Source organism: Haliotis cracherodii, unplaced genomic scaffold (genome assembly GCF_022045235.1).
Source record: "Haliotis cracherodii isolate W230 unplaced genomic scaffold, xgHalCrac1.p SCAF_3, whole genome shotgun sequence".
NCBI lineage: Eukaryota > Metazoa > Mollusca > Gastropoda > Lepetellida > Haliotidae > Haliotis > Haliotis cracherodii.
Window position 1 is genome coordinate 2,806,144 of NW_027266286.1, and position 60,948 is coordinate 2,867,091.

The 60,948-nt window shown below is 41.9% G+C and overlaps 3 protein-coding genes and 1 pseudogene across 4 annotated transcripts; all 4 read right to left on the bottom strand.

Moving 5' to 3' along the window:
• LOC139476028 (uncharacterized) overlaps positions 1-806 on the bottom strand; it is a 6,442-nt pseudogene extending 5,636 nt beyond the window's left edge.
• Positions 807-3,310: 2,504 nt separating this feature from the next.
• On the bottom strand, positions 3,311-9,933 carry LOC139476057 (uncharacterized). The gene is made up of 7 exons (XM_071259294.1): positions 9,915-9,933; positions 6,631-7,056; positions 5,351-5,692; positions 5,220-5,255; positions 4,322-4,366; positions 3,672-3,762; positions 3,311-3,527 (listed from the first exon to the last, which is right to left on the bottom strand). Exons 1-7 carry the CDS (start codon positions 9,931-9,933, stop codon positions 3,311-3,313), a joined length of 1,176 nt encoding a protein of 391 aa, XP_071115395.1.
• Positions 9,934-36,472: 26,539 nt separating this feature from the next.
• LOC139474054 (uncharacterized) lies at positions 36,473-52,856 on the bottom strand. 2 transcript variants are annotated; one of them, XR_011653976.1, is made up of 9 exons: positions 52,768-52,856; positions 43,753-44,157; positions 41,877-42,197; positions 41,128-41,163; positions 40,768-40,866; positions 40,027-40,117; positions 39,468-39,708; positions 38,206-39,226; positions 36,473-38,150 (listed from the first exon to the last, which is right to left on the bottom strand). XR_011653976.1 is itself a non-coding variant. In XM_071256915.1 (8 exons), exons 1-8 carry the CDS (start codon positions 52,823-52,825, stop codon positions 39,125-39,127), a joined length of 1,353 nt encoding a protein of 450 aa, XP_071113016.1. In that variant the 5' UTR covers positions 52,826-52,856; the 3' UTR covers positions 36,473-39,124. The 2 variants fall into 2 exon arrangements, 1 of the variants encoding a protein (XP_071113016.1); XM_071256915.1 differs by having other exon boundaries at positions 36,473-39,226.
• A 2,408-nt stretch (positions 52,857-55,264) lies between these two features.
• LOC139475141 (uncharacterized) lies at positions 55,265-60,070 on the bottom strand. The gene is made up of 4 exons (XM_071258399.1): positions 60,009-60,070; positions 58,251-58,334; positions 57,544-57,640; positions 55,265-56,549 (listed from the first exon to the last, which is right to left on the bottom strand). Exons 2-4 carry the CDS (start codon positions 58,267-58,269, stop codon positions 56,081-56,083), a joined length of 585 nt encoding a protein of 194 aa, XP_071114500.1. The 5' UTR covers positions 58,270-58,334; positions 60,009-60,070; the 3' UTR covers positions 55,265-56,080.
• Positions 60,071-60,948: the final 878 nt, after the last annotated feature.

The following is a 60,948-nucleotide window of genomic DNA, read 5'->3' on the forward strand; positions in this document are numbered from 1 at the left end:
TTAACATTAGAATTAAAACTGCTTTAAAAATTATTTCAGTTATGTCTCAGTGATTACTAACATGAAGTCAACAATGTATCAATTAAACTGTAAATTACAATAAAGATAAGTGACATGTTTCAAATGATTCATGGTATGGAAGGACCAGAGTAAAGCAGTCATTTCTATAGTATCACTACATCCTTTGCATTTGAGTTTAGGAGGTTTATACAGCACGGTTGATAATTTGATTCATCATACCACCCTCTTCTACAGTTTATTCCTTGTTGGTTGTCCAAACAAACTGATATATTACCATCAAGAACAATTTTAAAGACAGCATGCGTGTAGTTTATGTATATCATCAGTCAGTCAACATCGGAATTGACAAAGTAGGATATAAATAATCAAAGAAACCAGAAATTATATTCAACAGCTCTTCTCATACAAATAATGTTTAGTTTGTTTGTTTGTTTGTGTGTTGTTCATCGCCACACACATAAATATTCCAGCTATATGGCGGCGGTCTGTAAACAATCGAGTCTGAACCAGACAATCCAGGGACTGACATCATTAGAATCGATCTACGCAATTGGCAACTAAATATGCGAGCCTCACCACTCGACCTTGTGAGTCGCCTCTTACAAAGCATAGGTTGCTGAAGACCTATCCTCACCTGGATCTTCACTTGTCCCAGCGAATAATGATAGTACGATCTGAAGGATTCTAGGAGTTAGTTCTATAGGAGGCAACAGTGTAGACATCTACTTACAAAGACAGGAATTCGCCAGTAACACCAAAAATCCAAACACGCTGACCGTCTCCATGGCTGTACGCGAATCATTTGAGTTAATATTTTCCTCTCAATTGTGATCGTGAGTATGGTGGCCAAGAGGGGACATCGCTTTCTCGCTCGTGAGTCATATGCAGCCGGTTTCAGATTCAATGATGGCTCATTAGCTAAGCAGCCATGTATCTCACTACAAACAAATACGACTCAGTAGTGTCAAAGCGGCCAATGAGGCACTTGTTGAATAAAATGTTGAATCTGTCAAAATCCGGCCTTGATGTTTCATGCTCTATAATCGAAACGGATCTGATATTCAGTCCCGTCATTTGTGTTTTCCTTGTCGGCCGGACACTGGCTCGTCAAACTACTAAACTGTTCATCATAAGGTTTTATGCGTCTCTCATAATGTCAGTCACTGGTTTGTCTGATAATTTACAGGAAGCCATGATCTAGCTTGTTCTGTTTGTTGTCGAGGTCTACGACTGCTGAACTGTGTCCAATGTTTAGAACTCAGATGAAACCCACCACCACAGGTAAATAAGACTCAAACAGAGGACTACAATCAGGGCGTATGTGGGATTCGAACATTCCATCATCGGATCCTGGCACGACTCAGGGACGCAAAACTCGAATGCATGTTTTGCGTCTGTCGAGGAATTTACTGACCACAGGTTCACAGACTGAGCAAAGTAAAGTTTTCAAAACAAGGATTGTTTCCTCTGCATCGACAACAACCAAACTGTCTGGTAGTAAATGGAGAAAGGGACAGGTGTAATTAAGCTGTACCCATAGATTCTTCCATTTTGATTATAGGTAGAAATTGTATAGCTGAGTAAGGTACAGACGAACTTGAGATTCTACACAAGTCTTTTGTGCCTAGTATAGATAAGGTCTACCTCGAAAATCCCATTTATCTATAATACTTTTCATCATATTGTGCTTAACGTATGCTCTATAAGTGAAATGGGTGCAAATGATCATTACAAATTACAAACATAAGGCTCTTTTCTTGTTGATACACATATGGACAAACACATGGTAGGAGGCAGATTTTATTGCAGGCAAAGCATGGTGACAGGTCTTTTTTACATGTTGTTATAATCAAAAATCAATTTATCAATGAATAATCATGTCCTGTCAATTGTCCTTGAATTAACTGTGATAACATCAAGGGTTCCTGTAATAAAATATGGTAGACCAGCTCCAATCTTGTATTTTGTGACCCTACATCCTTTGTTTAAAATTCAGACCTCGATGTTTATGCACTGTTCAATGCCATTACAAGGTGTTTACAATAACTAAAAACGACAAAACCCTATCCATAATCCTTTCCCAAACATAACATAGTCTACAAGCACCATTCACAATAAACAATGGTCCGTAGAGTGGAAAGTCGGTGGTTCGATCCCCTGGCCCCGTCACACCAAAAGCTGTTATAAGATGGTACTTGCTGTTACCCTGCCTGGCGCTCAGCATCATACATCCATGACTGGTCGGATTGGTGTCTGTTTAATTCGCCTAAGGCCGGGTTGTCCATTTTAACTACATCATGGTATCTCAGTGGGTTAAGCCCGGACTGGTAGCCACAAACATGCATGAACGTGAAGATCCGGGGTACAATAGGTCTTCACCAACCAATGCTTGGACTTTGCTTGTCGTAAGAGGCGACTTTGCTTGTCGTAAGAGGCGACTCACGGGGTCGGGTGGTCAGGCTCGCTGACTTGGTTGATGCATGTCATCGGTCCAAATTGCGTGGATCGATGCTCATGATGTTAATCACTTGATTATCCGGTCCACACTCGATTATTTACAGACCGACGTCATACAGCTGGACTATTGCTGAGTTCGGCGTTTAACAACAGACAAACAAACAAAGCATGCACGTCTATAACTGAAGTAAACATAATCTTGAACGCGACGTTAAACCCAATTTGACATCACCATACAATATAAATATCACTAAATGGTCACCACGTCAAAAAGTAAACGTTACAAATGACATGGATGAGGAGTTCCACATTCCATCAGATGACGCTATCAATGTTAATGTCAGGTGTGCATTCGTGACCAACTCGTGTTATTCCGGGACAAGCCGAATAGCGACTTGTGGCCATTTTTGCGACCGGGTTCCGTCTTAGCGCAAACGGGCATACCTAAAACAATTGTCAACTCGTTGCGTAATGTTTAACATATATGTCCCCATATACTATATATATTTCAGATGCAATTAGATTTTTATGTAAAATCATAAATTGTTTCTGAGGGATTCTTTGACGAAGAACTTGAAATCATACGCGCTTTCTGATTGGTTTGTCGTATTTTCGCACATAACATTCATCGATAGGGGAACGAGTCTTCTTGCAGGTTACGGAAAGGGGCGAGTGGTGACGAATGGTCAGGTGTGGTCACCAACGATATCGACAGTACAAGAAGCAAAATGGTCTGTAAAAACACTGTCTCCTTAAAAAATAGTGCAATAAACAAAGCAAGACGAAGCATTGACACTATTTCAGCAAGGCTGGCAAGGCTGGCAAGTCTGGTTTATCGTGTCTGTCGGTGAACAGGCACCAGGTAATAATCATTGCATCCTGCTGCTCGCTGGTCACGTGGGTCATCCGGCATGTGGTAGTGAGGTTCAGCAGCATCTCCTTCTGGTGATCCGATTGGCTGCTGGACACGTGACTCATCCGGTTGAGAATAGTAGACCACGCCCTTATCGCCTCCTTCGTTGGACGTGGAGCCCGAGTGTCCTGACCTCCTGAAACACGATAATGCTCAGTCACGCGCAGGTTCTTTCAGAACGAATGGATAATATTGTTGTATTTCTGCGTTTGTTGATATGTCTCACAGGATGAAAACATTATGACAAATACTAGTTCAAGTCCGTGTTCTTATTATTTACCTTTTAACACAAATAGCCATGATGAAACCAACAGAGGCAAACCCTGTGACAAAGCCAACACACACAAACACAATCTGGGTGTGCCGTTCACCTGCAATGAAAAGGAAACAATGGACATATGTTATCCAGGACAAAACAGAATATCCTGACGTCGGAGTGCCTGGGGACAGATTAGACCCGTAAAGATCCGGGGTAGAATTGATCTTCAGCAACCCCTGTTTGCCGTAAAAGGCGACTATACTTGTCATATAGCTAGAATATTGCTGAGTGCGTCGTTAAACAACAAACAAAACAACTGAAGACAAAACTTAGCGCGTAAGACCCCAACATGATGCAGTTCACAGACAATAACCCTTTTACTGGAATCATCGAGTATGGTTGCAGTGCTGACCTGGAGTCATAATTAGGAGGATTTATTTTTTTAAAACGACCATCAGTGGATTACTGAACTGCCACAAGACACAAGGCGACATGACAAGATACGATGCCTCAGAGTAATAATCAATCTATGCCCATCCCAACCTCCTCCCCACCCCCCTCCGAGATGCGTTCATGATGTACTTGTAAAACATGTAGATATTAACCACCTGCCACAGATGTAGTGATAAATACAATAACACTATTTTCTTAATAATTCAAACACTCTTCACCTGACGAAGATCGTGGCGCCACATGTGTGTCACGAGTCTCTGATTCTGAAACAATTTTTAAAAAATGATATGGGGGCATATAGATCAATGCAATAACAATGTAGGACAAAGACGTCCAGTTTGACCAACTCAAGTTTTAAACTATGTTTTTTCTTTTCAATTGACGTTTTTTCATTCAAAAGAAAATAAATAAGATGTCAAAAGAACGTACCATGCCCGATAAACATTGTAATACATACACAATATATTTTGACTCACATTTTGTTTCCTATCCAAATACAACGTGCCCTGAATGGTCTAGGAACCTAAACTCCGCTGCTTGCAACTTACAACAGCTAATATCATTATTGGAATCTCCCTATCTATTATGGTTGAGAAAGAGGTGCCTCCTCCAAGTATCACTTTCGCTTAATGCGGTTCCCCTGTTGTGATCAGATGTGGAAGAAGAATAACTTGGTGAATTTGGAATAAATAAAATTTAGTCTCTCAAACAGACCATAGAGAATATATTTTATTAAACAACTGCACTATCACCCCATCAGCTCGTGGTAAGTAAATTTCCATGCTTTATACATACATGATAGATTATTTTTCATTTCCTTAGCACTGTACGTTGATACTCATAACGTTTCGTTTTTTCGTTGGTGTCAATCTAACTTTTAAATTATGTCAGCTTAATTTTTTTAATAATTATCCTGAATGAGTGAGCGAGCATATATTGACAAGAAGAAATAGTGAGTGGGTGAGTGAGTATGGCATTCCGCCAAAATTAAGCAATATCACGGCGGGGGACACCAGAAAAGGGCTTCGCACATTGTACACATGTCGGGAATCGAACCCGGGTTTAACCAATAGTCTACCCCACCGCCCCTCCAAGTAGAAATAGCAAAGGACATACCCTTACACGTGACTGTAACGTCAGAGCCGTTGTGTCCTGTAGAAAAGGAAGATAATTAATTAATGAAGACGTTTAATTTTAATGATAACATTACACGTTTTGTCATCAAAGGTGCATTATTAAAAAATTACCTTCCAGTCTCATCCATATCTTGTCAGGGAGATAGTCTCGGATAACATCCACCTGTAAACTCCACTCTGTTTGGCTGACGGTAATCTCCCTCATGAAGTGGACTGCTAGGTCGCCACCATGGATTGTATACACTGTATGTGTCTTGTCCTTGATGGACAGTGTGGTCATGTTGCTGTTGCCCAGTCTGACGTCCAGCAGGGTAACGCGGCTCGCAGCTCCACTGACTGAACAGGTGCAGGTGCTTGTTTCCAGAGATGACATCTTCAGTTGGTTGCTGCTGATGTCGACCTCCTTGCCTGTTTCGGTCTTGCTGTCACACAACAAGACACTCGCAACTTGATCTGAAAAGTCATATCACGATCGATAAGTTCTTCATGGGGAGGGGTGGTCGGGTAGCCTAGTGGTTAAAGCGTTCGCTCGTCACGCTGAAGACCTGGGTTCGATTCCCTATATGGGTACAATCTGTACCCCGCTGTGATATTGCTGGAATATTGCTAAAGCGGTATAAAACCACACTCACTCACTCACTGAATGAGGAGTCATAAATTTGATTTGTTAACAAGGGATGATGCTTTGCTTTAAACATGATATATAGGAAAGTATATAATCAATTATTATGGTTGTATTTGCATATGTGAATATAAGTATGCACATCTGAAACTATGTCTATGTAAATATATATATTCATGCATACACTCCTTCGGAAATATACAACGCTTAAATATTAATTTACACATTGTGATAAATGGTAAGACAACTACAGTAGGGTTTCCAGCTGCCGGTGACAAATCCCCGAGTACAGCATGTTCCTTGAACATTTGCCACGTGGAGATTCCGGCTTAGAATAGCTCCCTAGCAACCTTTGTCGAGCGAGGCGACTTAATATTGGGCCGACTGTCGTACAGCTGGAATATTGTTAATTGCTGCATTAAACGACAAACAAACCACTTTACTTTGGAGTGTCAGATATTTGGGTCAACTTGTTATAAAGAGTACAACGCGATTACAGAAAGGAATCAAACAGAGACAACATATAGACTTAAATGGTTAGAATAGTCTGGTCAGCTGGCAGTTTCAGTACGTTTGCTTCGTGACATTCAGATTCCACTATTGTAGTATGTGAGCCAATCTATGTAATGAGCATCATCTTGAAAACTAGTACACAAAGACATTGTTTCAGTGGTAACATGGCACAAACTAAAACAAACGTGGAACATAGTCTCGATTAAAGTAAGAAATCTTCACTATATGTCCCTGTAAATGGCAGGCTGTAATTTACCTTTAACACACTGATGCATTACCACCAGATGTGACGGGCGTTTCTTTCTCTCTCCTACTGGGAGGTCCTTCAGACCATGGATAGAGGAACTCGTGTCACTCTCCAGGATACAGTACCTCTTCTGACTACACTCCTCTAGGACCTCCGTGATCGCTGCCTGATAAGCCCTCTTCTGATGCACATCCGACGCGATTAACAAACATTCCCCAACGTCATATAATGCATCATTGAATGTTTGTACACAGGATCTGTAGTCTGCATTCCTGTCGTCACCGTCCTTACTTGCATGAGCCCTTTGCAAAAGGTGTTTGACCAACACTGATTCATTTCTGGGACACTTGATCTCTTTACTCCGCTCATTGTAACAAACGCTAATAAAGTCCCCTTTTATTTCTGCCACATCCACTTTGTCACAAATGATGGAACCTGAAGTATAACAGAAAAAGTGCATGAGATTATTTCACAAAGATTATTGATTTGTATTTTGAATTCAGGAACAGGGAAGTTCAGGACAACGTCAGTGTTAAGAGTGAGTACATATTCAACGTCGCATTGGCAATAGGAGAGTCACGCAGGTTTCCCGGATGGCATCCGGTGGGAAAAGAAACAGAAGGAAAAAAAGAGGTTCCAGATTACCTTTTCAAGGTGGTCAAAACGTACAATGTAAAACCAAAGGGCTAACATACAGTCTCAAGGCTTTAACGATGTACACCAAATATTTGACAACATTTAAACATAGTCTGGTCGACTATTGAGAGCAAACTGAAAACTCGAAAAACTGAAATATTGGAAAAGGGTCCTAGAGGAAAAGCACTTGCAGATAAGAAAGCAACCGTCACATAAAGCACGGGAGTCCGTATCTAAAAATAGTCGCCCTCATGCATATTCATGACCATCTCCACACGCGAGCCCGAAGGAGGTCATGAATATGCATGAGGGCGTCTATTTTTAGATACGGAATCCTGTGCATAAAGTCATATAGTAATTAAAAGACACTTTTACTAATGACCTATTTCAAATTATAAATGCTGCATAAAACACGGTATAAGCAGATTTAATATTTGAAACGCATTTATACAATAAAGTCCGACATTATTTGCCATTGTCGCAGATTTTCATGCCATGTACTTTCTCAAACATCAACACAGCTCCCCGCTTTATATGAGACCTATAGTGGAATCTAATCCTATATGCAACACAGAGATATAAGTAGCATATAGTTGCTTCCAGTTCACTTGAAGAACGCATTTATGTACACGACCGTGTTTCTAAACACATTTGAATGTCAAACTTGATACTTTTTTTCAAGAAGCGCGAAATACAGATGGACGGCGGAAATTTTAGAAATAAGTTAATTCTTTCGGCTGAGGGAAAGATTTGACTCACCATACCAGAGCAATACAGCGATATAGAGAGAGTATATTCAAAACACTACAGGTTCATAACAGATACAGTTGACCTCAAACCCGTATCACCATGTAATTACCAGTGGCATGGATTGTTTTATTGAAATATGGTGTCCCCCGCTGTGATATTGCTGGAATATTGCTGAAAGCGGCCTGAATATTATTCACAAGAACATTAAACTTAAGTAAATCATTGTTAAATTTATCAACAAGAGCAAATAAAGCTTTCTTTCAATTGCAGTCTGTTGTGTTTAACAATAGCGTTGTTAGACCTCACATTTTCTTTAACCTGTTTGATTGACAAATACAGCCGATCTTATTATATGGCGAAGAATTATGGGACTGTCGAGAGTTTTATTCTATCGAAAAGATTCACAAAAGATTTCTTAATGTGGGCATGTCAACTCCCATTAATATGGTTTATGGTGAATGTGGGAGGTTCCCACTATATATAACATTTTGTACTCGATACCTACTCTATTGGCTGAAGTTATTATGTGTACCTGAACATCGTTTGCCAAAGAAAGCCTATAATATGCTGGTATATCTTGATAATATTGGGAAGAACACATGGGCTTCCCGTATACGTCTAACTCTTATTAATTATGGCTTTGGGTTCATATGGATCTCGCAATTTATTGGTGACATGAATATGTTTTTACAAAAATTTCGTACTCGTGCTGCAGACATGTTCCGACAGGATTGGCATTCTACACTTTTAGGCAGTTCGAGATAAGACACATATCGTAATATTAGGTCCCTCCTTGAACTAGAGTCATATCTTTCAAATTTAAGATGCAAACACCACGGCAATACATTTATACGCTTTAGGCTTGGTCTGAGTGATTAAAAAGAGAATAGAGGAAGATATTTAGATATTGAAAAGTCACTAAGAATTTGCCCCGTCTGTAGCCTTGGTGCTAAAGACGAATTTCATGTTATGTTTATTTGCCCTGTATATAACAAAATAAGAATGAAATATCTTCCCGCCTGGTCATTTTCAATTATATCTACTAATAACTTTGAATGGATGTCTACTGTCAAGTAAAAAGTATAGCGATCAACTACAAGTATCTTTATACAGCGTTCAACTACAAGTATCTTTATACATTTACCATGCTTTTGTGTTACGTCAGTTGTTGTTGTCTTGACAGTCCGTATACTACACTATTTGGTAAAGTAACTGTATGTCTATTATGTAACTCACTTGTATATGGGCCAATGGCCTTTCATAAAAAATACCATTGAATTGAAGTGAATAAAATTGAATAACGCTAACAGGAAATCGGCCTAGATGATGTTTTTGCGTCTCAATGAAGTGGTTCAAGTATTATGGGGAAGGTTTAGGTTTGGGTACATGAAGCGAATGTAGATTTTGATTATAACCGATTTTCAGTAATCCCAAATTCGCCATTGCAACCTGCAGAAAATATCAACCGATACCTGAACATTCCTTATTGTGTCATATTAGAATGGAAACCACCTGTGTTATCATTACAGGTTTTGAACTTTGATTCGATTTTCTTTTGTTTAATTCGAAACCACACGCTGAACATATCTAATCTACGTGTGAAACCTTTACATTGAAAACACGAGGTTTATCTCACATCCCTGGAGTCCAGGACAGGTCAGATTGCAAGATTCAAAAATATCATGGAAAAATAGTTTTCAAATTCATGATTAGGGTTATCCATGTTTGACAAATGTTCGCCTGCTTAACAACGACTAAAATACGTTTGTCAGTAAATTGCATTTGAGTCAAGCATTACGTGGGAAGGAGGAACTTTAGCGACGGACACACTATCCATTATCATTATCAAACAATACGTAATGTGATGAACAGGACAAATTGTTATTTGTTCGCATAAATCTACTTACCAGAGCAATAGGATACCATTAATACCAGTATTGTTCCAGACACCCTCACCTCGCCCATGGCTGCACACGCGTGCTGTGACTTCAAAACATTTCCTCATATCGACTCTCGGGTGAACGAGTCACGTGACTTATTTCTTGTGACCTGTGATAGTTTGCCTGTTTGAAAATGGGTTTGTCTACAGAAATGTGTTTTTTCACAATTATTTTATTTCTCCTCATGTTTTTGCATCAATAACTTTTAGACCTTGTATTTCTATAACACTACAGTACAACTAATATCTCTTTCACTTTAAATAACTATCTTTTGAACAGCAATATCTCTTCCACTTTTATTAACTATCTTTTGAACAGCCTCTGTTGATAACGTTGTAAGATTGTATCCATTAACAGTCGTGTGTGACCACTGGTAGTTGATGGGGCGCCGGCGAGATCTAGGATTGATTACCCAAATGGGGAAGATGTGAAGCCCTCTTTTTAGTGTCCCGTCGGGTATTGGTTGAACATTGGGTAAAACCTAACTAAGGCACTCTTTCTTACAGGATAGGGATAAGGATAAGTTATATTTCATACTGAAAGGCCTCAGGCCCATAGTACAATTCTGTTTTCGAGAGTGGGTGCTGATATGTTTAACAGATTGTAATCAAATCAACATAGCATGATAAATGAACATTGATAGTTTTTTAGAGTATCTTTATCAGTTGTTGACATGATCGATATAAAGTTTTGTTGAGTTGGATGTACATAAAAATGTAGTTCAATATATTTACTCTTAGATGGTTGTATTTTGGACAGACCAACAGATGTGAAACTCATCTTCAATCACATTTAACCACATTGCTCACATATTCTCAATTCTCTGGCTCTGTTTCTATGTCTACCTCGATCCTATGTCTATTAGAGCTGCATCTAAATTGTGCTAAAATTGATATCAAACAAATAGTATTCTGGGGGAATAGTTGTCTTAAAAAGCTTGTAATAATTGCATTTTTCTGAACTTTTATGTAAGTAAATATCCTTGAGTCTTGGGAGTATAGATACTGAAAACGAATCTGCATTGTTAGGTACACATTGATTATACAAAATATACCCATTCTTACATATGATGCAGAAAATAGAGGGACATATTCAAACCTGCCTGGAGTGTTAATTTTCCCCAGCCTCGTGTTCCTTGAACTGTCAACTCGTCCTTACCAGAACCTCGTGTCACACATTGTCCATGCTGGGTGTCGAACAAAGGCTGATGCAGACACTGTACTGGATATATCTAACTTAGCAGCAAAAAGATACAGTGATGTACACTTCAAATGCTTTGTCACTGATTTTAAGAGTGAGTTCCTGTAAGTGAGTGTTAAACTCAGTCTAGACGCAAACAAAACAGTACTATTCTTTGTTAGTGTTGATTGCCAAATTGAAACAATGTGTTAACCCCGAAATCTGTACGTAAAGAACTGTTTGTGAAACCAATCAACAACCAACAAGAAGTACACAATCAACAAATGTATTACAATATATAGTAATTAAGTTTACAAATCAATACAAATTACTGCACAGCAATTACAATGGCTGTAAACAATAGAGTTGTAGTACAATATTCAATGGCAATAAATACTCGCTGTGGTCAGTACCAAATACAAAAATACAATGGTGATAGCAAAAGTCAGTGATAATAATATATATCCACACAGTGGCGACAGTGGTCAAGCTTCCGAGATGGGCTAAGCAGGGAATCAGGGACGATGAGTGATCCTCACATGAAAGCTGGTTCCGATGTAATGAAGAGACACGTTAACACGTTATTGTCCCCTTAGATACAGCCCAACTAGCTGCTGGAAAGGTCTAAACAGTGCCTTCACCAGTATAACGGCACGAGAACAATACAGAGGTTTCTATAACAAACTATCACCGTCCGAGGTATACCGGACCGGAAGTTTACACACCACACTAGCATCTTAATATAGTAACTTCCTGGCGACTGATCACTGTCCAAACACAATACAATGAGCGTCTACCGAATCCCAACAGAAACAATGCAACACAGTCAAAATCAGTGTTAAACAATGAAATACGCTGCCATATAACAGCTTGTAAACATCAGTCATATTGCCAAGTCGTTTGTAACATTACCTAGAAATACAGGCGGGAGTGACGTGTGGTACCTTGTACTGCGCACAAGCCACAACTCAGGCAACATAAAGTAACATTGGTCGCGGAGAGTGGTTGGATGGATGGCACTGTTTGGCAAGTTTGACTCCTACCACACCATGAAGCACATGTGTCACATGCGGTAAGAGACTTTGTTCGCAATATGAATCTGTTCAACAGGCAGTGAATGGGTATCCGGTTGGATGAGATAATACTTTGATTATTTACCTTCTAGGGAGTCATAAGGCAGCTTGGGTTGTATACTCCCCAGGGAGCTGAGAATGAAATTCGCGTGCACACTGACCCTCTGATGAAGCGCTTCGAGCATGCTTTAGGGAGTTGATACAGTATGCACATGTTTGTTTGTTGTTGGTTGTTGTTCTTCTATGTCATCATCATCATTATCATCATCATCATCATCATCATCATCATAATTATTCATAGCAGTGAGAATAAGAAAACAGCGTATCCCGCCGTGTTGCGTGTCAAATGCTACGTCCAGCACAAGATGACCGGTTGCCTTTGGAGTGAGTGAGTGAGTGAGTGAGTATGTAGTCGTGGTAACAAGTGTGACCATCCTGGTTTGTGTCATCGTACCCCGACGGCATTGATCCTTACTCATGCTGTCAACCACTGGTTGCCATGCCAAGACGAACATGACGATAAATCTGGCATACTGCAGAATGTGACGTAAAACAACATTCATTCAGTCACTCGTTGTAAGGGAGGAGACATTGATGAAATCACCAGAAACAAGGTGGTTTCTAGTGTATCTGGGGTGTCACAGAATATGAAACAACGGAAGTGGGTACAGTGATAGAGGTTCACTTTTCTGGTGTTCCCAGCTGTGATCTTGCTGGAATATTGCTGAAAGCGGTGTAAAACCACACTCACTCACTCACTTTTACAAAACAGCCTTTCATCTGTGTCTCTCACACTGTGCCGTTTATTTTAAGTTTCATACTTGATTGAAATGCACATAATTATAAAGACATGGTAAGGATTCAGTTTTTATTGCCGTGTCATGTAACGAGATATTTTTAATATTCATGACCTGATAGCCAAGTTCGAGTCGCCTGATATGCGCACATCAATGTTATGTTGTAAACGGACAAGTTTAAAGTGGTTTCATATATTTTAGTCAAGTTATTTAGATACGTGCTATTTCTAATATGGTGCATGATTAATCATAATGTAATGAGAATAAAAAGCTCTTTAAATCCGAAAACCGAAGATAATACACAGAACAATCAGCCACGCAGAAAAATTATGAAGCAGTTTCAGTTTGAACATTGAGAGACGAGGAAATACTTTGATACAAGTAAATACTAAGAGAGTTAAATTTCTGTTATGTATATATACATGTGTAACCGCGGCTGTTCATAATTAACACGGGTTGTTGTATGTGAAGAGGATTTATTGACGGTCTGAACAAACGCCCTGAAACATATAATTAAAAAAATAAAAATACACTTAAATATATATTTATTTAATATATTATATCATATTCAGTCACATCGTCAAACCGATGACATCATAGAAATAGATAGAACTCATGTTTTTAACAAAATACATTGAAGTCGGTGAGTGATTATTGTGTAACGCCACTTGAGCAATATTCCAGCAATATCACGGCGGGGGACACCAGAAATGGGCATCATACATTATACCTATGTTGGGAATCGAACCCGGGTCTTCGGCGTGACAAGCGAACGCTTGAACCACTAGGCGACCCGACAGCCCCAAATACATTGAAGAATGTTCTATAGGTCACAATAACTGCATATGCATTTCTATTCCTTTACATGTGATGATATGCTAAATACAACTAATGATTACATTAATACACAAGAAAATACAAGCATACCCTGATGGTGAAACCGGGGCGCAAACTGAGTTCACCAAACACAAACTGACAAGACAATGATGCCTGCATCTTAATACAAAAACAAAGACAAACATACTCACTTCGGTAAAACTGGTAATCTTAGCAAACACGCATTATGTGTTACACAAAACATACACATGAACGGACCGCCTCCGTGTTCTAGTGGTAGAGCGTCCGCCCGGAGAGCGGAAGGTCCGGGGTTCGATCCCCGACCGCGTCATACCTAAAGACTTTAAAAGATGGTACTTGTTGTTACCATGTCTGGCGCTCGGCATTAAAGCTAAAACAAGGACTGGTCGGCTCGGAGTCAGTATACTGTGTCCGAGTGGGGTATTCATGTTAGACTGTGGCATGGTATCTCAGTGAGCTAGCACTATAAATCGGCATCAGTCCGGACTAGTACAAGCCTTCACAATAACGCTTTTGTCAGTGTGTCAGTGAGTTGGGTTTAACGCCGCTTTTAACAGTATTCCAGTTATATCATGGCGTGTCAGCTTAATGTGGGAGGAAAGCCCGAAGTGATGCAGGTCTCAGACGTTTACCACTTCGGTGAAACCCACGAGCACGGGTATGGTGCTGACAAACCTAGAAACATAATCGGGCCGAACCGGGATTCGAATCCACAATCATAGGTTTCTGGTGTGCCCAAGGGACGCAACTCTGCACAGTGAATCGCGGCGCCTTAGACGACTGGGCCACCCGTGCCCCCTATGAACGCTTTACATTATACATAAATAACATAGCTATAAGTAAACACATACATGATAAATACATACGCTCTCTCACTCATTCTCAAATGAAACATTTAGGAAAGGTGAAGATATACAATACTCGAATTCTCTCGGAACTCCCTGACCTAGTTAAAACAAATAAATGGCTGCAATTATATTACTATATGTAATGACTTATCTAAATAAGTATTAAGACTTTGTAACACTACAACTGACTACACGAATAGATACAATACATATAAAAACATTACTAACTGATCTCAAGAGGTGAAAATGTTTCACAATGCAAATGTTGGTTGTTGTCAAGGTGTAGTGGCTGGTGTGCTGGTTTAAATGTTTAAATTTTAAACAAGGCCAATGAGGCGTCAGCGTTATTAAACAAAGGACCGACCCAAGCTACGTACCCTATCCTACAGCCAGTTGAAGTTAAAGACAAGAAAACTCCACGCAGAGATTAAGTCATTATTCTGCTGCAGCGCTGAGAGAATACAGCTGCCATACAAGTTTGTTTAATGCAACACAATAAAAGGTTAATACATCATCTCATTACAAAACAATATATGCATACAAAGATATGAAATACAGAAAATAGACATATACATGTATACAACGCTGCCACACATGCCTTAAAAACTACACTGACTTTTACCGTGAATGTGAAGGATCTCATTGATGAGCGACACCTGGGACTATTACCTGTATAGATGGGGGTGGTCGGGTAGCCTAGTGACGCTCGTCACGTCGAAGACGTTCGATTCCCCACATGGGTACAATGTGTGAAGCCCATATCTGGTGTTCCCGGCCGTGGTATTGCTGGAATATGCTAAAAGCGGCGGAAAACCATACTCACTCACTCACTCACTCACTCACTCCCATGTGTAGGTGGGTGGTACACGTGTCATGACTGTGCTGAAGACTAAAAAACTATAATTGTTATAGAGTTGCAGTTCAATAAGATGGCATGGTGTGTTGTCTATATTAGTCCTCATATATCGTAACATAGCTCCAGATGTCGGCATCTCCACCTTGCCTACAGTTTGTCACCGACAGGGAGATATAGCAACAGAGATTCAGAAACTGTTAAAGTTCATATACCGCTATATTGCCTTACATGTAAAATACTTCAGGTTTAGTACTGGCCAACCGAAGGAAGCAGGGAGATATAGCAACAGAGATTCAGAAAATGTTAAAGTTCATGTACGGCTATATTGCCTTACATGTAATACTTCAGTTTTAGTACTGGCCAGTGACGTGCTGATGCACCGCTACCGACAGTTTGGATAGTGTTATGTTCTCAGTGTAAGTCACAGTCCACTAACATGGAGTTGTTAGGTGAATCATTCATCTGATGAAGGAGTAAGTAAGACTGGTTTTGCATGACAACGGCCTACTGATATAATATGTCACACCAGGCTACTCCCTTGTGCCCAACACGACGTTAGATCGAGGGCTGTCTGTGTCATCCCTATCAGAACCGCAGGACCGCGATAGAGCGCTGTGCTCAGTTTGGAATCTTCGGAGCACTTTGATCAGTTTCAGGGAAGGATTCAAGTTGAATCTTTGGAGCATTGTTGTCGGTTTCAGCGGAGGATTCAAGTTGAATCGTCATAGCGTTGTGGTCGGTTTCAGCGGAGGATTCAAGTTGAATCTTTGCAACATTGTTGTCGGTTTCAGCGGGGGGTTCAAGTTGAATCGTCATAGCGTTGTGGTCGGTTTCAGCGGAGGATTCAAGTTGAATCGTCATAGCGTTGTGGTCTGTTTTAGGGGAGGATTCAAGTTGACTCTTCATAGCGTTGTGGTCGGTTGCAGAGGGGGACTCAATTTGAATCGTCATGGCGTTGTGGTTGGTTTTAGGGGATGATTCAAGTTGATTCTTCATAGCGTTGTGGTCGGTTTTAGCGGAGGATTCAAGTTGAATCGTCATGGCGTTGTGGTTGGTTTTAGGGCATGATTCAACACTTGAATCAGTGGGTTTCAGGGGACGTTGGCCCCCGGCTGTGGGTTGATGAGAGGGGGACACACCCAGAACCTGGTGGGGTACGGCGTAGATAGGATCCTCGTAGTCGTTGTCTTCCGGTGCATCGTGGGCCGGTTGTGGAGCAGCAGTCGGTTTGAGTTGGCGCTGCTTCCTGTACACATAAATATACAACAATAATAACTAATGTGCTAGTGCACTGTAATAAGTGTTTTATGTCATAGTGGCTACCTGTAAAGGAAGGAATAACTGACGGTAGCGAAACCCGGGCGCAATACGGTAATGTTCATAGATTGGCATATACAACAGATTTTTTAGGAAAGGGCTCTTAATGAAACGCCAATATATGATATCAGTTAAAAAAGGGTTGGGATTTGTCCTGTTACGCATTATCCGTGCCTCAGAATACGTTCATTGCGCGACACAATTCCTATCATGATCACTAGATCAGCGTGCACTCGTATGATATTCCCCGCTCCATGGGGAGCATACAACTCGATTTGCCTTTACCATCACATCCATTTGGGTATCCAAGCTTATTTCGAAAGTCATTTAGGAGACATCACATGTAACATGTGTTTCAGTGTCGGGCAGGACAAGAGGCCTAGAACATCTCAGGAGTCACCCATCCACAACTCTCCGACGCCGGCGTTGCTTGACTCTTAACGGGGAAGTTAACAGCAAGAAACTTTAATCATCTTTAGGAATGTAACCAAAACATATTGGAGAGAGTTAAAAGGTGAAGTCTTTTGTTTGGTTTCCTTAGTTTGTTGTTTAACGCCGCACTCAGCAATATTCCAGCTATATGACGGCGGTCTGTAAATAATCGCGTCTGGACCAGACAATCCAGTGATTGACTCCATGAGCATCGATCCACGTATTTGGGATCAATGATATGCATCAACCAAGTCAGCGAGCCTGACCATTCGATCCTGTATGTCGCATCTTACGACAAGCATAGTCGACTTTTACGGCAAGCATGGGTTGCTGAAGACCTATTCTACCCCGGATCTTGACGGGTTAAAAGGTGAAGAAGCAGTACAAACCTTCTCACGTATATGACGTAGACGACGCATACACTGACCCCACCGAGTACAAAGCCCATGACGAGGTGAACCAGATTGAGTGACGTCACTGGAAACAGAAGGGAAACAGACCCTCAGTCAGTCAAAACACACACCCTGGACCTATTCGCAAACCATAGCGCCATGCAGTCTGATTCAAATGACACGACCCTAAAAATAGCCACCCAATCAAATTACAAACATGAGCGAGAGGAGTTCTGTGCAAAATTAGTGAATGGAGACATCGTCAGTACTTGACGGGTTTGTATACACTACGTTCCTCCATCACGCGTGAATTCATACGGCCGCTTTGACTGAGTGAGGTTGGGGACTTTACGTGCGCTTTCCTACTGCAAGCGTATGTCGCACACGGACGGCTGCTTTGACGTGTAGTCGCTATTTATAGCCAGCGAATCAAGACACGGCAACTACCACACACCCCTTTACTCATAATGATATGACCCATACACTGTCCATCACCTGGAAGTTTTAAACGGCTTACTTAAACTGTAAATATTTTTGTTTCACTGAAGTTTGTGATATGGTGTTTAAAATACAATACGAGCCGTCGAAATTAAATCTATCACTGAAATGTCAACTGCGGTTTTTTGACAGTATGCTAATACCAGTTCTTCTCTACGGATAAGAAGTGGATAAGAAGTCTGGGGATCTGAAAACATCTCAACCCTATCTTTTATTTTTAGGAAAATGTACTCCAAATTCCATGGGACATGGGGAACTTTGAAGACTCCATCTATCAAACATCGCTAAAATGAGAATAATAAGTTTTGGGGCGAAATTACTCTCCGGGATATCATCTAAATTATCATTTCTTGTATACAAGTTATAGTTTAATTACGATCTTTTTGGAAACATGCATCAAACGAACATTTGACAAGGTTTCAAATCCCTACTTATCTAAAACAGTTAGTCCGTAAAAAAATAAATGACATTAATCCAGTGTTGGTCAAGTGTAAGAGATACGTCGTCAAGAATCAAGAGCCAACTCTGATTTGTATATCTTTTTTCGTTTGTACCAGTTGGCAGACAGTTGTCAGACAGTTGTCAGACAGTTGGCAGACAGTTGTCAGACAGTTGTCAGACAGTTGTCAGACAGTGGTCAGACAGTTGGCAGACAGTTGGCAGACAGTTGGCAGACAGGACTAGTCTGCTCGGATTTAAGGGAATACCACACACCTGATGTGCCCTCAACATAAAAGGTGTTGTTTTAAGTTGTCTGACGATGGGAGTTGACCTACAGGACACCTACCCGCCAAGTTTGTTTGATGACACTAATTTGGCAACAATTGACAGCGTTATCGGTCAATAAGGCATGTGTATAGTTAAAGGTGACTAAACACCGAAATTGAATATCAGAGCACTTCATAAACACAAACATCAATTGGACACCAGCATCTAACAATACCTGAGAGTGGACGTTCCATATTGACAACCCACCCACCAGGGACATCCATTGTAGCATTGGGGCTACATTTCAACACGTAGTAGTTTTCATTACTTTGTACTACCGAAAGCTTTAATTCAAGCCGCTGTACGGGGAGCATGCTACTCAAACCCCCTGTCATTTTTGCGAGGCGGCTAATATTTCTTCTGCAAATCTGTGAAAGCGTCACTCAGGAAAGGACCCGTGAAGAATAGGTCTTCATCAACCCATGCTCATGATGTTATTCACAGGATTGTCTGGTCCACAGCTCGATTATTTACTCACTCCTTAACGCATTTGGAAGATAATAAAATGAAGTAGAAACATAACACTGTATGGTTACTTCCCTCGAGGTGAGGTGGCCTTTACGTTTGTTTGACCAGTATTTCAGTTGCATCACAGCGTGTCTGTTTATTAGGGGAGAAAAACCCGAATTGGGTCAGGTCGTCGATGTTCATCCCGTCGGTGACAGTGAGTGGGGCTAAAATCGAAGATCCAAATCAGGACTACTGTGGAATCAGAAACCACGTTCTGATGATCCTGGCACGGCTAAGACAGGCAATTATGCGATAGGCAATTATGCTCAGAGAGCAAGGGCACATATCCTAAAAAATGGAACTATTTACTGGAAACAACAACATATATATTTGATGGATGTGAGAATGGGTAAGTTGCATTGTAGACGTTATGTACAGAGAGCCCGTGCAGCTGTCATTCCCATGGTGACAGTATACACAAGTAAATGAAATACTCACTGAACCCAAGTGATCCTGGTGATTGTTCGGGGGGTCCTGAAGGAATGGCGTCTCTGTGTTTTACGGGTTCTGGAACAGTGTTGTATTAGTTTTAGTCAGTGTGGTCAGTTGTCTCGTCCAAAGAAATGTCTTAATTGCTCAAAATGTTATATGTAATTGTTCAGGTCAACAAGCCAACTTCATAATACTTATGTGACATGATGTTTAGATTACATACGTAATTCAATATATACAAGACTCAACATACAGTTAACCATTACATAGACAAAATATATAAAACGTCATTTAAATTGCCAAACGGTTTTTTTCAATATAGTTTAAAAGGGAGTGCAACAATGAAATAATATTTGAGACAGAATAATCAAGAGAAACTTTTTGCTAATTCTGGGCATGAAATAGCTTTGCTTTGTTTCAAAATGGCAATTAAATTACACGTGTCACACAGCGTTACCTTCACATGCGACTGTCACCACAGGGTCCCCTGAAAAGAGACCCGAATGTAATGCTTACGATACAACACTTGACATTGCATGTTACAGAGGATGATAGACTGACAATAACCAAGTAATGTAGATGGTGGACGTTACTTGATAATTAGTAGGGATGAACACTGACCAAGCTTTTTAAAACTGCCATTTAATTCAATGTTATCATTATGCTTTTACTATGCTTGTCGTCAGGGACGAATAATGGGATCGGGTGGTCGAGCTCGGTGAATCGGTTGATGCATGTCTTCGTATCACAATTCAGCAGATCGATGCTCATGATCTCAATCACTGAATTGTCTGGTCTAGACTCGATTATTCACAGACCGCCCTCATATAGCTGGAATATTGCTGAGTGCTGCTTTAACAACAAACTAACAAACAAACAAACAATTTAACCAAGAACTTTTCTGATCGTGGTGATGATGAGAGGGACAAACTGTCACCGACCAGTGAAGATCCGGGGTAGATCAGGTCTTCAGCAACCCATTCTTGTCATAAAAGGCGGCTATGCTTGTTGTAAAAGGCGGGTGGTCAGGCTTGCTGACTTGGTTGATGCATGTCATCGAATCTCAATTGTGTGCATCGATGCTCATGATGTAAATCACTGGATTGCCTTGTCCAGACTCGATTATTTACTGACCGCCGTCATATAGCTGGAATAACAAACAAACAAACAAATGGTCACCTTCTACCTTCATCCATATATCAGGCAAATAGTCTCGGGAAACGTCAGCTTCTATGGTCCACTCTGACTGACTGACCAACACAGACTTCATGAAGTGGACTGCCAGGTCGCCACCCTGGATTGTGTACACTGTACGTGTCTTGTCCCTGATGGACAGTGTGGTCACGTGGCTGTTGCCCAGTCTGACGTCCAGCAGGGTGACGCGGCTCGCAGCTCCACTGACTGTACAGGTGCAGGTGCTTGTTTCCCGAGATGTCTTCTTCAGTCGGTTGCTGCTGATGTAGACCTCCTTGCCAGATGTTGTCATCTTTTCACACAATGTCATGCTTGCCTCTTCATCTGAAAAGTGATCATATTCATTCTTTTGATACGTGTGTCTACCGGGTGTCTACCGTGTGTCTACCGTGTGTCTACTGCGTGTCTACCGTGTGTCTACTGTGTGTCTACTGTGTGTCTACTGCGTGTCTACCGTGTCTCTACCGTGTGTCTACTGTGTGATTCCGGGTTAGAATAGCAACCCATGCTTACCGTAAAAGGTGACTATGCTTGTCGCAAAAGGCGACTAACGGGATCGGGTGGTCAGGCTCGCTGACTTGGTTGATGCATGTCATCGATCCCAATTGCGTGGATCGATGCTCATGATATTAATCACTGGATTGTCTGGTCCAGACTCGATTATTTACAGACCGCCGTCATATGGTAGGAATATTGCTGAGTGCGGCGTTAAACAAAAAAACAAACCAAACCAAACTACAGTGTGTCTACCGTGTCTTCCGTGTGTCCTCCTTGTGTCTACCGTGTCTACCGCGTGCCTTCCGTGTGTCTAGCGCGTGTCTTCCGTGTTTACCGTGTGTCTACGTTGTGTCTACCGTGTGTCTTCCGTGTGTCTACCGTGTGTCTACAGTGTCTCTACAGTGTCTCTACCGTGTGTCTATCGTGTGTATACGGTGTGTCTACCCTGTGTCTACCGTGTGTCTTCCGTGTGTCTACCGTGTGTCTACAGTGTCTCTATCGTGTGTATACGGTGTGTCTACCGTGTGTCTACCATGTGTCTACTGTGTGTCTACCGTGTGTCTACAGTGTCTCTACAGTGTCTCTACAGTGTGTCTTCCGTATGTTTACCGTGTGTCTACCGTGTGTCTTCCGTGTGTCTACCGTGTGTCTACAGTGTCTCTATCGTGTGTATACGGTGTGTCTACCGTGTGTCTACAGTGTCTCTATCGTGTGTATACGGTGTGTCTTCCGTGTGTCTACCGTGTCTACCGCGTGTCTTCCGTGTGTCTTCCGTGTGTCTACTGTGTGTCTTCCGTGTGTCTACTGTGTGTCTACCGTGTCTACCGCGTGTCTTCCGTGTGTCTTCCGTGTGTCTACTGTGTGTCTTCCGTGTGTCTACCGTGTGTCTACCGTGTGTCTTCCATGTGTCTACAGTGTGTCTATGTGTGTCTACAGCGTGTCTTCCGTGTGTCTACCGTGTGTCTACCCTCTGTCTACCGTGTGTCTGCCGTGTGTCTACCGTGACTACCGCGTGTCTTCCGTGTGTCTAACATGCGTCTACCGTGTGTCTACCGTGTCTACCGCGTGTCTGCCGTGTGTCCACCGTGTGTCTTCCGTGTGTCTACCGTGTGTCTACCGTGTCTACAGCGTGTCTTCCGTGTGTCTACCGTGTGTCTACTGTGTGTCTACCCTATGTCTACCCTATGTCTACCGTGTGTCTGCCGTGTGTCTACCGTGTGTCTACAGTGTGTCTACCCTATGTCTACCCTATGTCTTCCGTGTGTCTGCCGTGTGTCTACCGTGTGTCTACAGTGTGTCTACCCTATGTCTACCGTGTGTCTACCGTGTGTCTACCGTGTGTCTAACGTGTGTCTACCCTATGTCTACCCTGTGTCTTCCGTGTGTCTTCCGTGTGTCTACCGTGTGTCTACTGTGTGTCTACCCTATGTCTACCCTATGTCTACCGTGTGTCTACCGTGTGTCTACCCTATGTCTACCCTATGTCTACCGTGTGTCTTCCGTGTGTCTACCGTGTGTCTTCCGTGTGTCTACCGTGTGTCTACCCTATGTCTACCGTGTGTCTACCATGTGTCTATCGTGTGTCTACCGTGTGTCTACCCTATGTCTACCGTGTGTATACCGTGTGTCTACCATGTGTCTATCGTGTGTCTACCCTATGTCTACCCTATGTCTGCCGTGTGTCTACCGTGTGTCTACAGTGTGTCTACCCTATGTCTACCGTGTGTCTACCCTATGTCTACCGTGTGTCTACAGTGTGTCTACCGTGTGTCTTCCGTGTGTCTTCCGTGTGTCTTCCGTGTGTCTACCGTGTGTCTACCTTATGTCTACCCTATGTCTACCGTGTGTCTTCCGTGTGTCTACCGTTTGTCTTCCGTGTGTCTACCGTGTGTCTACCCTATGTCTACCTTGTTTCTACCATGTGTCTATCGTGTGTCTTCCGTGTGTCTACCGTGTGTCTACAGTGTGTCTACCTTGTGTCTGCCGTGTGTCTTCCGTGTGTCTGCCGTGTGTCTACAGTGTGTCTACCCTATGTCTACCCTATGTCTACCGTGTGTCTACCGTGTGTCCACAGTGTGTCTATCCTATGTCTACCGTGTGTCTACCCTATATCTACCGTCTGTCTTCCGTGTCTACCGTGTGTCTTCCGTGTCTACTGTGTGTCTTCCGTGTGTCTACCCTATGTCTACAGTGTGTCTACCGTGTCTACCGTGTGTCTTCCGTGTGTCTACCGTGTGTCTACCGTGTGTCTTCCGTGTGTCTACTGTGTATCTTCCGTGTGTCTACCGTGTGTCTACCCTATGTCTACCGTGTGTCTACCGTGTGTCTACTGTGTGTCTTCGGTGTGTCTACCGTGTGTCTTCCCTATGTCTACCCTATGTCTACCGTGTGTCTACCGTGTGTCTTCGGTGTGTCTACCGTGTCTACCGTGTGTCTACGTGTCTTCCGTGTCTGCTGTGTGTCTTCCGTGTGTCTACCGTGTGTCTACCGTGTCTACCGTGTGTCTACGTGTGTCTACCGTGTGTTTTCCGTGTGTCTACTGTGTGTCTACCGTGTCTACCGTGTGTCTACCGTGTGTCTACCGTGTGTAATCCGTGTGTTTTCGGTGTGTCTACCGTGTGTCTACGTGTGTCTTCCGTGTCTACCGTGTGTCTTCCGTGTGTCTACCGTGTGTCTACCGTGTGTCTTCCGTGTGTCTACCGTGTGTCTTCCGTGTCTACCGTGTGTCCACCGTGTGTATACCGTGTGTATACCGTTTGTCTTCCGTGTCTACTGTGTGTCTTCCGTGTGTCTTCCGTGTGTTTACCGCGTGTCTACCGTGTGTCTACTGTGTGTATTCCGTGTGTCTTCGGTGTGTCTACCGTGTGTCTACCCTATGTCTACCCTATGTCTACCGTGTGTCTACCGTGTGTCTGCTGTGTGTCTACCGTGTGTATTCCGTGTGTCTTCGGTGTGTCTACCGTGTCTACCGTGTGTCTACGTGTCTTCCGTGTCTACCGTGTGTCTTCCGTGTGTCTACCGTGTGTCTACCGTGTCTACCGTGTGTCTATGTGTGTCTACCGTGTGTCTTCCGTGTGTCTACCGTGTGTCTACCGTGTCTACCGTGTGTCTACCGTGTCTACCGTATGTCTACCGTGTGTAATCCGTGTGTCTTCGGTGTGTCTACCGTGTCTACCGTGTGTCTACGTGTGTCTTCCGTGTCTACCGTGTGTCTTCCGTGTGTCTACCGTGTCTACCCCGTGTCTACCGTGTGTATTCCGTGTGTCTTCCGTGTCTACCGTGTGTCCACCGTGTGTCTTCCGTGTGTCTACCGTGTGTCCACCGTGTGTCTTCCGTGTGTCTACCGCGTGTCTACCGTGTCTACCGTGTGTCTCCCGTGTGTATTCCGTGTGTCTTCCGTGTGTCTACCGTGTGTCTTCCGTGTCTACCGTGTCTACCGTGTCTACCGTGTGTCTAGTATGTTGATGGTTGATGGTTACCTTATGAACATGATTTGTGTTCCGGAAATCGCCTTTTCAAAAGTATATTTATCAAATAAATTGTATCTATGGCAATAGTGTTGCTAAAGGCAACAACCTTCCCTTAGGCATGCCAGAAACCTATGATCGTGGGTTCGAATAAAAAAGTCGCACTGATTATATTCCCATCTTTGTTTGCAACATGCCCGTCTTGTTGCGTGTCGCCAGCCTCAAAGAAATGGTAACTCACACACTCAACCACTCAACTCACTTTACCTTTGATGCACTTATAAATGACCATCAGATGTGATGGTCGTGCCCCTGCGTCGCCCACTGTAAGATCCTTTAGGGCGTGGATTGACGATCCCAGGTCACTCTCCAGGATACAGTACCTCTTCTGACTACACTCCTCAAGAACCTCCGTGATGGCTGCCTGGTAGGTCCTTTTGGCAGCAGCATCTGTCTGGTTGAGAGAACATCCTCCAATGTCATACAGTTTGTCACCGAGCTTAGCGCGACAACAACTGTACTCCGTACTGGAGTCTTTACAATCCGCATCTACTGTTGCCCGTTGCAGTATCTTCAGCAGCAGGAGTTTCTCGTTCCTGGAGCACTGGATGCTTTTGTGTTGGTTATTGTAACAAACGTTTATGCTTTCTTCTTTTAGATCACCTAATTGCACCTCGTCACAAACAGCTGAACCTGCGAGCAGAAGCATTTAAAATGCCATTTAATTAAATATTATCATACTTTTACTGTGAGGCGAAAAACGGGATCGGGTGACTTGGTTGATGCATGTCATCGTATCCCAATTGTGCAGATCGAGGCTCATGATGTCAGTCGATGGATTGTCTGGTCCAGACTCGATTATTTACAGACCGCCGTCATATATGTACTTATGCGTCAGTATACCTTTGGTTGGTTGGTTTGTTGTTTAACGCCGCACTCAGCAATGTTCCAGCTATATGACCAGACAATCCAGTGATTGATATCATGAGCATCGATCCACGCAATTGGGATCGATGACATGCATCAACCAAGTCAGCGAGCCTGACCACCCGATCCCGTTAGTCACCTTGCACGACAAGAATGGGTTGCTGAAGACCTATTCTACCCCGGAATCTTCACGGGTCCAGTATACCTATCACCATGATGCAATGATTCACAAGAATTGTCACATGTGTCATGGTGGGTCAACAGCATCAGTCGTTTGACAGGGACAGGTAAATACAACACGTTACTTATCACGACTTGTGATTCGAGAGCCTTCAACCTGCGTTTTGTGTATAATACGTGATGCACTGGCATTAGAAAACACATCAGACTCAACAATGTATAAATTACATCCAAACAGGCTTACTTAGTGTGTGTCCAGAGAGGGCAAATTATCCAAATTAAATTGTTCCCTCCGGTGATTCCGGATTAGCATACATGCAGGTTCCCAGATGATTGATTTGGGTGGGTGTGCTTGGTGACTTAGTTGATAGCTATCATCGTAGCCTGATGGTGTCGGTCGTTGCTCACATCAGAAACTGGTTCACTGGTTCACTGGTCCAGACTCCAGTGAGTGCTGAGTGCAACGATAAACAACCAACAAAGAAATTACGAGCGTGATTTGGAATGCTTATCGCATAGTTGTGTTGTATGGTATAGAACATAATGAGTGAGTGAGTATTATTTTATGACGCTTTTAGCAATATTCCAGCAATATCACGGCGGGAGACACCAGAAATGGGCTTCACACAAGTCAGGAATCGAAACCGGGTCTTCGGTGTGACGAGCGAACGCTTTAACGACTAGGCTACCCGACTGCCCCTAGAACATAATGAGGAATGCTAAGTACACACTATCACCGCATGCTACATCACATAATGAGGAATGCTTAGTACACGCTATCACCGCATGCTACATCACATAATGAGGAATGCTTAGTACACGCTATCACCGCATGCTACATCACATAATGAGGAATGCTTAGTACACGCTATCACCGCATGCATCAAAATAGGAAAATGTACAGACAGCATTTTGTCACTAATGTGTCCAATTTGGGAATGTCCGCCACATGTCTTCCATAAAACAATTCACAAGTTTTACTGAGGCCTTGAATGTAGTAACCCTGATCAAACATTACACTTTTAACAAGAGCCGTTGAACCCTTAAATGTTGTGAAATGTAGGTGCCAAGGGCTGGAGCTCCTGGAATATTGCTCGACGCGAAGGGAAAGTTGACTAATGGAAAGTTCAAGTCATCCTTCTTGTCACCCAGTCTTGTGGACAATGCACGCCAAAATACGTCTCCTCGTGGGTGTCTTCAGTCGCCGGATGACGTCAGCAGGTATTCTGCGCCACTCATCCAATAAAACCCGTTCAAGCTGCTGTCTCTTTGCTGTGCTCTTTGAAGGTACGCGTTGTCTCAGATGTCGATCAAGATGATCCCAGAGATGCTCTATAGGCAATACGTTGACGTTAACGTTGTGGGGATACTGCTGAACAATTCTGGCAGTATGAGGTCGTGCATCATCCTGCTGCAAAAGGGTACCCCTTGGCTGTCCACCTAAGAATGGCACTACAACAGGTCGTAACACTTCATCTCTTTGGCCAGTCAAATATAAATGGATGTTGACAAGCCTTGTTGTCCGCTGACCGCAAATACCACCCCATACCATGACGCCGCCTCCCCCACAAGGGTGCACATCTTGGATGCATTCGCTCTCCCTTACGTCGATAAACACGGTCTCGGTCATCATTTCGGAACAAGTTAAAGCGACTTTCATATGTGAACAGGACCCTTTCCCAATCACGCCGCTGCCACTGGCGTACAGGTCGTGCCCATTGTTATCTGCGTTGATGCTGTAGAGGGATCAAGGCAATTACACGGACGTAGCGGTCGGCTCTGATACCAGCAATGCGGAGTCGTCATAAGACTGCTGATGGGGTGTCCCGGTGCCGCCGCGGTCACGTATCGGTTGTGCGGGTGGTTTGTCCGGATGTAGAGATCCTCAACTGGGGTTGTGACCCTTGGTCTTCCCGATCTTGGTGGATCGATGCTTATGTCAATCACTGGATTGTCTGGTCCAGACTCGATTATTTACAGACCGCCGCCATATAGCTGGAATATTGCGGAGTGCAGCGTTAAACAACAAACAATCACAATATCGATCATCGGATTGTCTGGACCAGACTGGACTGTGTACAGCCGTCATATTGCTGGAACATTGTTGAGTGCGGCGTTAAACAACAAGCGAACAAAACATATAGCGTCACAAGTGCCCCAGATCTTTAAAGCCCTTGATTCGTTGTGCATCATTGCGGGCCTTAGCCAGGATATATTATTATTTCCCTCTTATTAAACTGACACGCTTTACATACTAAAATATTGATTAAGAAATAATATGTTGATCTGTGACTAATTGGCTGATAAATAGATAATTTCATCACGTTTATGTAAAATGCATTACCAAAGGTCGCTTGCTATGCACGTGCTCCCCTTTTCTCGGACAACACGTAACCATGACAACCGACCAGTAAATCAGTTCCAAGTGGAAGGGGAAGAAAAGCAACAAAAGTCCATTTGTGATTCCAATCCCCAAGTGGATGCTGTCGGTGCCATATTTCCTCCCTGACCGATAATTCTCTGCCGTTGACGTTTCGAATTCTGATGTATTGTTTTCAATTTATGCACACCTCTCACCTTCCCATCACAGACATAAGTACTTACCAAGACACGAATTCATCAGCAAGACCAAGAACGCTCCCAAAACCTGTATAAACGCCATGTCCGAAAGCTGTGTCTTGTGACGCGGTTCCTTGTTAACTGATGCGTTATATACCATGTCGGGCTTACTTTCAGTTGTATCACGTGCCACCTTTTGTCACTTGACACTAATTGCGTCTTAATAATATCATGTATATATCTGTCCAAAAATGTTCTTTCAAGCCAAATTTGTTGTCACTTCACCTCATAATTAGACGGGATATTGGTGGTGTGGACGTCTTAGGCGCCGCTATTCGCTGTGCAGAGTTGCATCCCTTGGGCACGCCTGAATCCTGAGTTCGAATTCTGGTTCGGCCCGATTATGCTTCTAGGTTTGTCAGCACCATACCTGTGGGTTTCATCAAAGTGGTTAACGTATAAGACCTGCATCACCTCGGGCTTTCTATCCACACGAAGCTGTGTTACAACTGGAATACTGTTACTCAAGCCACTCACTCACTCACTCATTATCAGACACCTTACTCCTTACCTAACCTCCCGTACAAGCGCCGACAACTAACTGTCAGTACCTTCAGTGCCGAACTCACCACGGCCGTGTCTTGTAAGTGTTTCAAGCCTTAATTTGCATGATAGATCGAGGGTCGTTTATGCATATCTGTATGTACAGTGAAATACATGCTGTTTCTCTTCGACTAATTATACAGTTAGCCTACCTGTGAAAATTGGAAAGATTTCACACATTTTGAAAACTGTTCGGACGACACATTACAACCGGTCGGTGGACGGCGATCCGGTACATAATACGAGACATGCCTCGTTTCGTTTGAACTTTGCCAGACAGAAGTGAGTATGTTTTTACTCCGCTTTTGGCAATATTCCAGTATTTTGTAAATAACATTATAAGCATTATTAAAGAGTTAATTAGCTTCAAACAGTTCTACATCGCAAACAAGCATATTAATCACGGCAAAAGCTGGCACAATTTGATACTCACTCGGCGATTAATCTACGTTTCATTATGTTTTTAATTCGACATAAACTTAACATATATCTAAACTGCCAAGGAATGACTTGTCATCGTTGGATAAATGGCCCACGTTAATGTACAAAAGTATTTCTACTTTCATAGCAACACAACATTCGAATGGAAACCATGTAAAAGAACGTCCGCTTCTTAGCACATACAGAACGATGTGCGAGTGGATGGACGGTGCTTCATCTGTGCTCTTTATCTGATGCAGATGCTTGTCACCATGTCTCCAGTACCCAATGGTTGTTGTAAGAGCCTTATAACGAGGCTCTGTGGGTACCATATGGTGCCTGGTTGTTTGTCGGTGTCCACCAGTTGGATAAGGTGAATGCCGTCGTTATCAAACTGATGTGTGTCTTGTTGGCTATGTACCTGTGCCATGCTATGTTTGGAATGATATTTGGATAAGTAGATATCCTAGTGCGTAGATATGTGGATAAGCAGATAGATATGTGGATAAGCAGATATCTGGATAAGACGAGACCCAGATTAATAAGAAAGTAGGAATAAGCAGAGTTCTAGGTAAGTAGACCGACTCCGTGGTCCAGTGGTGTATGGCGTATGTCAGGAGAACGGAGAGTCGGGGTTCGGTCCCTGGTGGCGTCTTACCAAAAGGCGTTTGAAGATACCAGTTGTTGTTACCCTGCCTGGCGCTCGGCATTAAGGGGCTAAAACAAAGGGTCATCATTTGCTTGATAACGGTGTTAGAATCTACACCGAAACGTCGCCCAATTGTAATAAAGAAGGTGCTCATCCATGACAATTTTGTCTTAGTGGCTAAAACAAGGACTGCGGTATGGTATCTCAGTAGGGCGAGAGCACTATAAAATCAGCATTAGTCCTGACTATCACGCATGCACGCACACAAGCACGCACACACCTGCATGCACGTCACTATATAAGTGCAATAAACTTGAACGCGATGTTAAACCCCATTTCACCTCACCTTCAGGAAAGTAGAGGTCTGGATAAGTCGCAATCTAGATAAGCAGAGCTCCAGGTAATTAGAGATCCAGATAAGTAGTGATCTGGGTATGTAGATACATATCTGCCTATTCAGGAATTTGACACATATTTTTTCAATATAAACCGCAGGTGAAGATAAATTAAGATGATATAATTCATTTTCGCCAGAGGGCGGTTTTATTAATAGTATTGTTATGTACAATTGATCAATGAAGGATACTATTGTAAATCTGTTGTCCTTTATAAAACGGTCTAGCATGCGTTGATGATTAACATATTGAATTCGTCAGGAAGATATTGAAGGAGAAGGAAAATGTGACAAACACATTTATCATCCAAAACTGGCTCCCACAGGAGATATCGCTTGGATGAGATCAAGCGATATCTACACTGTAGATATCGCTGCAATGAAATTACATCACAATGCTTTGCAGACCATTGTGACATCACTGGTTACCATGACGTCACAATCAAATGACATCACTAATGGCTCTGCTACTGAAGCTGTTTGCAGTACTTTTTACACTGAAGACACTGCTAATTACTGTCTACAAATTGAAAAAGTTGAAAGAATGATGTTGGATGATAAATAAAATCTCACCCTCGTGTCTTTTGATATCAAATATATCAACACTCGTTGATAAAAGTGGCAAAAATCCTCGGCAAGCCTCGGATTTTCCACTTTTATCAACTCGTGTTGATATATTTGATATCAAAAGACACTCGGGTGAGATTCTCTATATATGTGTTAATAAGTAGCGATGACCGCATGATTGCAACGTGTCGAAACGTCGATTTTGCTGTCAGGTTGTGATGCTCAAACCATAATTTGCGGGACGTCGCTTCTTCTCTAGTATGTCGTAACACTGCAATCATAGGGCCGCACATTGTTTCCATTCGATTTAAGAACAAACACACCTGTAACTTGCAATGTGGCCGCATTATTTGTATACAAGGCTTCGTCGATAGTGGCGCATTGCTTATCCTTAGCAAAGGACAATGTTCAACACAAGCACACTCTACATGTTGCACGATGAGATCGTTCAACTGATATAGCTTGCTTGGTTGGTTGATTTGTTGTTTAACGCCGCACTCGGCAATATTCCAGCTATATGACGACGGTCTGTAAATAAATGAATCTGGAGCAGACAATCCAGTGATAAATATCATTAGCTCCGATCCACGCAATTGGGATCTATGACATGCATCAACCAAGTCAGCGAGCCTGACCACCCGATCCCGTTAGTCGCCTTTTACGAAAAGCATGGGTTGCTGAGGACCTAATCTACCCCGGATATTATTTCTATCCGATGATGGGGAAAACCTCAAGGGAAAGTAGTAAGCAGTTGGACACTATGCCAGTTAATTAAATATTCATAGTGAACATCAAAAATTTCGAAACAAAATAATTAGAATGACGAAACAAATCTTGAAGAACGTTCCCGCGGTAAATATCACTGATGTCTATTTCATTTGAAACTCACACCAGTGAAATACACTTAGGACTTTGTAAACATCCTGCATGAATGTTTCACTATTCTATTTTCAGCACTTCCTTGTGACATCTTGTTAGCTATCACGTGTGACCTACCACAATGCAGGGTCTCACATCTAGCATACCGGAAACATATGTACTAGGACAATAGATACGTACATGACATTGGCATTGCCACTTGTGAAAAACACATACTTTGAGTAAACATCCTTGAAGATATAAAGATAGTAATAGTACAGCATGCTCATGATTGCCACCCTGCAGCACAATATGAGCATCGCTAGACGGTAACGGCGGAAAATACTCCAGCAAGTGTAGTAGACGTCAATTCTAAACATGTTACTACAAATACAAACTGGACAGATAAATAAGGTCGGTTTGCAATCTACAAAAAATACCGTGGTTTCATTCTGCAATGCGGTTAAGTATTTTTTTGCGGAACACTTTTATCATTCACTCATGGACTAAATGTGTGTTTCTTTTCGAACAGCAGCATCAAGATTACATATTCGACAAGGACTTACTCCATTAAACATCATAGTTCAGACGCTGTAATTGTTGTCAAAGGGAAACTACTCCGACTTAACTGCCCTTGACAAAAAAGGTCATGGTCATTCCGATAGCATGTTGCTACCAGGGCTGGTCAAAAGGTTCTAAGCCAAAAAAACAAAAACAAATTGGGAAAGTGTTTTTAATTTATTTTGCAACATAATATCCCTGCTTTTACACTTATCATATTTATAGTGAAGCTTTTCAATTTCAGTCAGGATGAAGTTTTCTGAAGCCACCGTGAAAACCCCATTCACGGCAGCTTTGAGGTCATCCTTGTCGTCATAGGCCATTCCACGAAGGTGTCCTTTCAGTTTAGGAAACAGTTGGAAATCACTTGGTGCCACGTCTGGCGAGTATGAAGGGTGGGGAAGCTCTTCGAACCCACACTGTCGCACAACAGCCTTTGCAAGTCGAGAGGTGTCAAAAGAGGCATTGTCATGAAATAGTAGAACTCAAGCAGTCAGCTTTCCTCGCTTATTCATCTGTAAATGTCCTTGACTGAATCTTCATTGATGGAAGTTGAGGGACGACCATTCCTAGGGTCACCAGCAAGGCTTGTTCTCCCAGCCTGAAACAGCTGCCCAACGTTTAACAGTGGAATTGCTAGGGCACTTATCCCCATAAACTTGTGACATGCGGTCATGAATTTCTTGGGGAGTACTTTTCTCTAAAGTAAAATACTTGATGACTCCTCGGTACTCGTTCAGCTGGCTGTCACTGATGTACAACCGATCTCAACTACAATACACTAGCAATGAGCTTCTCAAACAATGTACTACATTAACTAGTTCATTTTGTTATGGTCCATATCTGAAACTTAGTCTGGAATAAAACGTTTTGACCAGCCCTCGTATTTCAACTCGAATCGAATCGAATGATGTTTATATACTGAAATGCACGAACAAGGTAGACTGATTCGCATGACATTTTGACGTGCTAGTTGTTGATTTCATTAATTGACATTTAGGTACATGTCATAATCGGCATGTTGTTGTGGCGTGTTGTCTAGCATCTGTTGTTCGTGAAAGTGGAAAACTGCCGAATAGTTTTCTTCAACACCCCGTCTGTTGTCCGTCGCCTGACCTGCCGTACGCTCATAAGACAAACTCGATCTTAGTTGGCTCTGAGATGGCTTCGATAATAGACTTAACTAAGCTCCCTTTCGCTACATCTTTATGACAATCTTAGCGCTAAGGCAGCTTCGTGAATAGGCCGAGGTATGGATACCTAGAGATCTGATTAATTAGAGTTCTCTTTAAGAAGAGATTTGGATAAGTAGATAAGTGAATAAGTAGAGAATTGGGTAAGTACAGATCTGGATAAGAAGAGATTTGGCAAAGTACAGTTCTGGAAAGGTTGAGAATTGGGTAAGTACAGACTTGGATAAGCAGATAATTTGGTAAGTACAGATCTGGATAAGTATATAATTGGGAAAGTACAGATCTGGATAAGAAGAGATTTGGCAAAGTACAGTTCTGGAAAGGTTGAGAATTGGGTAAGTACAGACTTGGATAAGCAGAGAATTTGGTAAGTACAGATCTGGATAAGAATATAATTGGGAAAGTACAGATCTGGATAAGTAGAGGATTGGGGTAGTTCAGATCTGGATAAGTAGAGGATTGGGGTAGTTCAGATGTGAATAAGTATTGAATTGGGTAGGTACAGATCTGGATAAGTAGAGGATTGGGGTAGTTCAGATCTGGATAAGTATAGAATTGGGTAGGTACAGATCTGGATAAGTATAGAATTGGGAAAGTACAGATCTGGAAACGTAAAGAGCTGAAACGTAAAAATAATTCATTGTACAAAAAAAAAAGACTTTTAGCGCGTATGTTTTCCAGGTGATGCGATCAAAGCCTGGTACCACCGTCTCATGCTCCCAGTAAGTGTCTGGATGATTGCCCAGGGATAAGTGAGAGCATTGTAGAGTTGCCGGAAGGAAAGAGCGATCTACAGCTCGTTCCACATATGTTCGATATGCTGGAGGTCAGGTGACAGGACTGACCACTCCATGCGGACAATGGTCTCCTGTTCTAAGCAGGCATCAACGACCCTGCCCCTAACCGCTCATCATGAAATTAATGTGTATCGGGATATTTCTATCTTTAGTTGTTGGATGATTTTTTTTATATCATAAAAACTTGATCCTTAGCAAACGTTGAGTAGTAGTTGGATAAGTTGAGTTCTAAGAAGTGCATGTCTGGATAAGCAGAGGTATGGGTGAGGAGATATCCTGTTAAGTTTATAAATATAAATGTAGAGGTCTGGATACGCAGTGCTCTGGAGTTCGAGATGAGAAGAGATTTGCAAAACTATAAATCCTTATAAATAGAATCTGGATAAAAAGAATCCAGAAAAGATGATTCAGTTTGCTCTGATTTATTGACTCTGATTTAACATAGTCGAACATGCTCAATTTATGTTTCAGTTTCCAAATGAGAGCTTATTATAATCAAACAGCTTGTTTTCTCACAAGTTTTTTAACAGTTGGAATATTTAGCCATTTTGTAATAATCACATATGTGTATAGGAGTGTTTTGGGTCGGTCGAGCAGAGGTCAACAATCTGGACATCCTTGTTTACGTACAAACAATACACTCTAGTGTAGCAGGAGGCTCCAGTGAAACAAATTATGCATGCTTCATAAACAACCCAATCCGAGTCTGGCCTTACACAGAGAATCTCACCCTCGTGTCTTTTGATGTCAAATATATCAACACTCAATACTGAAACTACGGATGTGGATGCGGAACACGCCAATGAGTACCCAATTGTACTTCGCCGTGAACACCTCATTCTGATCAGGTCGACCGTCCTTGAACGTTTCCTAACCTACATCGGTAACCTATGACCTCTTGACCCCATGACCTCAATACGAGGCGCCGCAGTACATGGTTTGTTTCACATTGACTGTCACTTCGGAAATGTTCGTGGTCGCAGGAGGCCGGCGAATGGACAGGAACTACGTGTCATGGGGAATCCCAGAGCGGAACAATTCCCTATTCCCTGCTTACCACGATCTTGAGGATCGGCAATGTCGGACAATAAATGTACGTTTCTTTTTCACTCAAGATTTCTTTAAATATATATTTACATATTCGCATTACTCCCTGGCCGCAGCGACCGACGTTTACACGATTTTAACTTGCACGGTTCAAAGCGTTCATACTCCAGTATACCGTCACAATGTGAAATTACATTTCTTAAATAATAATGCGTGTTACTCCTTACACATCACTTAAGCACAAAGCGCTAACATTATTACCCCGGCTAAGGCACCAGTGGGCCCTCGATTCTTTTATTCTCAACTCCCTGGGGAGTATACAACCCAAGCTGCCTTAAGACACCAGAAGGTTAGCAGTTAACATCTCATCCTTCCGGGTACCCACTGCTGGATGAACAGAGGCACATGTCGAACACTGTCACCTGCCTAGGGAGACGCCACATCTACACGGGATTCAGCGTGGGGCAGGACCGAAGCCCCATCAACTTCATCTGATCTGTGACACTGAGTTTCCATCTGGCACAGACCAGGGTGTTGACAGCTTGACCGGACATTCACGCCCAAATCTTAAGAAACTCAAACTCGTTTTAACGAAAAATAAAGATATTTATTCTACTTACAAACACGGAATTGTGCACATGAACAAAAAAGAAAACAACTTTCCATGTATCAACAACATGTTACAATAGAGCTCCAATGGTCTATAGCACACTGGTATAATAAGTGTAAATCTATATATTTGTTCTATGTCTGTGGCACTAATTTTTCACAGTGTGGACGAAGCAATAGAATACATTAAACACATTAAAGAGAGAGGGTGAGTGAGTGTGTGTGTCTGTCTGTGTGTGGGGGGAGGTGGGTGGGTGAGTGTGTGCAGGTGTCTGTCTGTGTGCCTCTGTCTTCCTGACTGTCTGTCTCTGTCTGTTTGTCTATGTATACCTGTCGGTGTGTCGGTGTCTTCGTCTGTCTGTTTGTGTCTCTGTCTGTGTCTGTCTGCTTGTCTGTGTATCTGTTGTGTATCTGTGTGAACCGAACCGGTGCCCCACGTGCCATTGCCCTCCGAACTCAATGTCCTGGTGTTTGTTTATATATCCTGGACAATGGGAACTCGGTCCCTGGACAAATCAGTTCTCTGTGACAATGCCCCAGGACTAGACGTCGTATGTAAACCACTATTGCCCCAGAACATATGTTCCTGACCCTAAGAACAAAAGTACACACACACACACACACACACACACACACACACACACACACACACAATAAAATCCACCTCGATTCCTGTAAATAGTGGGGATCGAATGAGGCGAGGTGAGGTGAAATGGGGTTTAACGTCGCGTCCAAGATTATTGCACTTATACAGCGACGTGCATGTACGTGTGTGTGTTTGTGTGGCTGCTTGTACTAGTCCGGACAGATGCCGATTTATAGTGCTAGCTCACTGAGATATCATGCCGCAGTTAAACATGAATACCCCACTCAGACACAGTATACTCCGAGACGACCAGTTCGGGATCGAACCCCCGACCTTCCGCTCTCCGGGCGGACGCTCTACCACTAGACCACGGAGGCGGTGGGGATCGAATGAATCAGCCCGGGGGTAGAATAGCCCCCACAATAGTGAATGTGGCAGAGTGTGGGTTCCAGATGACCGGTATGACCCCTTTAGGTATGTAAATTGGAATAACACATAGTTGGCAGTGAGGCATCACGGAGACATTTTACACGTACATGTACGTGGAGAAATACGGTAACAGGCTAATACAATGATAAATAAAATGCGCTTCCCTAGTAACTTAGGAAAGCGCACATGAAATGCACCTTATGCTTGTTATGTGAACTATATATGTACGAGGTGGTGATCATCAATATATCCTGAGAATGTAATGGTCTAAGAATAATGGATGCGGACGGTGATACTGGCAGTACGTAGCAACTGGACTAACTGTAACGAATGGATATTTTACACCATAGAGTATGAAGTAAGAAAACATACAACTTCCACCTTAATCAAGTTTGTAAAAATCTACATGGAATAAGCCAGAAGATGTTATCCACAACGTTGCACGTTTTCTTACTCGCTCAACAACTCCTAGAACGCCAATCAAACAGTTAATAGATAATATAAAACATGGAAAACAAATACAAACATCAGAACACCTTGACATGTCGAGGCTCGGAGAGCCAGCTGATACAATAACATCAATATATATTCTCAAAGGCTCTGAAACTAAAATGTTGACATGCCCTCGCGACTGTTTGATGCGTCGCCATTCTTCCGACTATGTCTGCACAACAACCCTTACACGGCAGTGAAATACAGGGAAACCTCGTTAATCCGGACGCTACTGTTCCCAGTGAAATGCATGGAAACCTTGTTAAACCGGACGCTACTGTTCCCAGTGAAATACAGGGAAACCTCGTTAATCCGGACGCCTCAGTTCCCGGTGAAATATACAGGAAAACCTCATTAATCCGGACGCTACTGTTCCCAGTGACATGCAGGGAACCCTCGTTAATCCGGACACTATTGTTTCCCGTGAAAAACAGGGAAACCTTGTTAATCCGGACGCCACTGTTCCCAGTGAAAAACAGGGAAACCTTGTTAATCCGGACGCCACTGTTCCCAGTAAAATACAGGCAAACCTCGGTAATCCGGACGCAGCTGTTCCCAGTGAAATCATGAGGACTCAAATATTTCCGGGTAATGGAGACGTCACTTTGTAGATATGTCTATGTCCCCCAGTGATTACCGGACTAACAGGGTTTTTCTGTACTGGTTTAACAACGTGTATAAAATGACTTCTAATTATTCTACTTCTACAAACGTCAAAACAATGAAAATATTATATAGTAAATACACTAATATTGTGTTGCAGGTAAGAAGTTGAATGCACAGCATTCAGTAACATAAAACAATGGCAACTCGGACGTTTCTGTTAAATTCATATCACTGGCAGTGTAAAATATAGCACGAGACAATGGTCATCAAGAACAACAGTCAACTCACGTGTTGATGCAACTGGCGTACAACAGTCAACTCACGTGTTGAGACAATTGGTGTACAACAGTCAACCCACGTGTAGATACAACTGGCTTACAACAGTCAACTCACGTGTTGATACAACTGGCGTACAGCAATCAGCTCACGTGTAGATACAACTGGCGTACAACGTACAAGAGTTGATACCTCCAGGCATTAGTTCTAAGTTTTGTCCAAACGTGATATTCAATCACATGAATTTGCTACTGTTTCACCGGTGTGTTGAGATGATTAGACCCAGCAGTCCAGGCAGTGAGCTGTCAGCCGTAAGATTCCAGGGTCCTGTCCTCGCGGGGGGAAGCGTCGGACCAAGGGTATGTTGGGGTTCTCAGCTTTTCCTCGGTTGAAGCGATAGCGTCCCCCTAAATATAGATTATCATAACGTTTTACGATACAAGCCTATAGAGAACACACATAATAGAATAATAAACTGTTTGTAAACTATAATATGTGCTTATATTTTCCCGAATAATTTTATTCAACATAATAAAAGTTCACCTTTTACATAATTTTATCTAATGGCTTTGTTTTAAAGGGAATTATTACTTTATGATTCAACATCGAACGGGAATATTTATTTGTTTGTTGATATTCACACATTACCTTGGAGTACACAAACCCCTTGTCAATGGTTGGATTAGATGAATAACTATGCTTTGGCTGGGTGTTCGTGTCACCCTGAGAGAAGGGTCCGCGCGGTCTCTTCAGGGACCTGACTACAATCAGTCTCCCCTGGTGGTTGTAGGGGAGGGAGTAGACTGGCTCCTCGGGACGTCTCCCTTTCCCCGGGACAACAGAGGGGGGTGGGGGAGGCTTCTTCTTGAAAGTCGATCGTTTCAGAATTCTGACAGAGGTAAATATGAGTGAGTGAGTGAGTGAATATGGTTTTACGACGCTTTTAGCAATGTTCCAGCAATACAACGGCGGGGACACCGGAAAATGGGCTTCACACATTGTACCCATCTGGGGAATCGAACCCGGATCTTCGGCGTGACGAGAAAATGCATTAACCACTAGGTTACCCCACCGTCCCGACATAGATATAGTTATGTTCCATGTGACTATTCTGACATTTGGTTTAATACCAAATAGATCACAATCAGTAAGTTGCAACCGTCAATACATGAACACAGCCCACCTTCCTGCCGTGGAATGCACCCACCTTTTAACGTAGACTGCCAGGACAACTCCCGTCAGGAAGCCAGACGCCAGGCCAAGGATAAGAAACACGTACGGCAGATAGTGGGTCAGACCTGAAACACGACAGCGAGTGGTTTAGACTGGACACATGTAGTGGTTCAGATAGTGGTTCAGACCTGAAACACACAGCACATTATGGCTTAGACCTGAAACATGTGAGACAGGTGGTGATTCAGATCTGAAACACACGACAAAGAGTGGTCTTGACACGACAGGTAGAGGTTCAGATGGTGGTTCAGATCTGAAGCACACAACACGTAATGACCTAGACCTGAAACATGTGAGACAGGTGGTGATTCAGACATGAGAAACATAGGGTACAGTGTGGGTTAGACATAAATAAGAGTCGTTCAGACCTGAAACGCACGACAGATGGTGTTCAGACCTGGAACACGTGAGGCAAATAGTAGTTCAGACATGAAACACAAGACATACATTGTAGAAGTTCAGACATGAACACACACAACAGATGGTGCTCAGACCTGAAACACGTGAGGCAAATAGTAGTTCAGACATGAAACACAAGACATAGTGGTTCAGACCTGGAACACACGTAAGAGAGTGGTACAGACATTAAATGAAACGTGAGCGGGAGTGGTTCAGATATGAAACGCTTGGAGCAGATATTGGTTCACATGAAATACAGAATAGAGTGGTTCAAACATTGAAAAGACGTTGGTCAGAAAGTGGTTCAAACTCTTACAATTTGACGTCGGGCTCGACTGTACCGGAAGTGCAAGTGTTGGGGATGCTGCTGTGGGTGCTTCTGATGAGGAGGATGGGGAGGTGCTTGCTTGTGTATCTGAATAATGAAACATAAATTTGTTGAAACTACAATCTTGCATGAAAGAAGAGGATTCGGTTCTCTTATGTAATACGTGGCAAGTTACAATCTAACATTCATCACATGGATAGTGAGTGAGTGAGTATGGTTTTACGCCTCTTTTAGCAATGTTCCAGCAATATAACGGCGGGGGACACCAGAAATTGGCTCACATGTATAGCTACAGAAGAACAACAGTATTTAAATGATGATATAAATGTATAGTTGTTAAGAACCTACCACTGCATGTGACGTCAACCGTAGAATTGCCGGATCCTGACGAAACAAAAAACAATTATAGTGAGTTGGGGAACTAGCAGAATACGGGGTTACGTTGAGTGAGTTGATATTAACGCTGATTTGAACTCTATTTCAGATAGATAATGTGTCGTATCAGCTTGATGTTGGAGACAATCCTGCGATGTCCCAGACGTGTTCGGCTTTGGTGAAACCCACGAGCCTGAGTATGGCGCCGACAAACCAAGAACCATAGTCACAGAGCAATGGGATTCGAACCCACGATCAGTAATAAGTACAAATACATGGTCTGATTACTCCGGGAGCTTCCAGTAACGGAAGAAATACTGTGTCCCGTTGTCGTGTGTGTCACGTAAACACTCGCTAAACTTAACTGAGGAACAAAAGGAAGTATACATTTGAAAACATCACCATCGAATAACCATTTCGTGTTTGTTTCATTTTAGCCACCGTCAAACATGGATGTATACTTTCCTTTGCCCGGGATTTTATGCTGCCTGGCTTTATCCGGTAAAAAGTCCGGTTTTCAAATAAGTTTTGTGAATATCGGATTATACAGAAAACATCTTTAAGCAGACATTAGAGAAAGATTGATCCTTCATTGACTAAAATATAATAATAATTCCATAATTGGAGGAAACGATTATGAGCAATATGTTTTACGACCTTGGAGATATTTAAATGATATATGAAATGCATTTTAATAGGTCCGTTATGACAGAGGACAGCACCTTCCACCTTCATCCAGACACTGTGTGGGCGGCTCTCCTGGTCCACCTCGAGATGCAAACTCCATTCTGACAGGCCGATCGTCTTTGTCTGCATGAAATGGATGTCCTCGCCACCGAGCACGAGGACTGTGTTGTCTTTCTCTCTGAGGTACAGTCTGCTCTGACCTTCACCAAGCCGGACATCGAGCATCTGGACGCGGTTAGCTCCCATTACTGTACACGTGCAGGTCGCAGCTGATGACGTCATCGTCTGGCCCAGACCGATGTAGACATGTGGACCTTTTCTTGCCTGGTTCTGGCATAATTTCACTGATTCATCCGCTGTGTAAGAATTATACCAAGTTACGAAGTCATGTTGTCCTAAACGCGATTTGTTATCCGTACAGTGAGTGTGAGTGAGTGAGTTGAGTTTAACGCCGCTTTTAAAAGTATTCCAGTAATATATCACGGCGTGTCAGCTTAATGTGGAAGGAAAGCCCGAAGTGATGCAGGTCTCAGATTTTTACCACTTCTGTGAAACCCACGAGCACGGGCAAGGTGCTGACAAACCTAGAAAAATGATTGGGGCTAACCGAGATTCGAACCATAGCTTTCTGTCGTCCCCAAGGGACGCAACTCTGCACAGCATATCGCGGCGCCTTAGACGACTGGGCCACCCATGCCCCCTGTATCTGTATATCATACTACTTCGAGTCGATACTGTTTAGGCCCCACGGGAGTGCGGGTTAGAATTAGTCCCAAGCTATCATGTCCTATGAGGTGACCAAATGGATCGGGTGGTCAAGCTCGGTGAAATGGTTGATCATCGTACCAAGAAGTGGATCGTTGCTTATAATATCAATCACTGGATTGTCTAGTCCCGACTCGATTATTTACAAACCTCCGTCATATAGTTGGAATATTGAGTGTGGCGTTAAACAAAAAAAAACAATATTGTTTTGTGAAATCATCTCACAAAGGAGACATGTCTCGACATGTTGGCTACCTTCGGTATTGTTTCCAAGCTAGTTGCCAGACGGATGAGTGAACGAATAAATTTTGCTTAACGACAATATGTCAGCTATATCACGGAGCCTGTTAATATTCAAATCAGGACAAGGAGTACCAATGACTGAAAGCATGAGTACGAAGTCATGTTGTCCGAAACGCGATTTGTTATCCGTACAGTGAGTGTGAGTGAGTGAGTTGAGTTTTACGCCGCTTTTAACAGTATTCCACGGCTTGTCAGCTTAGTGTGGGAGGAAAGCCCGAAGTGATGCAGGTCTTAGACGTTTACCACTTCGATGAAACCCACAAGCACGGGTATGGTGCTGACAAACCTAGAAACATAATCGGGGCGAACCGGGATTCGAACCCACAATCATAGGTTTCTGGCGTGCCGAAGGGACGCATCTCTGCACAGTGAATCGAGGCGCCTCAGACGACTGGACCAACCGTGCCCCCATGAGTAAAAATTCACCCAACTGGATCACAAGGCCATGCAATCAGCCATGTCACTGAGCCTGACCACCCGATCCTCTTTAGTCTTACAAGCATTGGTAACTGAAGACCAACTCTGAATATGTACAACCCTTTGAAAGGAATAAAAAAAATTCCAAAAAAAAAGAATAAAAGAGGGTACATGTGGGTAGAAATGTCTTTATGTAGCAGGCATTGGAAATTGGTTTCAGAAACTAAATTGTATAAAAAAAAAAAAAATCAAAACAAAATCTGAATATGGCTGATATCTTTAAATCAAGTTAACTGTCAGTGACTATGAAATTATGGTCCTTATCATACCTTATCCTTTGCAACTTTAAAACTGCATCGAGCGTATTCGTTATTCTATTTCTATTTCAAAATAAGCCCCCATGTTCTAATCTCATCCGACAATTACCTGTAACACATTCGTGGTTGACCAGCACGGCTGATGGACGTCTCCCCTCCAGTGTGATGTCCATGAGGCTGCGGAGGGGGGTGCCCTGACTCTCCAGGAGACAGTACCTCCTCTGACTGCACTCCTCCAGGACCTCGCGCAGCGCTGACTGGTAGACCGTCTTCCTGCTAGCCTCGCTCTCGTTCAACAAACACCCCCCGATGTCATACAGTTTGTCATCTCTCTTGTTTTCACAACAACCGTCGCCATTTGGATTACAGTCTGTCTCAGTTCTTTGTAAAAGATTCAAAACTAACATTTCTTCATTCCGGGAACATTTTAAAATTGATGGTTCGGTTTTGTAGTGACAAACATTGGTTTCATATCCCCTTTCTACGGCATCTTTGCAATTTGCAATTGATGAACCTGAAAGAAATGAAAACGCAATGATCATTATAGATTCGTGCTTTTTGATAAGGGTGAGTGCGGGCATAATTAAGAGTAAACGTGTTTTTAAACTTGGGGTTCTCACCGTGGATTCAACACCTCTTATCATAATCTTGAACCGAGAGCTTTAAAACTGATGTGTTTGTGCAAAAAGGCTTAGTTTAGAGGTAACAAATGGAATTTGATACCGCCTATTAATGGTGCTGTTACCAATCACAATCAAGCATTCTGCAATGCCTTAGTGGAATGTTGCTTCAAGGGTCATAGGGTCATAGGAATGTATGAAAGCTACATGCACCTGGCAGAAGGTTAATGTCTACCTATAACCTTGACCCTTTAACACATGTCCAGGATACCACCGATATCTGCTGACTGTTGGCACAAAGACAGTGAGTGTATGTCTCATGGTGTTGGTATTAAGTGTAATTACATCAGTCAGATGGAACATGGACAATGTCTGTATGTCTAATTGTAGCAGAATGTAAATACTGTGTATTTTAACTTACGTATATTAAACGCTCGTGATTGCCTGTTCTTGTGTTTCTGTAGCATGTGACCAGGTTTTTAGCCTTAAACACTTCAATATTTCTCTTCTCTGGTCATTGCTGCATTACAACTCTGCATGATTCACAGCACTGCACTGATTGGGGTAAGTTAACTTAGACTTCTTTAGTATTTATATTTATCATAAGGAGGTTAAGATCTGATATTTTAGTCTTGTTAAATATACTTTTATCATTTTAATTGAATATCTGTTATATAGTATAATTTGCAATATCATCCACACGATATGCAATGTTGTAAATATATTACTTATTCTTCAAAGTCATGATACATTAGTGTGTAGTGTGATAGGTCATTGCTAAAGTAACCAATTAGAATATAACGTAATTAGTGTGTAAAGCTACCATGTTATAAGGTGCTTTTAGTAATTCATATAATTTATATCGTGTATCTGTAACTGTTAGAATACATTTATCTCTAGCTATAATTTATAGCTTACAGCTATAAATGTCAGTAATGTATTGTACAGTATTTGAGTACACTAAGTATTGCATGAGTTAGCTGATTATTAAGTAGATAGTTCTATGAATAGTATTGTAAATATGTACTGGTGTAGCGCATATATAAGGTTTATGTTACTACGTGTGTGAGAAAAACAGAAAGCATATGGATGTGCGTGTGATATACATTTGACTTAATTGTGTCATTATATTATTAGGTATAAGATGCACAAACAAAGTGTTACTGTTGGCGTGGCTATGATGAGCCTGCATCCCTGAAACGAGGATGGTATTTATGTGTTAATTGTATGTATGTGTATTGTTATATTTTTATGTGTACTGTATTATATAAATCGAATTTGTAGCTGTAATAATATACTGATGGTTGTTCTGATAATATATGCTTAAATTCATGCTCATGGTATACAGTAAATGTAATAAGATGTTTGTTTAATTATAGATTTTTGTAACTGTATGTCACTAATTCACCCTTATTATATTTTGTTTTAGGGTATTATCAGCCTTATCCATATTGTGGTGGGATCTCCACATCCCCGATAGAACAGCAGGCGAATACAAATCCCATCAACCCCTTACTAGTATTGGTCGTTCCACACAGACGCTATCCCGCTGTTACATAACAGTGTTATTATAAAGTCTATTTACATCACTCGGATGGTACAAGGTCAATGAATGAATGTCTTTATTTCCTCCAGATAAATCCGAAGATTCTCAAAACATCAAAATTATGTCATTAAACAATTAACTGACAAACCATGCATGTATATATCAGTGTCCCGCCTATATACAGTCTATACACAGTGAGAAATATTGGTAATATTACCACACGTTGTTTAGGATATTTTATTATTTTTATATAAATACTTAGAGAATTCTATAACAGTAAAATGCCAACAATGTCATTGTTATCTGCACCAAAAAAAAATGCTAACATATTATGGTCTTCCATCATCTCTATTTTTACATACATTTCAACATCAAGATTATCAATTAGAGGGGAAAAGAATGCATCTCTCTCTCTCTCTCTCTCTCTCTCTCTCTCTCTCTCTCTCTCTCTCTCTCTCTCTCTCTCTCTCTCTCTCTCTCTCTCTCTCTCTCTCTCTCTCTATCTCTCTCTCTCTCTCTCTCTCTCTCTCTCTCTCTCTCTCTCTCTCTCTCTGAAAGTGCACATTCACAGTGTAGGATGATATAGTGATAATAATCATTGGCAAAAGTATTATAGTTTGTGCATATTTTGCTTCTGGATCCAATCTCATAGTGTTATTAAAAAGTGTATTTACATCAGTCAGATAGTAAAAGGACATTGTATGTATGTCTCATAGTGTATTCACGAGAGTCAGATGGTAAAAGGACATTGTATGTATGTCTCATAGTGTATTCACGAGAGTCAGGTGGTAAAAGGACATTGTATGTATGTCTCATAGTGTATTCACGAGAGTCAGGTGGTAAAAGGACATTGTATGTATGTCTCATAGTGTATTCACGAGAGTCAGATGGTTAAAGGACATTGTATGTATGTCTCATAGTGTATTCACGAGAGTCAGATGGTTAAAGGACATTGTATGTATGTCTCATAGTGTATTCACGAGAGTCAGATGGTAAAAGGACATTGTATGTATGTCTCATAGTGTATTCACGAGAGTCAGATGGTAAAAGGACATTGTATGTATGTCTCATAGTGTATTCACGAGAGTCAGATGGTAAAAGGACATTGTATGTATGTCTCATAGTGTATTCACGAGAGTCAGATGGTTAAAGGACATTGTATGTTTGTCTCATAGTGTATTCATGAGAGTCAGATGGTTAAAGGACATTGTATGTATGTCTCATAGTGTATTCACGAGAGTCAGATGGTTAAAGGACATTGTATGTATGTCTCATAGTGTATTCACGAGAGTCAGATGGTAAAAGGACATTGTATGTATGTCTCATAGTGTATTTACGAGAGTCAGATGGTAAAAGGACATTGTATGTATGTCTCATAGTGTATTCACGAGAGTCAGATGGTAAAAGGACATTGTATGTATGTCTCATAGTGTATTCACGAGAGTCAGATGGTAAAAGGACATTGTATGTATGTCTCATAGTGTATTCACGAGAGTCAGATGGTTAAAGGACATTGTATGTATGTCTCATAGTGTATTCACGAGAGTCAGACGGTAAAAGGACATTGTATGTATGTCTCATAGTGTATTCACGAGAGTCAGACGGTAAAAGGACATTGTATGTATGTCTCATAGTGTATTCACGAGAGTCAGATGGTTAAAGGACATTGTATGTATGTCTCATAGTGTATTCATGAGAGTCAGATGGTAAAAGGACATTGTGTGTATGTCTCATAGTGTATTCACGAGAGTCAGATGGTTAAAGGACATTGTATGTTTGTCTCATAGTATATTTATGAGAGTCAGATGGTTAAAGGACATTGTATGTTTGTCTCATAGTGTATTCATGAGAGTCAGATGGTTGAAGGACCTTGTATGTATGCCTCATAGTATATTCACGAGAGTCAGATGGTAAAAGGACACTGTATGTATGTCTCATAGTGTATTCACGAGAGTCAGATGGTAAAAGGACATTGTATGTATGTCTCATAGTGTATTCATGAGAGTCAGATGGTTAAAGGACATTGTATGTATGTCTCATAGTGTATTCATGAGAGTCAGATGGTTAAAGGACATTGTATGTATGTCTCATAGTGTATTCACGAGAGTCAGATGGTTAAAGGACATTGTATGTTTGTCTCATAGTGTATTCATGAGAGTCAGATGGTTAAAGGACATTGTATGTTTGTCTCATAGTGTATTCATGAGAGTCAGATGGTAAAAGGACCTTGTATGTATGCCTCATAGTATATTCAAGAGAGTCAGATGGTAAAAGGACACTGTATGTATGTCTCATAGTGTATTCACGAGAGTCAGATGGTAAAAGGACATTGTATGTATGTCTCATAGTGTATTCATGAGAGTCAGATGGTTAAAGGACATTGTATGTTTGTCTCATAGTGTATTCATGAGAGTCAGATGGTTAAAGGACATTGTATGTATGTCTCATAGTGTATTCACGAGAGTCAGACGGTAAAAGGACATTGTATGTATGTCTCATAGTGTATTCACGAGAGTCAGATGGTTAAAGGACATTGTATGTATGTCTCATAGTGTATTCACGAGAGTCAGATGGTAAAAGGACATTGTATGTATGTCTCATAGTGTATTCACGAGAGTCAGATGGTAAAAGGACATTGTATGTATGTCTCATAGTGTATTCACGAGACTCAGACGGTAAAAGGACATTGTATGTATGTCTCATAGTGTATTCACGAGAGTCAGATGGTTAAAGGACATTGTATGTATGTCTCATAGTGTATTCATGAGATTCAGATGGTAAAAGGACATTGTGTGTATGTCTCATAGTGTATTCACGAGAGTCAGATGGTAAAAGGACATTGTATGTATGTCTCATAGTGTATTCACGAGAGTCAGATGGTTAAAGGACATTGTATGTATGCCTCATAGTGTATTCACGAGAGTCAGACGGTAAAAGGACATTGTATGTATGTCTCATAGTGTATTCACGAGAGTCAGATGGTTAAAGGACATTGTATGTATGTCTCATAGTGTATTCATGAGAGTCAGACGGTAAAAGGACATTGTGTGTATGTCTCATAGTGTATTCACGAGAGTCAGATGGTTAAAGGACATTGTATGTTTGTCTCATAGTATATTCATGAGAGTCAGATGGTTAAAGGACATTGTATGTTTGTCTCATAGTGTATTCATGAGAGTCAGATGGTTGAAGGACCTTGTATGTATGCCTCATAGTATATTCACGAGAGTCAGATGGTAAAAGGACACTGTATGTATGTCTCATAGTGTATTCACGAGAGTCAGATGGTAAAAGGACATTGTATGTATGTCTCATAGTGTATTCATGAGAGTCAGATGGTTAAAGGACATTGTATGTATGTCTCATAGTGTATTCACGAGAGTCAGATGGTTAAAGGACATTGTATGTATGTCTCATAGTGTATTCATGAGAGTCAGATGGTTAAAGGACATTGTATGTATGTCTCATAGTGTATTCACGAGAGTCAGATGGTAAAAGGACATTGTATGTATGTCTCATAGTGTATTCATGAGAGTCAGATGGTTAAAGGACATTGTATGTTTGTCTCATAGTGTATTCACGAGAGTCAGATGGTTAAAGGACATTGTATGTATGTCTCATAGTGTATTCACGAGAGTCAGATGGTAAAAGGACATTGTATGTATGTCTCATAGTGTATTCACGAGAGTCAGATGGTAAAAGGACATTGTATGTATGTCTCATAGTGTATTCACGAGACTCAGACGGTAAAAGGACATTGTATGTATGTCTCATAGTGTATTCACGAGAGTCAGATGGTTAAAGGACATTGTATGTATGTCTCATAGTGTATTCATGAGAGTCAGATGGTAAAAGGACATTGTGTGTATGTCTCATAGTGTATTCACGAGAGTCAGATGGTAAAAGGACATTGTATGTATGTCTCATAGTGTATTCACGAGAGTCAGATGGTAAAAGGACACTGTATGTATGTCTCATAGTGTATTCATGAGAGTCAGATGGTTAAAGGACATTGTATGTATGTCTCATAGTGTATTCACGAGAGTCAGATGGTAAAAGGACACTGTATGTATGTCTCATAGTGTATTCACGAGAGTCAGATGGTTGAAGGACCTTGTATGTATGCCTCATAGTATATTCACGAGAGTCAGATGGTAAAAGGACATTGTATGTATATCTCATAGTGTATTCACGAGAGTCAGATGGTAAAAGGACATTGTATGTATGTCTCATAGTGTATTCACGAGAGTCAGATGCAGTCATTTATATCGCACCGCAACCATATTGATAAATACCAAAATATTTCCAGTCAAGTTTTTATCCGATAAAAAATCGACTGCTCCATATTCTAACTTGCATATGTTCTCCTTAATCAAGGGAACACCGTGGTCAGTATTGTGAAGAGACTTCAGGTGGCACCGCTGCCTCTACGTTGAAAGTCTCCAGGCGCAGATATTGTTGACAATGGTATCAGTGTTGGTGTGCAGTCATGTAAATCAATAGACGGGCACCCAGTTAAAGGCACACTGATAGTGATGTCTCAGACTGAAGAATTTGTTTTGTTTCTTGTACTGGTGGTATATGTTACAAACGAACATTTAAGGTGCGCATCAATTGATAAATTAATGATATAAATATAGACACGTTGTATTCAGTTAAGTACAATGGATGGGGTTTGACATCGACATTATTACACATATAGCTACGTGCATTCACGAGCGCGTGCATGCTTGCTTGCTTGTTTGTGGGGGTGTTTGTGCGTGCTTGCGTGCGTGCGCGTGTGTGTGCTTGCTACTAGTCCCCTAATGCCGGATTTATAATGCTAGCCATGAGATGCCATGCCGCAGTTAAACAAAAATACTCCGTTTTCCCCTTAATGTCGAGCGTCAGGCAGGGTGACGTCCCTTGGTATGACACCACCTTAGATCGAACTGCAGACCTTCCGATCTCCGTGCAGACGCTATATCCCTGTATCCACTAGACCACTAACGACAATATCTGGAAAAGGGGTGAAAATGGGCACAAGACAGTCCGTGGAGAACTGTTCCCCCTTAAACTAAACGCGAAATTGTTGTTAAGTTACGAATCGCTGCTGACTGGCTGTAATTCATTAGGTTAAGAACACACGTGACATCACTCGCCAGCACTGATTGACGATAACGTTGCTCCCGTACTTATAAATTACACGCAAATCAAAGTATACGTATTGAATTAATAAATTGGTGATCGAGTTATGTTCATGTGCAATTATCAAGCATTATTTATATTTGTTTCGATTTCATTGTACGACTGTGTATCCATGGCAACCAGATAACATTCCCTTGTGAAGATAAAAACGTTAAATCAATCCGAAACCATCTCTCTCTCTCTCTCTCTCTCTCTCTCTCTCTCTCTCTCTCTCTCTCTCTCTCTCTCTCTCTCTCTCTCTCTCTCTCTCTTAGAGTACTCCGTTCTGTATACATAACACAGGGGCCTTTTCAATGAAGACCTTACTTACTTAACGAGCCATCTTTATATATTATTTGTTTTACGCCACATTGTGTTGATTTACCCACGATGACGGTTAATTCATGTCTGACGGTTGTGACCTGTCAGGGGTTTCACGTGGACAATACCACTCACAAGATAGGCGTCACACTATACTTGCCTCCGGCCCGTGTCTCGTTCTTTTGTGTAGAGAGTTGCACTTACTTGAAGCCATGGCAACATTGCTATCTGAACACATGTCACGCTAGGCCCCCTTGTGTTTGTATTTATGCAGTGGAGGGGTGTGGTGGGCGCAAGTAGCAGACTGAGTCTACTGCACAAGCAAGGTGACGCCATCGGGTGTTACTGTCATACGACGAAAAGAAAACTTCTGATATATATTACTAGTTAATATAGTGTCTATGGCAAATATGTATCACTCAAACCTGTTATATGAGACATGTAGGAGCAAGAGCGTGTAAATCTTCCGGTACAGGATTAAACCTGAGGTAATAAATACGTACCCAACCCTAAGTTCACAATAGCTCCTCGCATGACGCGCTTCAGGATCTGAGCGCAATTGAAATACTGCAAAGGGGGGGGGGGGGGGGGTGGAGGGGAGGGGGTGAGATGAAAGAGACGGCCGGATTATTGTCAGGCACCATGTATCACGACATACAATTCGTTTTTTCAAAGGTGTACATATGTCGATGTTTTATCAACGTTTTAAGTTGGTAACATTTTAAAAGGAATTAAACTTTTTTTTACTGAAAATAGGTTCAATGTTGCCCAGGCCATCTTTATTTTAAGAAAAGATAATGTAAATATATATTTCGAGAAGATGTTGAAGCATGTAATACATAAATGACAGCAGGTAAAACTCTCCCCGTGTATTGTTTCATTTTGTAAACTTAATTCCCAGTTGAGATTACATATAGTTGAATTTTGACGCGTTAATATGAATTTATTTAAGTTCTGCTCACAGACATAAATTATCATAAAAGAAATGAAACAGATTTCTGTCTGAACAGTTGTATTCGCTTCAAAATAGTATACAAAATAATTGCACGCACCTCTTTGCCTGTCAACAAATATGCATTGGGTAATATGGATATCCAGCCTTCATAACATTTATACTTCATACAAATCTTCGATGGCACAGTTCTCGGTCTAGAAGGATGTTAAAAGTTTTACAGTTGAATTCTAAATGTCACCGCAAGCCAGTGTTATTAAGTGTTATCATACACGTATATTCACAAGGAGATGTGTGATGTATGGGTATGGCCTGTATTAACATGAGTATACACAGCGCGAGGAATGTTATCTTCACACCCAGATTTATACCGTTAGATCCCATGGACGCAGCGTTTTCAAACTGTGAAAGAACTGTTACACGATTAGCTGTCACGCTGTGACCTGGAGGCTACCCCCGACCCCTCCTCTCCACGCCCAACAAGTGCATACTTTGCAGCAAACATCTACTCATGCTTACCTGAACTTGGAAGCAGCGTCAACACAAGAACGGATGCTATAAGTTTGGTAATTTCCATTCCTTAACTCAAAATCGTGCACGTTTCCTGTAGTTCAAGGTGACTGAAATTTATGCGGTGATTTGACCTAGTTAGTTAAGCCTGTGATAGAAAACATGAGTCAACAGGAAACTGTGACAAGGGAATTCGGGTGAGCATTGAACAGTTCGCATCGCACAGTTAGCTGAAAGCCCGCATTTTTAAGGTGTTTTTGTATATTATCAGTTTATTATTACCTATTGCTCATCGCATAGAACATTCATGTTAGGCCAACAGCTTAACTTAGACTTACATAAACCCCCATATATAAATACATAATTAAATAAATGAATATATAAATATACCCCATATAATAAATAAATAAATAAATAAATAAATAAATAAATAAATAAATAAATAAATAAATAAATAAATAAATAAATAAATATGCTCGTGGTGAGGGGGGTGTACGGATGACAAATATAAGCTGGACAGCTTTGAACACCTGTGCATGTTCCCTGTGTAGACTATGGAAGGCTAGAGTTTTGGTGTCACATAGTACTACAATCGTGTTTGGGTTCGAATCAACGAGTCTTCATTTTGTGAGTGAGTGAGTATGGTTTACTCTGTTTTGGAAGTATTCCAGCAATGTCACAACGAGGAACAGAAAGTGACCCCACGAATTGTATTCATGTGGAGCATCGAACCAGGGGGCTTAGTTACGAGAGGCGCGTTAACCACGGGGCTACCTATCCCCTCCTGTCACCACTATATTCTCCAGACTCTAGGCCAGCTGCACAGGAAACATACTAATAAGGCTGGAGCAGTTGCTAAGACATATCTAACTAAAGACACTAAATCACTTGGTAATTTAACATCACTATAATGCCAACTGGAGCTAACTGTTGTGTAATATAGAACAGGACTCGCGGATTCGAACCCACGACAGCAGACACCAGCTGAGGAGAGAGCCGGGTGCTACTAGACTAATGTGCATGAGTTGCCCGAGTGTACAATCTGATACAACACAGCCACCTCTAATTTGATTGTGATGAAAGCGTTTTAAGTTGTGATAGTAATTTGTAGGGTCGTATGTATAAGAACAAAGTTTTATCTTGTATCGGACAACATATGCCTAAACATGACACAATATATCATGCTACGGTGTCAGTTACAGTCAGTTATTAGTCTATATGGGACTACTTTGCAGTCAGTTATTGGTCTATATGGGATTACTTTGCAGTCAGTTATTAGTCTATATGTGACTATTTTGCAGTCAGTTCTTAGTCTGTATGGGACTACTTTGCAGTCAGTTATTAGTCTATATGGGACTACTTTGCAGTCAGTAAGTAGTCTATATGGGACTACTTTGCAGTCAGTTATTGGTCGATATTCAGTATTATGTTCCCGAAATATCAGGAAAACAAAGCTGGCCCTGACTGAGGAATGTTATTGTGACCTGCAAGTAGGGGAAGAAACCACTTGACAGGAGCCGTCCACGGAGATTAATGACTTCTCCCACATTCTCCGATATGCGTCCAAAGAGTTAATGAAAAACACCATAATATGTGCAAAAACCTCGGGTCAGTAGAAAACCGTAAAATAAGCAAAACATTTATGATCACCGCGACACAGATCATGTATGTACCCACAACCCAGCTCTTTATATAGAAGACATCTTTACGGGAACCATTACGTCCTCTCTGCAATTCAGATGAACGGTGACATAGACACCCCGCATAATGTATACAACTATATTATCAACACCTTGTTAGAACAGTCAACAAACCTGGTTGGCCATACAAACAGGTAAGTCAGATTGTCAATAAAAGGGGGAAAACAGGGGCCGTCTCAATCAAAGAAAAGGGGCAGAATGGTATTACTAAATATTTTTCAGATTGAAACTAAAGATTCTATAAACCTCTCCAATACTAACTTACCAATTACACACATCGTGGTGACGATCAGGTAAAAGAAAAGAAAACTATCCCATCCTCACTCTGAGGTCAACCTGCCTCTATAGAATCTAGGAACTAAAGTTTTCAATTTGTGTACAATTCGAGCCTACGCTACAGACTACATGTGGCTACTATTGGGCGGTCACCAGGCCCCCACCCCCACACTGCCATCTGGCAAAGGGACGCATGTCAGTGCCACGATTGTCGGGTTTTGGTAATAATATGGACGTACCGCAAGGATTTCACATTTCAGTTCTGACTCGGGCAAGACATGGTCCACCAGTGTTTAAGCTAGCATGCCTGCCAAACTAAAGGACCTACCTGACCTCTTGGCTTCGCACAGTTATCCGCCAGTAACCTCAACGGGTACCGTTATTCTACAGAGACACCAACCCATTATATCATAAAACTCTTCATTTTGAAGCAAAATGAATCAATTTGACAAGTTAAATACTGTTTATTGAAAATTAACAGTAAGTCGTTTTACACAAATAGAAACACGAACTTTAATGTGAGCGTCATATCATCTTCATGTTCATCACCCATTTTATAAGTTCACATAATATATACTTGCGATGCGGGGCGGTCGGGTAGCCTAGTAGTTAAAGCGTTCGCTCGTCACGCCGAAGACCCGGGTTCGATTCCCGACATAGGTACAATGAGTGAAGCCATTTTTTGGTGTCCCCCGCCGTGATATTCCTGGAATATTGCTGAAAACGGCGTAAAACCATACTCACTCAATCACTCACTTACTAACTACTAGCGATGATATTGTGATAAATCATCGACCTTCTGGCTACTGTAAGCATCAGGGAACATATTGCTGTTTTAATGTGTGATCAAACGACAACGACGTTTCTGCACGACGTTCCAGCTCCCTAAGACACAGGAATGTTCTGATGACTGCGGATCCAAACAAAAATAAGTCAACGCCAGAGAATGATCAGTCTCGATTTTCTATAATGTCCATTGCGCGTGAAAGGTAATTTAGCGGTGAAAATGATATGAATGGATCACTGAATATCAGTGTTGGCACCAGGTGTTCGCGACAAGGGAAAGCATGTCCTGCCTACCGTCATTACCTTGGGGTCCGACCATTTCATAATCGGGGACGTGGGAGCTGGGATAGTTTGAAAGTTCAATAATTTGCTCCAAAATATACCGGCAAAAATAATTCTGCTTCAATTTGTTCACAAATATTTACACTGTTCAATGGATGTCCTGGAGATTCGGGCCAAAGTACACAAGACTACAATGATGACAGTTGGTGTTCGCGCCGTAAAGGTCAAGGTCACAGATGACCTAAGAACGCTCTTCAACGTCCATGACCTCGAATGACTCAGCAAGTGTACTCAGAAGATCCCGTATCACTGTGTAGTCCAGTGGACTCGATGTAAGATTCTGTTCGTTTTGGAAATCGTCCATTTCTTAAGATATGGTTGGCATGGGAGTAGGTGGGTTTTGTAAAGTCAGAAGCAGCTGTTACATCTATACTGCCCCCTCCATAAGCATAGTCATAGGTATGTCCAGCAACACCTAGCGTACTTGTATAAGCTGTGTTATGCTGCCAGTAGTCAAGAGTATCATACCCCAAAGAGCACAGCTCAATCTGGCCGCCACAGTCGTTTCCAGGCGTGAAGCGAACTTGGTCGGGAGTTGCCTCCCCTCGGAGTGCCACGGGTAAACATTGAGACGTTTCCGTACCGACTCGTTGTGATCTCGGATCGGACAATACGGCCCGCCATTGTTTACTTCCGATCCTTCGAGACGCTCTTCGTGATTCTACTCTGCGTTCTTTGTTGCGGGCCCTAGAAGTAAACCGTGCAGTGAGAAGGCAAAGAAGAGACATAACAAGTTAATTTGTTTTGTTTGTTGTTTAACGCCGCACTCAGCAATATTCCAGCTATATGACGGCGGTCTGTAAAAAAATCGAGTATCGATCCACGCAATTTGGATACTATGACATGCATCAATCAAGTCAGCGAGCCTGACCGCCCGATCGTTAGTCGCCTCTTGGGTTGCTGAAGACCTATTCTACCCCGAATCTTCACGGGTCGGACATCAATAAGCATGAGTGAGTACGTTTGCTTTAACGCCGCTTTCAACAGTGTTTCAGTTATGTCATGTGTCACCTTGATGAGGGACGAAAGCCCAAAGTGATGCAGACCTTAGATGTTTACCGCGGATATGGTGCTGACAAACCCAAAAACATAATCCGGATTCGAACCCACGACCATAACCTTCAGGCACGCCTAAGGACACAACCGGAAGTAAAACTAGACATCAGCGTATGCTGAACTGACTTTCTAGTTCACATACACGTGTAGCAACGTGCATACACACACGTGCATGCGCGTCCCTGTGTGTGCGTGCGTGCGTGCGTGTGTGTGTTTGCGTGTGTAGGCCCCATGTGTGTGTGTGTGAGTGGTTGCTTCTTCTAGTACGGACTAACGCCGGTTTTATAGGGCTAGCCCACTGAGTTACCATGCCGCAATTTTAACATAAATACCCACTCTAACACAGAAAACTCCGAGGCGCCTATTTCTTGTTTTATCCCAAAAATGCAGTATTTCACGTTCAGTTTCAGATTTAAGTATCAGATATGACGACCAACGTCTATATCCCATGAACTGAGTAGAGCATACCACAATGGCGTTATTGCGAGACGCTCATTATCGGTCCTGTATGAAAGATTTCAAATTGAAGGCTATATAAGATCAAAATGTATTATATGATGTTATCTAGAGCTATGCGCGGTGGCGTTATAACGAGGTGCTGTAGGTAGCGGTATAACGTATGTACCTTACAATCCCCACGGTAAGGAGGCTCGCCAGGGTGACCACACAGCCAGTGATGACGCCCACCACCAGAATGACGTAGAGAATAGGTGAGTGGAAATCTGAAAAGAAACATCTTTCCAGTTGTTATAGTAATACTAGTCATTCTGCCAGTGACGAACAGGGTTAGAATAGGTCTTCAGTAACCCATACATGGCGTATAAGGCGACTATACTTGTAAGAGGCGACTAACGGGAGTTGGTTGATGCATGTCATCCTGTCTTAATTGCGTGGATCGATACTTATGATATCTTTCACTGGATTGTCAAGTCCAGAGACGATTATTTACAGACCGCCGTCATATAGCTGGAATATCGCTGAATGCAGCGTTAAACAAACTATATTGGATCATTCAATAGTCACAGTTGCCCAAATTGGTCATCAGCATCGCGATAGAAGCACAGAGCCGCGACTAAGGAAATACATTATGTTACACAAACGTCCATACATAGGTAAATAACTTCTCTATATTCACAGCCTTTAATACATATTGACGTTTTTCACTTCATCTTCAGTTGATGGTTGGGGTGGTTCAATATAAGCATATTTTAAATTATTAATGTTTTGGTGTGATTTTTAACTTTTTTCTTAATATAATCGCCGCGATGAGGCGAAACCATCACTCGATCACTTATATATATAAATGTGATAAATCAGCAGAAAGTAACCTACCGAGACAGGTGGACGCCATTGTGGATGTCTGGGACCGATCAGTGGATGAATATATGTGCTGCCAAGCCCAGGCCGGAAACCCAGCTGTCATGAACAGTGTAAATATAATAATTGATTTCCTTATAAACACTGAATAGAATAATCTTAATTTATAAGTCTGTAATTAACGTTTATTTTCTTTAGAGTTGTTGTTCTGATATGTGCCGAACCTAACGATAAGCACGTGATTATCATGATCTACAGAGTTGTTTGTTTTTTGTTTAACGCCACACTCAGCAATATTCCAGCTATATGACAGCGGTCTGTAAATAATCGCGTCTAGACCAGACAATCCGGTGAATAATATCATGAGCATCGAGTCCACATCGTCGTCCGAGATTGAGATGGGCACGGACTGTGCTCGTCTTCTCTGATGAAAACTGGTTCTGTCAGTTGTAATCTGTCGATTCCCACATTGAAACAATATCTTAACCCAGAAATATGTACGTAAAAGGATTAAGTGTGAAACCAACAAACAACCAACAAGTGGTATACAATCACCAAATGTATTATAAAATTCACAAAGTCCGTAAAGGACACCACTGGTCGTCGTAAACGGAAATTTGACGGCTCTGCGTTACATGGGAGACATTCTTCGTCGTCTTGTCCTGTCATTTCAGTGCAGTGTGGTGTCCTTTATCAGCATGATAACACCAGACCCCGTAAAGCTCAATTGTACAGAACTTCCTTGGAGCCAACAACGTGAACGTGTTGCTGTGGCCTGCACGCTCCCCAAACATGTTCCCCATAGAACACCTCTGGGATGTCATGGATCGCCGTGTTCGACAGCGACCACATCCTCCTGCCAGCCGTCAAGAACTGACCCAGACATTCCAAGAAGAATGGCGACGTATCCCACGTGACGGCATCATACGACTGACTTTTTCTGTGCACCCGAGAGTTTTTTTGCGTGTCTTGTATTGTTTGTTGTTTTATGCTGCACTCGGCAATATTCCAGCTATAAATAATCGAGTCTGGACCAGACAATCCAGTGATTGTCCAAATCAGCGAGCCTGACCACCCGATCCCGTTAGTCGCCTCCTACGACGAGAACAGTCGCCTCTTACGGCAAACATGGGTTTCTGAAGACCTATTCTACTCCGGATTTTGACGGGTCGCGTGTCTGGCAGCAAGGGGGTAGTCATACACGCTATTAATATGACGCGCCATTGAACTTAGACACACGGTAGATATACGTATCCAAAGAATGAATGCGATAACTTTTCAGATGAAGAGGCAAGCATGACATTATGTGAAAAGATGACAACATCTGGCAAGGAGGTCTACATCAGCAGCAACCGACTGAAGATGTCATCTCGGGAAACAAGCACCTGCACCTGTACAGTCAGTGGAGCTGCGAGCCGCGTCACCCTGCTGGACGTCAGACTGGGCAACAGCCACGTGACCACACTGTTCATCAGGGACAAGACACGTACAGTGTACACAATCAATGGTGGCGACCTGGTAGTCCACTTCACTCAGTCAGAATGGACCATAGAAACTGATGTTTCCCGAGACTATATATAAATTTGATCTTTGCAATACATTTTACTTCATGCATCTATCTTTTGCGGTTGTTAAACTGGAGTGTTTTAAAATTGTTAAAGTTTCTTTTGGGCGTCAGTGTACCTTTCCCCAACGCTTAATAATGCCCTAGAAGTAACCTATCACATTATCAATACTGAAAGTGTAGGCAAAACATAGTTTTGAACTACTTACCTTTACAAGGGGTTTGGCAACGGGTGGTTTAATCTCGACAAGAAAGCAAACTCACACGAAATACTTCCTTCTTAACGGAGTAAACACGTGTAATCTTGACGTGCAGTTTTCACTTCCTCATTAATATGTTTGTGTAGCTGTGACATGTCTGAAGGAGCGTTGTGGCGTTCTGTAGGACTCATCATTATTAAATCATTATACATGCAACTGTTTCGGTCAGCACGAAATCACCGAGAAAGGAGCTGGCTATTTCCTCATAACCTCACCGTGTAGTCTCAAACGTTCTGCTTCATATTAAGGTTGTGTTTATAAAACTTATTTATAAAATTATTTTTTTTAGAATCATTGATTACATTATGCACGTTTGATCTATTGTCGATTTTATTCATTGCGTATTATTGTTCGTCGATTAGCGATATCATTAATTTGATGTCTTGCGATTTTAATAAACATTTTTTATCGACATGGTGTCGGTATAAGTTAAGGGCAACTTGGACCAGAAATAAGGTCTATTTGCGCCCAACACATCAAATGATGTTTGACCCGTGAGGATCCGGGGTAGAATAGGTCTTCAGCAACCCATGCTTGCCGTAAAAGGCGACTATGCTTGTCGTAAAAGGCGACTGACGGGATCGGGTGGTCAGGCTCGCTGACTTGGTTGATGCATGCCATCAATCCCAATTGCGTTGATCGATGCTCATGATATTAATCACTGGATTGGCTGGTCCAGACTCGATTATTCACAGACCGCCGTCATATAGCTGGAATATTGCTGAGTGTGGTGTTAAACAACAAATCAACCAACCAACCAAATGATGTTTAACCATCGTAAATAAAAGTAGATTTACTATACCAAATCGGTGAGGGACATTTATGACCAGTGATCACCATTGATGCTGATATTGAGTGACATATTTTTAAACGCCATTTGAACACACTG

Bases quoted from the DNA above. Each gene is read 5' to 3' on its own strand.
- LOC139476057 (XM_071259294.1), bottom strand. The intron at 5,693-6,630 runs GTAAATTACAGC...ATGACTTTTCAG, and splicing joins AATGCATCAGTGTGTTAAAG to ATCAAGTTGCGAGTGTCTTG. The intron at 4,367-5,219 runs GTATGTCCTTTG...AAATTGTTTCAG, and splicing joins CGTTACAGTCACGTGTAAGG to AATCAGAGACTCGTGACACA.
- LOC139474054 (XM_071256915.1), bottom strand. From the start codon at position 52,825: ATGGAAATTACCAAACTTATAGCATCCGTTCTTGTGTTGACGCTGCTT. The intron at 44,158-52,767 runs GTAAGCATGAGT...CATTTCTTTCAG, and splicing joins GACGCTGCTTCCAAGTTCAG to GTTCATCAATTGCAAATTGC. The intron at 42,198-43,752 runs GTAATTGTCGGA...ATTCTTACACAG, and splicing joins CAACCACGAATGTGTTACAG to CGGATGAATCAGTGAAATTA.
- LOC139475141 (XM_071258399.1), bottom strand. The intron at 56,550-57,543 runs GTACATACGTTA...GTTTACTTCTAG, and splicing joins CTTACCGTGGGGATTGTAAG to GGCCCGCAACAAAGAACGCA.